Source organism: Oncorhynchus masou, unplaced genomic scaffold (assembly GCF_036934945.1).
Source record: "Oncorhynchus masou masou isolate Uvic2021 unplaced genomic scaffold, UVic_Omas_1.1 unplaced_scaffold_2106, whole genome shotgun sequence".
Taxonomy (NCBI): Eukaryota; Metazoa; Chordata; class Actinopteri; order Salmoniformes; family Salmonidae; genus Oncorhynchus; species Oncorhynchus masou.
In genome coordinates this window covers 749-72,837 of record NW_027008585.1, presented here as the reverse complement: position 1 = coordinate 72,837, position 72,089 = coordinate 749, and the positions used below count along the sequence as shown (strand labels likewise).

At 50.0% G+C, this 72,089-nt stretch overlaps 2 protein-coding genes across 2 annotated transcripts in view; both read left to right on the top strand.

Annotated features, from left to right (window-relative positions):
* Positions 1 to 30,200, top strand: part of LOC135532913 (neurotrypsin-like) — a gene marked incomplete at its 5' end in the record, with an annotated part of 40,049 nt that extends 9,849 nt beyond the window's left edge. The window contains 2 exons of the mRNA XM_064960344.1: positions 23,754 to 24,049; positions 26,894 to 30,200. Coding sequence (XP_064816416.1) covers positions 23,754 to 24,049; positions 26,894 to 27,204 — 607 coding nt within the window. The remainder of the gene's footprint in view (positions 1 to 23,753; positions 24,050 to 26,893) is intronic.
* A 6,957-nt stretch (positions 30,201 to 37,157) lies between these two features.
* On the top strand, positions 37,158 to 71,600 carry LOC135532912 (N6-adenosine-methyltransferase non-catalytic subunit-like; the record flags this gene model as incomplete). The annotated part of the gene is made up of 10 exons (XM_064960343.1): positions 37,158 to 37,370; positions 40,450 to 40,538; positions 40,777 to 40,864; positions 47,282 to 47,359; positions 52,012 to 52,099; positions 53,005 to 53,095; positions 58,438 to 58,579; positions 61,827 to 61,919; positions 70,362 to 70,478; positions 70,955 to 71,600. Coding segments are annotated over exons 1-10 (1,498 nt in total), but the record flags the coding sequence as incomplete, so codon positions are not given.
* Between the last annotated feature and the right edge of the window lie 489 nt (positions 71,601 to 72,089).

Genomic DNA, 72,089 nt, shown 5'->3' with positions numbered 1-72,089 from the left:
ACCAGTTCCTAAAACCAGTTCCCTAAAACCAGTTCCCAAAACCAGTTCCCAAAACCAGTTTCCTAAAACCAGTTCCCTAAAACCAGCTCCCTAAAACCAGTTCCTAAAACCAGTTCCTAAAACCAGTTACCTAAAACCAGTTCCCTAAAACCAGTTTCCCTAAAACCAGTTCCCAAAACCAGTTCCTAAAACCAGTTCCCTAAAACCAGTTCCTAAAACCAGTTCCTAAAACCAGTTCCCTAAAACCAGTCCCTAAAACCAGTTCCCTAAAACCAGTTCTCCAAAACCATTTCCTAAAACCAGTTCCTAAAACCAGTTCCCTAAATCCAGTTCCCAAAACCAGCTCCTAAAACCAGTTTCCTAAAACCAGTTCCCAAAACCAGTTCCCAAAACCAGTTCCCTCAAACCAGTTCCCAAAACCAGTTCCCACTCTGGAAAGCTACACATGCAACTGAACAAAGAATATACATTGTACTGAGTAACAGTTTATATCTGCAAATTGGAATAAATTCATTAGACAGACACTCCTCTTTAATGGATGTGCGAAGTTGCTGGATATTGTCGGGAATTGGAACACGCTGTCGTACACGTCGATCCAGAGCATCCCAAACATGCTCAATGGGTGACATGTCTGGTGAGTACTGGGTTGGCGTTGTTACCCGTGGTCTGCGGTTGTGAGGCGGCCGGTTGGACATATTGCCAAATTCTCTAAAACGATGTTAGAGGAGGCGGCTTACGGTAGAAAAATGAACATTCAATTATCAGGAAATAGCTCTGGTGGACGTTCCTGCAATCAGCAAGACAATTGCACTCAAAACCTGAGACATCTGTGGCATCGTCATGTCTGACAAAACTGGCCTTTTATTGTCCTCAGCACAAGGTGCACCGGTGTCATGATCATGCTGTTTAATCAGCTTCTTGACATGCCACACCTGTCAGGTGGATGAATGCTCACGAACAGGGATGTAAAACACATTAGTCCACAACATTCGAGAGAGAGAAGCTTTTTGTGTGAATGGAAAAGATCTGTGATCATGAAACATGGATCCAACACTTTAAATGTTACATTTTATATGTTAGTTCAGTGTTAATTTCTGATTCAGATAAAGATACATAAAGTAATTCAATATGTTCAATATTGTTGTTAAGCCTTGTCCTGGATTTAATTAAACACATTTTCACAAGCATCTATTGAAATGATGGTCCAGAATTAGGGTTCATCTGTATGTATCTGGGGAAACCAGCCCTTTGAAGTACTTTATAATTTAGACTAGAGATTATACACCTGATTCTACAGTTGACTGATCAGGTTCTGATATTCCCTGGTTCTACAGTTGACTGATCAGATTCTGATATACACTGGTTCTACAGTTGACTGATCAGGTTCAGATATTACCTGGTTCTACAGTTGACTGATCAGGTTCTGATATTCCCTGGTTCTACAGTTGACTGATCAGATTCTGATATACACTGGTTCTACAGTTGACTGATCAGGTTCAGATATTACCTGGTTCTACAGTTGACTGATCAGGTTCTGATATTCCCTGGTTCTACAGTTGACTGATCAGGTTCTGATATTCCCTGGTTCTACAGTTGACTGATCAGATTCTGATATACACTGGTTCTACAGTTGACTGATCAGGTTCTGATATTCCCTGGTTCTACAGTTGACTGATCAGGTTCTGATATTCCCTGGTTCTACAGTTGACTGATCAGGTTCTGATATTCCCTGGTTCTACAGTTGACTGATGAGGTTCTGATATTCCCTGGTTCTACAGTTGACTGATCAGGTTCAGATATTCCCTGGTTCTACAGTTGACTGATCAGGTTCTGATATTCCCTGGTTCTACAGTTGACTGATCAGGTTCTGATATTCCCTGGTTCTATAGTTGACTGATCAGGTTCTGATATTCCCTGGTTCTACAGTTGACTGATCAGGTTCTGATATTCCCTGGTTCTACAGTTGACTGATCAGGTTCTGATATTCCCTGGTTCTACGGTTGACTGATCAGGTTCTGATATTCCCTGGTTCTACAGTTGACTGATCATGTTCTGATATTCCCTGGTTCTACGGTTGACTGATCAGGTTCTGATTTTCCCTGGTTCTACGGTTGACTGATCAGGTTCTGATATTCCCTGGTTCTACGGTTGACTGATCAGGTTCTGATATTCCCTGGTTCTACAGTTGACTGATCATGTTCTGATATTCCCTGGTTCTACGGTTGACTGATCAGGTTCTGATATTCCCTGGTTCTAAGGTTGACTGATCAGGTTCTGATATTCCCTGGTTCTACAGTTGACTGATCAGATTCTGATAAATATTAAAGGAGCAATCTGGGACTGGGACATCCATTTTTGGACATTTTAAAAGTGACAGGATTGTTTTGTCGAATCCTAGATTGTCCGTTTAAGCCCAGAGCAGTTTTAGCAGGCCGTTATATCTCTGCAGGTCGACACTCAGTCTAAATGGGGGACTTCCGAATTTGAAGTGTCACCTTTCAATACTGCTGTAATAGAGATGGCATACACACGTAGAAGCACACACACACACACACACACACACACACACACACACACACACACACACACACACACACACACACACACACACACACACACACACACACACACACACACACAGATGTAGAGGCAGGAATATGGACATGATATCGTCACTCCTAAAGATACAACAGGTCAATTAACCACCGATCTACTGGAGAACAACGAGATATTCTATCAGATCGTAAAGCAAACGGTCCAGAGTAGGAGGGACTGTGTCCTGTTTAATGTGTTCTGCTGTAGATCTGATGGTCTGTCACCCAGAGTAGGAGGGACTGTGTCCTGTTTAATGTGTTCTGCTGTAGATCTGATGGTCTGTCACCCAGAGTAGGGGGGACTGTGGATCTGATGGTCTGTCACCCAGAGTAGGAGGGACTGTGTCCTGTTTAATGTGTTCTGCTGTAGATCTGATGGTCTGTCACCCAGAGTAGGGGGGACTGTAGATCTGATGGTCTGTCACCCAGAGTAGGGGGGACTGTAGATCTGATGGTCTGTCACCCAGAGTAGGAGGGACTGTAGATCTGATGGTCTGTCACCCAGAGTAGGGGGGACTGTGGATCTGATGGTCTGTCACCCAGAGTAGGGGGGACTGTAGATCTGATGGTCTGTCACCCAGAGTAGGGGGGACTGTGGATCTGATGGTCTGTCACCCAGAGTAGGGGGGACTGTAGATCTGATGGTCTGTCACCCAGAGTAGGGGGACTGTGTCCTGTTTAATGTGTTCTGCTGTAGATCTGATGGTCTGTCACCCAGAGTAGGGGGGACTGTGGATCTGATGGTCTGTCACCCAGAGTAGGGGGACTGTAGATCTGATGGTCTGTCACCCAGAGTAGGGGGGACTGTAGATCTGATGGTCTGTCACCCAGAGTAGGGGGGACTGTGGATCTGATGGTGTGTCACCCAGAGTAGGGGGGACTGTGGATCTGATGGTCTGTAACCCAGAGTAGGGGGGACTGTAGATCTGATGGTCTGTCACCCAGAGTAGGGGGGACTGTGGATCTGATGGTCTGTCTCCCAGAGTAGGGGGACTGTAGATCTGATGGTCTGTCACCCAGAGTAGGGGGACTGTGGATCTGATGGTCTGTCACCCAGAGTAGGAGGGACTGTGGATCTGATGGTCTGTCACCCAGAGTAGGGGGACTGTGGATCTGATGGTCTGTCACCCAGAGTAGGGGGACTGTAGATCTGATGGTCTGTCACCCAGAGTAGGGGGACTGTGTCCTGTTTAATGTGTTCTGCTGTGGATCTGATGGTCTGTCACCCAGAGTAGGGGGGCCTGTGGATCTGATGGTCTGTCACCCAGAGTAGGGGGACTGTAGATCTGATGGTCTGTCACCCAGAGTAGGGGGACTGTGGATCTGATGGTCTGTCACCCAGAGTAGGGGGGACTGTGGATCTGATGGTCTATCACCCAGAGTAGGGGGGCCTGTGGATCTGATGGTCTGTCACCCAGAGTAGGGGGACTGTAGATCTGATGGTCTGTCACCCAGAGTAGGGGGACTGTGGATCTGATGGTCTGTCACCCAGAGTAGGGGGACTGTGTCCTGTTTAATGTGTTCTGCTGTGGATCTGATGGTCTGTCACCCAGAGTAGGGGGACTGTGGATCTGATGGTCTGTCACCCAGAGTAGGGGGACTGTGGATCTGATGGTCTGTCACCCAGAGTAGGGGGGACTGTAGATCTGTTGGTCTGTCACCCAGAGTAGGGGGACTGTAGATCTGATGGTCTGTCACCCAGAGTAGGGGGACTGTGGATCTGATGGTCTGTCACCCAGAGTAGGGGGGACTGTGGATCTGATGGTCTGTCACCCAGAGTAGGGGGACTGTGGATCTGATGGTCTGTCACCCAGAGTAGGGGGACTGTAGATCTGATGGTCTGTCACCCAGAGTAGGAGGGACTGTGGATCTGATGGTCTGTCACCCAGAGTAGGGGGGACTGTAGATCTGATGGTCTGTCACCCAGAGTAGGGGGACTGTAGATCTGATGGTCTTTCACCCAGAGTAGGGGGACTGTGGATCTGATGGTCTGTCACCCAGAGTAGGAGGGACTGTGTCCTGTTTAATGTGTTCTGCTGTAGATCTGATGGTCTGTCACCCAGAGTAGGGGGGACTGTGGATCTGATGGTCTGTCACCCAGAGTAGGGGGGACTGTGGATCTGATGGTCTGTCACCCAGAGTAGGGGGACTGTAGATCTGATGGTCTGTCACCCAGAGTAGGGGGGACTGTGGATCTGATGGTCTGTCACCCAGAGTAGGGGGGACTGTGGATCTGATGGTCTGTCACCCAGAGTAGGGGGGACTGTGGATCTGATGGTCTGTCACCCAGAGTAGGGGGGACTGTAGATCTGATGGTCTGTCACCCAGAGTAGGGGGGACTGTGTCCTGTTGTGGATCTGATGGTCTGTCACCCAGAGTAGGGGGACTGTGGATCTGATGGTCTGTCACCCAGAGTAGGGGGACTGTGGATCTGATGGTCTGTCACCCAGAGTAGGGGGGACTGTGGATCTGATGGTCTGTCACCCAGAGTAGGGGGACTGTGGATCTGATGGTCTGTCACCCAGAGTAGGGGGGACTGTAGATCTGATGGTCTGTCACCCAGAGTAGGGGGACTGTGGATCTGATGGTCTGTCACCCAGAGTAGGAGGGACTGTAGATCTGATGGTCTGTCACCCAGAGTAGGGGGGACTGTGGATCTGATGGTCTGTCACCCAGAGTAGGGGAGACTGTGGATCTGATGGTCTGTCACCCAGAGTAGGGGGGACTGTGGATCTGATGGTCTGTCACCCAGAGTGGGGGGACTGTAGATCTGATGGTCTGTCACCCAGAGTAGGGGGGACTGTAGATCTGATGGTCTGTCACCCAGAGTAGGGGGACTGTGTCCTGTTTAATGTGTTCTGCTGTGGATCTGATGGTCTGTCACCCAGAGTAGGGGGACTGTGGATCTGATGGTCTGTCACCCAGAGTAGGGGGGACTGTGGATCTGATGGTCTGTCACCCAGAGTAGGGGGACTGTAGATCTGATGGTCTGTCACCCAGAGTAGGGGGACTGTAGATCTGATGGTCTGTCACCCAGAGTAGGGGGACTGTGGATCTGATGGTCTGTCACCCAGAGTAGGGGGACTGTAGATCTGATGGTCTGTCACCCAGAGTAGGGGGGACTGTAGATCTGATGGTCTGTCACCCAGAGTAGGGGGACTGTGTCCTGTTTAATGTGTTCTGCTGTGGATCTGATGGTCTGTCACCCAGAGTAGGAGGGACTGTAGATCTGATGGTCTGTCACCCAGAGTAGGGGGGACTGTGTCCTGTTTAATGTGTTCTGCTGTAGATCTGATGGTCTGTCACCCAGAGTAGGAGGGACTGTAGATCTGATGGTCTGTCACCCAGAGTAGAGGGGACTGTGGATCTGATGGTCTGTCACCCAGAGTAGGGGGGACTGTGTCCTGTTTAATGTGTTCTGCTGTGGATCTGATGGTCTGTCACCCAGAGTAGGGGGGACTGTGTCCTGTTTAATGTGTTCTGCTGTGGATCTGATGGTCTGTCACCCAGAGTAGGAGGGACTGTAGATCTGATGGTCTGTCACCCAGAGTAGGGGGGACTGTGTCCTGTTTAATGTGTTCTGCTGTAGATCTGATGGTCTGTCACCCAGAGTAGGAGGGACTGTAGATCTGATGGTCTGTCACCCAGAGTAGAGGGGACTGTGGATCTGATGGTCTGTCACCCAGAGTAGGGGGGACTGTGTCCTGTTTAATGTGTTCTGCTGTGGATCTGATGGTCTGTCACCCAGAGTAGGGGGGGACTGTGTCCTGTTTAATGTGTTCTGCTGTAGATGGGTCTGTCACCCAGAGTAGGGGGGACTGTGGATCTGATGGTCTGTCACCCAGAGTAGGGGGGACTGTGGATCTGATGGTCTGTCACCCAGAGTAGGGGGACTGTGGATCTGATGGTCTGTCACCCAGAGTAGGGGGACTGTAGATCTGATGGTCTGTCACCCAGAGTAGGGGGACTGTAGATCTGATGGTCTGTCACCCAGAGTAGGGGGACTGTGTCCTGTTTAATGTGTTCTGCTGTGGATCTGATGGTCTGTCACCCAGAGTAGGGGGGACTGTGTCCTGTTTAATGTGTTCTGCTGTGGATCTGATGGTCTGTCACCCAGAGTAGGGGGACTGTGGATCTGATGGTCTGTCACCCAGAGTAGGGGGGACTGTGGATCTGATGGTCTGTCACCCAGAGTAGGGGGACTGTGGATCTGATGGTCTGTCACCCAGAGTAGGGGGACTGTGGATCTGATGGTCTGTCACCCAGAGTAGGGGGGACTGTAGATCTGATGGTCTGTCACCCAGAGTAGGGGGACTGTGGATCTGATGGTCTGTCACCCAGAGTAGGGGGACTGTAGATCTGATGGTCTGTCACCCAGAGTAGGAGGGACTGTAGATCTGATGGTCTGTCACCCAGAGTAGGGGGGACTGTAGATCTGATGGTCTGTCACCCAGAGTAGGGGGACTGTGGATCTGATGGTCTGTCACCCAGAGTAGGGGGACTGTGGATCTGATGGTCTGTCACCCAGAGTAGGGGGGACTGTGTCCTGTTTAATGTGTTCTGCTGTGGATCTGATGGTCTGTCACCCAGAGTAGGGGGACTGTAGATCTGATGGTCTGTCACCCAGAGTAGGGGGACTGTGGATCTGATGGTCTGTCACCCAGAGTAGGGGGGACTGTGGATCTGATGGTCTGTCACCCAGAGTAGGGGGGGACTGTAGATCTGATGGTCTGTCACCCAGAGTAGGGGGACTGTAGATCTGATGGTCTGTCACCCAGAGTAGGGGGACTGTGGATCTGATGGTCTGTCACCCAGAGTAGGGGGGACTGTAGATCTGATGGTCTGTCACCCAGAGTAGGGGGGACTGTGGATCTGATGGTCTGTCACCCAGAGTAGGGGGACTGTGTCCTGTTTAATGTGTCCTGCTGTAGATCTGATGGTCTGTCACCCAGAGTAGGGGGGACTGTGTTCTGCTGTGGATCTGATGGTCTGTCACCCAGAGTAGGGGGGACTGTGGATCAGATGGTCTGTCACCCAGAGTAGGGGGGACTGTGTCCTGTTTAATGTGTCCTGCTGTAGATCTGATGGTCTGTCACCCAGAGTAGGAGGGACTGTAGATCTGATGGTCTGTCACCCAGAGTAGGGGGGACTGTAGATCTGATGGTCTGTCACCCAGAGTAGGGGGGACTGTGGATCTGATGGTCTGTCACCCAGAGTAGGGGGGACTGTGTCCTGTTTAATGTGTTCTGCTGTGGATCTGATGGTCTGTCACCCAGAGTAGGGGGGACTGTGGATCTGATGGTCTGTCACCCAGAGTAGGAGGGACTGTGGATCTGATGGTCTGTCACCCAGAGTAGGGGGGACTGTGGATCTGATGGTCTGTCACCCAGAGTAGGGGGGACTGTGGATCTGATGGTCTGTCACCCAGAGTAGGGGGACTGTGTCCTGTTTAATGTGTTCTGCTGTGGATCTGATGGTCTGTCACCCAGAGTAGGGGGACTGTGGATCTGATGGTCTGTCACCCAGAGTAGGGGGACTGTGGATCTGATGGTCTGTCACCCAGAGTAGGGGGACTGTGGATCTGATGGTCTGTCACCCAGAGTAGGGGGACTGTAGATCTGATGGTCTGTCACCCAGAGTTGGGGGGACTTTGTCCTGTTTAATGTGTTCTGCTGTAGATCTGATGGTCTGTCACCCAGAGTAGGGGGGACTGTAGATCTGATGGTCTGTCACCCAGAGTAGGGGGGACTGTGGATCTGATGGTCTGTCACCCAGAGTAGGGGGGACTGTGTCCTGTTTAATGTGTTCTGCTGTAGATCTGATGGTCTGTCACCCAGAGTAGGGGGGACTGTAGATCTGATGGTCTGTCACCCAGAGTAGGAGGGACTGTAGATCTGATGGTCTGTCACCCAGAGTAGGGGGGACTGTAGATCTGATGGTCTGTCACCCAGAGTAGGGGGGACTGTGGATCTGATGGTCTGTCACCCAGAGTAGGGGGACTGTGGATCTGATGGTCTGTCACCCAGAGTAGGGGGACTGTAGATCTGATGGTCTGTCACCCAGAGTAGGGGGGACTGTGGATCTGATGGTCTGTCACCCAGAGTAGGGGGGACTGTGGATCTGATGGTCTGTCACCCAGAGTAGGGGGGACTGTGTCCTGTTTAATGTGTTCTGCTGTAGATCTGATGGTCTGTCACCCAGAGTAGGGGGGACTGTGGATCTGATGGTCTGTCACCCAGAGTAGGGGGGACTGTGGATCTGATGGTCTGTCACCCAGAGTAGGAGGGACTGTGGATCTGATGGTCTGTCACCCAGAGTAGGAGGGACTGTAGATCTGATGGTCTGTCACCCAGAGTAGGGGGGACTGTGGATCTGATGGTCTGTCACCCAGAGTAGGGGGGACTGTGGATCTGATGGTCTGTCACCCAGAGTAGGAGGGACTGTAGATCTGATGGTCTGTCACCCAGAGTAGGGGGACTGTAGATCTGATGGTCTGTCACCCAGAGTAGGGGGACTGTGTCCTGTTTAATGTGTTCTGCTGTAGATCTGATGGTCTGTCACCCAGAGTAGGGGGACTGTAGATCTGATGGTCTGTCACCCAGAGTAGGGGGACTGTGTCCTGTTTAATGTGTCCTACTGTAGATCTGATGGTCTGTCACCCAGAGTAGGGGGGACTGTGTCCTGTTTAATGTGTTCTGCTGTAGATCTGATGGTCTGTCACCCAGAGTAGGGGGGACTGTAGATCTGATGGTCTGTCACCCAGAGTAGGGGGGACTGTGTCCTGTTTAATGTGTTCTGCTGTGGATCTGATGGTCTGTCACCCAGAGTAGGCGGGACTGTGGATCTGATGGTCTGTCACCCAGAGTAGGGGGACTGTAGATCTGATGGTCTGTCACCCAGAGTAGGGGGGACTGTGGATCTGATGGTCTGTCACCCAGAGTAGGGGGGACTGTAGATCTGATGGTCTGTCACCCAGAGTAGGGGGACTGTAGATCTGATGGTCTGTCACCCAGAGTAGGGGGACTGTGGATCTGATGGTCTGTCACCCAGAGTAGGGGGACTGTGGATCTGATGGTCTGTCACCCAGAGTAGGGGGGACTGTAGATCTGATGGTCTGTCACCCAGAGTAGGAGGGACTGTGGATCTGATGGTCTGTCACCCAGAGTAGGGGGGACTGTAGATCTGATGGTCTGTCACCCAGAGTAGGGGGACTGTGGATCTGATGGTCTGTCACCCAGAGTAGGGGGGACTGTGGATCTGATGGTCTGTCACCCAGAGTAGGGGGACTGTAGATCTGATGGTCTGTCACCCAGAGTAGGGGGACTGTGGATCTGATGGTCTGTCACCCAGAGTAGGGGGGACTGTAGATCTGATGGTCTGTTACCCAGAGTAGGAGGGACTGTGTCCTGTTTAATGTGTTCTGCTGTAGATCTGATGGTCTGTCACCCAGAGTAGGGGGGCTGTGGATCTGATGGTCTGTCACCCAGAGTAGGGGGACTGTGGATCTGATGGTCTGTCACCCAGAGTAGGGGGACTGTGGATCTGATGGTCTGTCACCCAGAGTAGGGGGGACTGTGGATCTGATGGTCTGTCACCCAGAGTAGGAGGGACTGTGGATCTGATGGTCTGTCACCCAGAGTAGGGGGGACTGTAGATCTGATGGTCTGTCACCCAGAGTAGGGGGGACTGTGTCCTGTTGTGGATCTGATGGTCTGTCACCCAGAGTAGGGGGGACTGTGGATCTGATGGTCTGTCACCCAGAGTAGAGGGGACTGTAGATCTGATGGTCTGTCACCCAGAGTAGGGGGGACTGTGGATCTGATGGTCTGTCACCCAGAGTAGGGGGGACTGTGGATCTGATGGTCTGTCACCCAGAGTAGGGGGGACTGTGGATCTGATGGTCTGTCACCCAGAGTAGGGGGACTGTAGATCTGATGGTCTGTCACCCAGAGTAGGGGGACTGTGGATCTGATGGTCTGTCACCCAGAGTAGGAGGGACTGTAGATCTGATGGTCTGTCACCCAGAGTAGGGGGGACTGTGGATCTGATGGTCTGTCACCCAGAGTAGGAGGGACTGTGGATCTGATGGTCTGTCACCCAGAGTAGGGGGGACTGTGGATCTGATGGTCTGTCACCCAGAGTAGGGGGACTGTAGATCTGATGGTCTGTCACCCAGAGTAGGGGGACTGTGGATCTGATGGTCTGTCACCCAGAGTAGGGGGGACTGTAGATCTGATGGTCTGTCACCCAGAGTAGGGGGACTGTAGATCTGATGGTCTGTCACCCAGAGTAGGGGGGACTGTGTCCTGTTTAATGTGTTCTGCTGTGGATCTGATGGTCTGTCACCCAGAGTAGGGGGACTGTGGATCTGATGGTCTGTCACCCAGAGTAGGGGGGACTGTAGATCTGATGGTCTGTCACCCAGAGTAGGGGGGACTGTGGATCTGATGGTCTGTCACCCAGAGTAGGGGGGACTGTAGATCTGATGGTCTGTCACCCAGAGTAGGGGGGACTGTGTCCTGTTTAATGTGTTCTGCTGTGGATCTGATGGTCTGTCACCCAGAGTAGGAGGGACTGTAGATCTGATGGTCTGTCACCCAGAGTAGGGGGGACTGTAGATCTGATGGTCTGTCACCCAGAGTAGGGGGGACTGTGTCCTGTTTAATGTGTTCTGCTGTAGATCTGATGGTCTGTCACCCAGAGTAGGAGGGACTGTAGATCTGATGGTCTGTCACCCAGAGTAGAGGGGGACTGTGGATCTGATGGTCTGTCACCCAGAGTAGGGGGGACTGTGTCCTGTTTAATGTGTTCTGCTGTGGATCTGATGGTCTGTCACCCAGAGTAGGGGGGGACTGTGGATCTGATGGTCTGTCACCCAGAGTAGGGGGACTGTGGATCTGATGGTCTGTCACCCAGAGTAGGGGGACTGTGGATCTGATGGTCTGTCACCCAGAGTAGGGGGACTGTAGATCTGATGGTCTGTCACCCAGAGTAGGAGGGACTGTAGATCTGATGGTCTGTCACCCAGAGTAGGGGGGACTGTGTCCTGTTTAATGTGTTCTGCTGTAGATCTGATGGTCTGTCACCCAGAGTAGGAGGGACTGTAGATCTGATGGTCTGTCACCCAGAGTAGGGGGACTGTAGATCTGATGGTCTGTCACCCAGAGTAGGGGGACTGTGGATCTGATGGTCTGTCACCCAGAGTAGGGGGGACTGTGGATCTGATGGTCTGTCACCCAGAGTAGGGGGACTGTGTCCTGTTTAATGTGTCCTGCTGTAGATCTGATGGTCTGTCACCCAGAGTAGTGGGGGACTGTGTTCTGCTGTGGATCTGATGGTCTGTCACCCAGAGTAGGGGGGACTGTGGATCAGATGGTCTGTCACCCAGAGTAGGGGGGACTGTGTCCTGTTTAATGTGTCCTGCTGTAGATCTGATGGTCTGTCACCCAGAGTAGGAGGGACTGTAGATCTGATGGTCTGTCACCCAGAGTAGGGGGACTGTAGATCTGATGGTCTGTCACCCAGAGTAGGGGGACTGTGGATCTGATGGTCTGTCACCCAGAGTAGGGGGACTGTGTCCTGTTTAATGTGTTCTGCTGTGGATCTGATGGTCTGTCACCCAGAGTAGGGGGGACTGTGGATCTGATGGTCTGTCACCCAGAGTAGGAGGGACTGTGGATCTGATGGTCTGTCACCCAGAGTAGGGGGACTGTGGATCTGATGGTCTGTCACCCAGAGTAGGGGGACTGTGGATCTGATGGTCTGTCACCCAGAGTAGGGGGGACTGTGTCCTGTTTAATGTGTTCTGCTGTGGATCTGATGGTCTGTCACCCAGAGTAGGGGGGACTGTAGATCTGATGGTCTGTCACCCAGAGTAGGGGGGACTGTGGATCTGATGGTCTGTCACCCAGAGTAGGGGGGACTGTGGATCAGATGGTCTGTCACCCAGAGTAGGAGGGACTGTAGATCTGATGGTCTGTCACCCAGAGTAGGGGGGACTGTGTCCTGTTTAATGTGTTCTGCTGTAGATCTGATGGTCTGTCACCCAGAGTAGGAGGGACTGTAGATCTGATGGTCTGTCACCCAGAGTAGGGGGACTGTAGATCTGATGGTCTGTCACCCAGAGTAGGGGGACTGTGGATCTGATGGTCTGTCACCCAGAGTAGGGGGACTGTGGATCTGATGGTCTGTCACCCAGAGTAGGGGGACTGTGTCCTGTTTAATGTGTTCTGCTGTGGATCTGATGGTCTGTCACCCAGAGTAGGGGGACTGTAGATCTGATGGTCTGTCACCCAGAGTAGGGGGACTGTGGATCTGATGGTCTGTCACCCAGAGTAGGGGGACTGTGTCCTGTTTAATGTGTCCTGCTGTGGATCTGATGGTCTGTCACCCAGAGTAGGGGGACTGTGTTCTGCTGTGGATCTGATGGTCTGTCACCCAGAGTAGGGGGACTGTGGATCTGATGGTCTGTCACCCAGAGTAGGGGGACTGTGTCCTGTTTAATGTGTCCTGCTGTAGATCTGATGGTCTGTCACCCAGAGTAGGAGGGACTGTAGATCTGATGGTCTGTCACCCAGAGTAGGAGGGACTGTAGATCTGATGGTCTGTCACCCAGAGTAGGGGGGACTGTAGATCTGATGGTCTGTCACCCAGAGTAGGGGGGACTGTGGATCTGATGGTCTGTCACCCAGAGTAGGGGGGACTGTAGATCTGATGGTCTGTCACCCAGAGTAGGGGGGACTGTGTCCTGTTTAATGTGTTCTGCTGTAGATCTGATGGTCTGTCACCCAGAGTAGGGGGGACTGTGGATCTGATGGTCTGTCACCCAGAGTAGGGGGGACTGTGGATCTGATGGTCTGTCACCCAGAGTAGGGGGGACTGTGGATCTGATGGTCTGTCACCCAGAGTAGGGGGGACTGTGTCCTGTTTAATGTGTTCTGCTGTGGATCTGATGGTCTGTCACCCAGAGTAGGGGGGACTGTGGATCTGATGGTCTGTCACCCAGAGTAGGGGGGACTGTAGATCTGATGGTCTGTCACCCAGAGTAGGGGGGACTGTAGATCTGATGGTCTGTCACCCAGAGTAGGGGGACTGTGTCCTGTTTAATGTGTTCTGCTGTGGATCTGATGGTCTGTCACCCAGAGTAGGGGGACTGTAGATCTGATGGTCTGTCACCCAGAGTAGGGGGACTGTGGATCTGATGGTCTGTCACCCAGAGTAGGGGGACTGTGGATCAGATGGTCTGTCACCCAGAGTAGGGGGGACTGTCGATCTGATGGTCTGTCACCCAGAGTAGGGGGGACTGTGGATCTGATGGTCTGTCACCCAGAGTAGGGGGACTGTGGATCTGATGGTCTGTCACCCAGAGTAGGGGGACTGTGTCCTGTTTAATGTGTCCTACTGTAGATCTGATGGTCTGTCACCCAGAGTAGGGGGACTGTGGATCTGATGGTCTGTCACCCAGAGTAGGGGGACTGTGGATCTGATGGTCTGTCACCTAGAGTAGGGGGGACTGTGGATCTGATGGTCTGTCACCCAGAGTAGGGGGACTGTGGATCTGATGGTCTGTCACCCAGAGTAGGGGGACTGTGGATCTGATGGTCTGTCACCCAGAGTAGGGGGACTGTGTCCTGTTTAATGTGTTCTGCTGTGGATCTGATGGTCTGTCACCCAGAGTAGGGGGACTGTGGATCTGATGGTCTGTCACCCAGAGTAGGAGGGACTGTGGATCTGATGGTCTGTCACCCAGAGTAGGGGGGACTGTGGATCTGATGGTCTGTCACCCAGAGTAGGGGGGACTGTGGATCTGATGGTCTGTCACCCAGAGTAGGGGGACTGTAGATCTGATGGTCTGTCACCCAGAGTAGGGGGACTGTAGATCTGATGGTCTGTCACCCAGAGTAGGGGGGACTGTGTCCTGTTTAATGTGTTCTGCTGTAGATCTGATGGTCTGTCACCCAGAGTAGGGGGGACTGTAGATCTGATGGTCTGTCACCCAGAGTAGGGGGGACTGTGTCCTGTTTAATGTGTTCTGCTGTAGATCTGATGGTCTGTCATCCAGAGTAGGAGGGACTGTGTCCTGTTTAATGTGTTCTGCTGTAGATCTGATGGTCTGTCACCCAGAGTAGGAGGGACTGTAGATCTGATGGTCTGTCACCCAGAGTAGGGGGGACTGTGGATCTGATGGTCTGTCACCCAGAGTAGGGGGGACTGTGGATCTGATGGTCTGTCACCCAGAGTAGGGGGACTTTAGATCTGATGGTCTGTCACCCAGAGTAGGGGGACTGTGGATCTGATGGTCTGTCACCCAGAGTAGGGGGGCTGTAGATCTGATGGTCTGTCACCCAGAGTAGGGGGACTGTAGATCTGATGGTCTGTCACCCAGAGTAGGGGGACTGTGGATCTGATGGTCTGTCACCCAGAGTAGGGGGACTGTGGATCTGATGGTCTGTCACCCAGAGTAGGGGGGACTGTGGATCTGATGGTCTGTCACCCAGAGTAGGGGGACTGTAGATCTGATGGTCTGTCACCCAGAGTAGGGGGACTGTAGATCTGATGGTCTGTCACCCAGAGTAGGGGGACTGTGTCCTGTTTAATGTGTTCTGCTGTGGATCTGATGGTCTGTCACCCAGAGTAGGCGGGACTGTGGATCTGATGGTCTGTCACCCAGAGTAGGGGGACTGTAGATCTGATGGTCTGTCACCCAGAGTAGGGGGACTGTGGATCTGATGGTCTGTCACCCAGAGTAGGGGGACTGTAGATCTGATGGTCTGTCACCCAGAGTAGGGGGACTGTAGATCTGATGGTCTGTCACCCAGAGTAGGGGGGACTGTGGATCTGATGGTCTGTCACCCAGAGTAGGGGGGACTGTAGATCTGATGGTCTGTCACCCAGAGTAGGGGGGACTGTAGATCTGATGGTCTGTCACCCAGAGTAGGGGGGACTGTGTCCTGTTTAATGTGTTCTGCTGTGGATCTGATGGTCTGTCACCCAGAGTAGGAGGGACTGTAGATCTGATGGTCTGTCACCCAGAGTAGGGGGGACTGTGTCCTGTTTAATGTGTTCTGCTGTAGATCTGATGGTCTGTCACCCAGAGTAGGAGGGACTGTAGATCTGATGGTCTGTCACCCAGAGTAGAGGGGGACTGTGGATCTGATGGTCTGTCACCCAGAGTAGGGGGACTGTGTCCTGTTTAATGTGTTCTGCTGTGGATCTGATGGTCTGTCACCCAGAGTAGGGGGGGACTGTGGATCTGATGGTCTGTCACCCAGAGTAGGGGGACTGTGGATCTGATGGTCTGTCACCCAGAGTAGGGGGGACTGTGGATCTGATGGTCTGTCACCCAGAGTAGGGGGACTGTAGATCTGATGGTCTGTCACCCAGAGTAGGGGGGACTGTAGATCTGATGGTCTGTCACCCAGAGTAGGAGGACTGTAGATCTGATGGTCTGTCACCCAGAGTAGGGGGACTGTGTCCTGTTTAATGTGTTCTGCTGTGGATCTGATGGTCTGTCACCCAGAGTAGGGGGGACTGTGTCCTGTTTAATGTGTTCTGCTGTGGATCTGATGGTCTGTCACCCAGAGTAGGGGGACTGTGTCCTGTTTAATGTGTTCTGCTGTGGATCTGATGGTCTGTCACCCAGAGTAGGGGGACTGTGGATCTGATGGTCTGTCACCCAGAGTAGGGGGGACTGTGGATCTGATGGTCTGTCACCCAGAGTAGGGGGACTGTAGATCTGATGGTCTGTCACCCAGAGTAGGAGGGGCTGTAGATCTGATGGTCTGTCACCCAGAGTAGGGGGGGGACTGTGTCCTGTTTAATGTGTTCTGCTGTAGATCTGATGGTCTGTCACCCAGAGTAGGAGGGACTGTAGATCTGATGGTCTGTCACCCAGAGTAGGGGGACTGTAGATCTGATGGTCTGTCACCCAGAGTAGGGGGACTGTGGATCTGATGGTCTGTCACCCAGAGTAGGGGGGACTGTGGATCTGATGGTCTGTCACCCAGAGTAGGGGGACTGTGGATCTGATGGTCTGTCACCCAGAGTAGGGGGGACTGTAGATCTGATGGTCTGTCACCCAGAGTAGGGGGACTGTGGATCTGATGGTCTGTCACCCAGAGTAGGGGGGACTGTAGATCTGATGGTCTGTCACCCAGAGTAGGGGGGACTGTGGATCTGATGGTCTGTCACCCAGAGTAGGGGGGACTGTGTCCTGTTTAATGTGTCCTGCTGTAGATCTGATGGTCTGTCACCCAGAGTAGGGGGGACTGTGTTCTGCTGTGGATCTGATGGTCTGTCACCCAGAGTAGGGGGGACTGTGGATCAGATGGTCTGTCACCCAGAGTAGGGGGGACTGTGTCCTGTTTAATGTGTCCTGCTGTAGATCTGATGGTCTGTCACCCAGAGTAGGAGGGACTGTAGATCTGATGGTCTGTCACCCAGAGTAGGGGGACTGTAGATCTGATGGTCTGTCACCCAGAGTAGGGGGGACTGTGGATCTGATGGTCTGTCACCCAGAGTAGGGGGGACTGTGTCCTGTTTAATGTGTTCTGCTGTGGATCTGATGGTCTGTCACCCAGAGTAGGGGGGACTGTGGATCTGATGGTCTGTCACCCAGAGTAGGGGGACTGTAGATCTGATGGTCTGTCACCCAGAGTAGGGGGGACTGTGGATATGATGGTCTGTCACCCAGAGTAGGGGGGACTGTGGATCTGATGGTCTGTCACCCAGAGTAGGGGGGACTGTGGATCTGATGGTCTGTCACCCAGAGTAGGGGGGACTGTAGATCTGATGGTCTGTCACCCAGAGTAGGAGGGACTGTGTCCTGTTTAATGTGTCCTGCTGTAGATCTGATGGTCTGTCACCCAGAGTAGGAGGGACTGTGGATCTGATGGTCTGTCACCCAGAGTAGGGGGGACTGTGGATCTGATGGTCTGTCACCCAGAGTAGGGGGGACTGTGTCCTGTTTAATGTGTTCTGCTGTGGATCTGATGGTCTGTCACCCAGAGTAGGGGGGACTGTGGATCTGATGGTCTGTCACCCAGAGTAGGGGGACTGTGGATCTGATGGTCTGTCACCCAGAGTAGGGGGACTGTAGATCTGATGGTCTGTCACCCAGAGTAGGGGGGACTGTGTCCTGTTTAATGTGTTCTGCTGTAGATCTGATGGTCTGTCACCCAGAGTAGGAGGGACTGTAGATCTGATGGTCTGTCACCCAGAGTAGGGGGGACTGTAGATCTGATGGTCTGTCACCCAGAGTAGGAGGGACTGTAGATCTGATGGTCTGTCACCCAGAGTAGGGGGACTGTAGATCTGATGGTCTGTCACCCAGAGTAGGGGGCCTGTGGATCTGATGGTCTGTCACCCAGAGTAGGGGGACTGTGGATCTGATGGTCTGTCACCCAGAGTAGGGGGACTGTAGATCTGATGGTCTGTCACCCAGAGTAGGGGGACTGTGGATCTGATGGTCTGTCACCCAGAGTAGGGGGACTGTGGATCTGATGGTCTGTCACCCAGAGTAGGGGGACTGTGGATCTGATGGTCTGTCACCCAGAGTAGGAGGGACTGTGTCCTGTTTAATGTGTCCTACTGTAGATCTGATGGTCTGTCACCCAGAGTAGGGGGGACTGTGTCCTGTTTAATGTGTTCTGCTGTAGATCTGATGGTCTGTCACCCAGAGTAGGGGGGACTGTGTCCTGTTTAATGTGTTCTGCTGTAGATCTGATGGTCTGTCACCCAGAGTAGGGGGGGACTGTGTCCTGTTTAATGTGTTCTGCTGTAGATCTGATGGTCTGTCACCCAGAGTAGGGGGGACTGTAGATCTGATGGTCTGTCACCCAGAGTAGGGGGGACTGTAGATCTGATGGTCTGTCACCCAGAGTAGGGGGACTGTGGATCTGATGGTCTGTCACCCAGAGTAGGGGGACTGTGTCCTGTTTAATGTGTTCTGCTGTAGATCTGATGGTCTGTCACCCAGAGTAGGGGGACTGTAGATCTGATGGTCTGTCACCCAGAGTAGGAGGGACTGTAGATCTGATGGTCTGTCACCCAGAGTAGGGGGACTGTAGATCTGATGGTCTGTCACCCAGAGTAGGGGGACTGTGGATCTGATGGTCTGTCACCCAGAGTAGGGGGACTGTGGATCTGATGGTCTGTCACCCAGAGTAGGAGGGACTGTAGATCTGATGGTCTCTCACCCAGAGTAGGGGGGACTGTAGATCTGATGGTCTGTCACCCAGAGTAGGAGGGACTGTAGATCTGATGGTCTGTCACCCAGAGTAGGGGGACTGTAGATCTGATGGTCTGTCACCCAGAGTAGGGGGGACTGTGTCCTGTTTAATGTGTTCTGCTGTAGATCTGATGGTCTGTCACCCAGAGTAGGGGGGACTGTAGATCTGATGGTCTGTCACCCAGAGTAGGGGGGACTGTGTCCTGTTTAATGTGTCCTACTGTAGATCTGATGGTCTGTCACCCAGAGTAGGGGGGACTGTGTCCTGTTTAATGTGTTCTGCTGTAGATCTGATGGTCTGTCACCCAGAGTAGGGGGACTGTGGATCTGATGGTCTGTCACCCAGAGTAGGGGGACTGTGGATCTGATGGTCTGTCACCCAGAGTAGGGGGACTGTGGATCTGATGGTCTGTCACCCAGAGTAGGAGGGACTGTGGATCTGATGGTCTGTCACCCAGAGTAGGGGGGACTGTAGATCTGATGGTCTGTCACCCAGAGTAGGGGGACTGTGGATCTGATGGTCTGTCACCCAGAGTAGGGGGACTGTGGATCTGATGGTCTGTCACCCAGAGTAGGGGGACTGTGGATCTGATGGTCTGTCACCCAGAGTAGGGGGACTGTAGATCTGATGGTCTGTCACCCAGAGTAGGAGGGACTGTGGATCTGATGGTCTGTCACCCAGAGTAGGGGGACTGTAGATCTGATGGTCTGTCACCCAGAGTAGGGGGACTGTAGATCTGATGGTCTGTTACCCAGAGTAGGAGGGACTGTGTCCTGTTTAATGTGTTCTGCTGTAGATCTGATGGTCTGTCACCCAGAGTAGGGGGACTGTGGATCTGATGGTCTGTCACCCAGAGTAGGGGGACTGTGGATCTGATGGTCTGTCACCCAGAGTAGGGGGCCTGTGGATCTGATGGTCTGTCACCCAGAGTAGGGGGGACTGTGGATCTGATGGTCTGTCACCCAGAGTAGGGGGGACTGTAGATCTGATGGTCTGTCACCCAGAGTAGGGGGGACTGTGGATCTGATGGTCTGTCACCCAGAGTAGGGGGGACTGTGGATCTGATGGTCTGTCTCCCAGAGTAGGGGGGACTGTGGATCTGATGGTCTGTCACCCAGAGTAGGGGGGACTGTAGATCTGATGGTCTGTCACCCAGAGTAGGGGGACTGTAGATCTGATGGTCTGTCACCCAGAGTAGGGGGGACTGTGGATCTGATGGTCTGTCACCCAGAGTAGGGGGGACTGTGTCCTGTTGTAGATCTGATGGTCTGTCACCCAGAGTAGGGGGGACTGTGGATCTGATGGTCTGTCACCCAGAGTAGGGGGGACTGTGTCCTGTTGTAGATCTGATGGTCTGTCACCCAGAGTAGGGGGACTGTGGATCTGATGGTCTGTCACCCAGAGTAGGGGGACTGTGTCCTGTTGTAGATCTGATGGTCTGTCACCCAGAGTAGGGGGGACTGTGGATCTGATGGTCGGTCACCCAGAGTAGGGGGACTGTGTCCTGTTTAATGTATCCTGCTGTGGATCTGATGGTCTGTCACCCAGAGTAGGAGGGACTGTAGATCTGATGGTCTGTCACCCAGAGTAGGGGGGACTGTAGATCTGATGGTCTGTCACCCAGAGTAGGGGGGACTGTGGATCTGATGGTCTCTCACCCAGAGTAGGAGGGACTGTGGATCTGATGGTCTCTCACCCAGAGTAGGAGGGACTGTGGATCTGATGGTCTCTCACCCAGAGTAGGGGGGACTGTGGATCTGATGGTCTGTCACCCAGAGTAGGGGGACTGTGTCCTGTTTAATGTGTCCTGCTGTAGATCTGATGGTCTGTCACCCAGAGTAGGAGGGACTGTAGATCTGATGGTCTGTCACCCAGAGTAGGGGGGACTGTAGATCTGATGGTCTGTCACCCAGAGTAGGGGGGACTGTGTTCTGCTGTGGATCTGATGGTCTGTCACCCAGAGTAGGGGGGACTGTGGATCTGATGGTCTGTCACCCAGAGTAGGGGGGACTGTGGATCTGATGGTCTGTCACCCAGAGTAGGGGGGACTGTGGATCTGATGGTCTGTCACCCAGAGTAGGGGGACTGTAGATCTGATGGTCTGTCACCCAGAGTAGGAGGGACTGTGGATCTGATGGTCTGTCACCCAGAGTAGGGGGGACTGTGGATCTGATGGTCTGTCACCCAGAGTAGGGGGACTGTAGATCTGATGGTCTGTCACCCAGAGTAGGGGGACTGTGGATCTGATGGTCTGTCACCCAGAGTAGGGGGACTGTAGATCTGATGGTCTGTCACCCAGAGTAGGGGGGACTGTAGATCTGATGGTCTGTCACCCAGAGTAGGGGGGACTGTGTCCTGTTGTAGATCTGATGGTCTGTCACCCAGAGTAGGAGGGACTGTAGATCTGATGGTCTGTCACCCAGAGTAGGGGGGACTGTGTCCTGTTTAATGTGTTCTGCTGTGGAATGATCCCTGTGTCTGTGTGAGCTCTATCTGTGTGGTGATCCCTGTGTCTGTGTGAGCTCTATCTGTGTGGTGATCCCTGTGTCTGTGTGAGCTCTATCTGTGTGGTGATCCCTGTGTCTGTGTGATCTCTGTGTGGTAGAAAGTTCTGACAGGGAAGTCGTCAGATTCCCGGGTCAAGTTCTGTTTCTGGAACAATCTGTGTTTTTGTAACAGGAGACGGGGTTTGGCAGGAAGGCTCCTCCTCTCCTCTCCTCCTCTCTTCTCCTCCTCTCCTCTCCTCTCTTCCTCTCCTCTCTTCCTCTCCTCTCCTCCTCTCCTCTCTTCCTCTCCTCTCCTCTCTTCTCCTCCTCTCCTCCTCTCCTCTCTTCTCCTCCTCTCCTCTCTTCCTCTCCTCTCTTCCTCTCCTCTCCTCTCTTCTCCTCCTCTCCTCTCTTCTCCTCCTCTCCTCTCTTCTCCTCCTCTCTCTTCTCCTCCCTCTCCCTCTCTCCTCCTCTCCTCCTCTCCTCTCCTCTCCTCTCTTCTCCTCCTCTCCTCTCTTCTCCTCTCCTCTCCTCTCTTCTCCTCCTCTCCTCTCTTCTCTTCTCCTCCTCTCCCTCTCTTCTCCCTCCTCCTCCTCTCTTCTCTTCTCCTCCTCTCCCTCTCTGCTCCTCCTCTCCTCTCTTCTCTTCTCCTCCTCTCCTCTCCTCTCCTCTCCTCCTCTCCTCTCTTCTCCTCCTCTCCTCTCTTCTCCTCTCCTCCTCTCCTCTCTTCCTATCCTCTCCTCTCTTCCTCTCCTCCTCTCTTCTCCTCCTCTCCTCTCTTCCTCTCCTCTCTTCTCCTCCTCTCCTCTCTTCTCTTCTCCTCCTCTCCTCTCTTCTCCTCCTCTCCTCTCTTCCTCTCCTCTCCTCTCTTCCTCTCCTCCTCTCTTCTCCTCCTCTCCTCTCTTCCTCTCCTCTCTTCTCTTCTCTTCCTCTCCTCTCCTCCTCTCCCTCTCCTCCTCTCCTCTCCTCTCCTCTCCCTCTCCTCTCCTCCTCTTCTCTCCTCTCTTCTCCTCCTCTCTTCTCCTCCTCTCCTCTCTTCTCCTCCTCTCCTCTCTTCTCTCTCCTCTCCTCTCTTCTCCTCCTCTCCTCTCCTCCTCTCCTCTCCTCTCCTCCTCCTCCCTCTCCTCTCTTCTCCTCCTCTCTTCTCCTCCTCTCCTCTCTCTCTCTCCTCTCCCTCTCTTCTCCTCCTCTCCTCTCCCTCTCCTCCTCTCCTCTCCTCTCTTCTCCTCCTCTCCCTCTCCTCCTCTCCTCTCCCTCTCTCCTCTCCTCTCTTCTCCTCCTCTCTTCTCCTCCTCTCCTCTCTTCTCTCTCCTCTCCTCTCTTCTCCTCCTCTCCTCTCCTCTCCTCCTCTCCTCTCCTCTCTTCTCCTCCTCTCTTCTCCTCCTCTCCTCTCTTCTCCTCCTCTCTTCTCCTCCTCTCCTCTCTTCTCCTCTCCTCCTCTCCTCTCCTCTCTTCTCCTCCTCTCTTCTCTCTCCTCTCCCTTCTCTTCTCTCTCCTCTCCCTTCTCTTCTCTCTCCTCTCCTCTCTCTCCCTTCACTCCCCTTCACTCTACTGCACCTCTCCTCTCTCCTCTCCTCTCTCTCCCTTCACTCCCCTTCACTCTACTGCACCTCTCCTCTCCTCTCTCTCCCTTCACTCCCCTTCACTCTACTGCACCTCTCCTCTCTCCTCTCCTCTCTCTCCTCTCCTCTCTCTCCTCTCCTCTCTCTCCCTTCACTCACCTTCACTCTACTGCACCTCTCCTCTCTCCTCTCTCTCCTCTCTTCTCTCTCCTCTCCTCTCTCCTCCCTTCACTCCCCTTCTCTCTACTGCACCTCTCCTCTCTCTCCTCTCCTCTCTCCTCTCTCTCCTCCAGGGATTGTAACAGTACTAGGTGAGGGTTGGGGATTACCATTCTCTGGTTAACTCTCCTCTCTCTCCTCCAGTGATGGTAACAGTACTAAACAGTACTAGGTGAGGGTTGGGGATTGCCATTCTCTGGTTACCTCTCCTCTCTCTCCTCCAGGGATGGTAACAGTACTAAACAGTACTAGGTGAGGGTTGGGGATTACCATTCTCTGGTTAACTCTCCTCTCTCTCCCCCAGGGATGGTAACAGTACTAGATGAGGGTTGGGGATTGCCATTCTCTTGTTAACTCTCCTCTCTCTCCTCCAGGGATGGTAACAGTACTAGATGAGGGTTGGGGATTACCATTCTCTGGTTAACTCTCCTCTCTCTCCTCCAGGGATGGTAACAGTACTAGGTGAGGGTTGGGATTACCATTCTCTGGTTAACTCTCCTCTCTCTCCCCCAGGGATGGTAACAGTACTAGGTGAGGGTTGGGGATTACCATTCTCTGGTTAACTCTCCTCTCTCTCCCCCAGGGATGGTAACAGTACTAAACAGTACTAGGTGAGGGTTGGGGATTACCATTCTCTGGATAACTCTCCTCTCTCTCCCCCAGGGATGGTAACAGTACTAAACAGTACAAGGTGAGGGTTGGGGATTACCATTCTCTGGTTCCCGAGGAGTTTGAGGAGGAGTACGCCGTCGATCAGATCGTCCTGCACCCTAGCTACCGTTCCCACAGCAACGACTACGACCTGGCCTTGGTGCGTCTGTCGCCGGGAGTGGCGGGGAAGGGCCGCGGTCGATGTGTGGCGTTCAGTCGGCACGTTCTGCCCGCCTGTCTGCCGCTACGCAAGGAGAGAGTCCTGAAACAGGCTTCCAACTGTCACATCACAGGCTGGGGGGACACAGGTGAGATGGGGGGGGCACAGGTGAGATGGGGGGGGGCACAGGTGAGATGGGGGGGGGACACAGGTGAGATGGGGGGGACACAGGTGAGATGGGGGGGGCACAGGTGAGATGGGGGGGGGGGCACAGGTGAGATGGGGGGACACAGGTGAGAGGGGGGGGATTTAGTGTGGAAGACGAGGGGGTGTTAGTGGGTGATTTAGTGTGGAAGACCAGGGGGTGTTAGTCGGAGATTTAGTGTGGAAGATGAGGGGGTGTTAGTGGGTGATTTAGTGTGGAAGATGAGGGGGTGTTAGTGGGTGATTTAGTGTGGAAGACCAGGGGGTGATTTAGCGTGGAAGACCAAGGGGTGATTTAGTGTGGTAGATGAGGGGGGTGATAGTGGGTGATTTAGTGTGGAAGACCAGGGGGGTGTTAGTGGGTGATTTAGTGTGGAAGACGCGGGGGTGTTAGTGGGTGATTTAGTGTGGAAGATGAGGGGGGTGTTAGTGGGTGATTTAGTGTGGAAGATGAGGGGGGTGTTAGTGGGTGATTTAGTGTGGAAGACCAGGGGGGTGATTTAGCGTGGAAGACCAAGGGGTGATTTAGTGTGGTAGATGAGGGGGTGATAGTGGGTGATTTAGTGTGGAAGACCAGGGGGTGTTAGTGGGTGATTTAGTGTGGAAGACGCGGGGGTGTTAGTGGGTGATTTAGTGTGGAAGATGAGGGGGTGTTAGTGGGTGATTTAGTGTGGAAGACCAGGGGGTGTTAGTGGGTGATTTAGTGTGGAAGATGAGGGGGTGTTAGTGGGTGATTTATTGTGGAAGACCAGGGGGTGTTAGTGGGTGATTTAGTGTGGAAGATGAGGGGGTGATTTAGTGTGAACGACCAGGGGGGTTTAGTGGGTCATTTAGTGTGGAAGATAGGGGGTGTTAGTGGGTGATTTCGTGTGGAAGATGAGGGGGTGTTAGTGGGCAAGATCAGGGGGATGTTAGTGGGTGATTTAGTGTGGAAGACCAGGGGGGTGATTTAGCGTGGAAGACCATTTGGGGTGATTTAGTGTGGAAGATGAGGGGGGTGTTAGTGGGTGATTTAGTGTGGAAGACCAGGGGGGTGATTTAGTGTGGAAGATGAGGGGGGTGATTTAGTGTGAAACACCAGGTGGGTGTTAGTGGGTGATTTAGTGTGGAAGATGAGGGGGGTGTTAGTGGGGAAGACCAGGGGGATGTTAGTGGGTGATTTAGTGTGGAAGACCAGGGGGGTGATTTAGTGTGGAAGATGAGGGGGGTGATTTAGTGTGAAAGACCAGGGTGGTGTAGTGGGTGATTTAGTGTGGAAGACCAGGGTGGTGTTAGTGGGTGATTTAGTGAGGAAGATGAGGGGGTGTTAGTGGGGAAGACCAGGGGGATGTTAGTGGGTGATTTAGTGTGGAAGATGAGGGGGGTGTTAGTGGGTGATTTGTTGTTGAAGACCAGGGGGATGTTAGTGGGTAATTTAGTGTGGAAGACCAGGGGGGTGTTAGTCGGTGATTTAGTGTGGAAGATGAGGGGGTGTTAGTGGGTCATTTAGTGTGGAAGACCAGGGGGTGTCAGTGGGTGATTTAGTGTGTAAGATCAGGGGGTGTTAGTGGGTGATTTAGTGTGGAAGATGAGGGGGTGTTAGTGGGTGATTTAGTGTGGAAGACCAGGGGGTGTTAGTGGGGAAGACCAGGGTGGTGTTAGTGGGTGATTTAGTGGGAAAGATGGGGGGGTGTTAGTGGGTGATTTAGTGTGGAAGATGGGGGATGTTAGTGGGTGATTTAGTGTGGAAGATGAGGGGGTGTTAGTGGGTGATTTAGTGTGGAAGACGAGGGGTTGTTAGTGGGTGATTTAGTGTGGAAAATGAGGGGGTGTTAGTGTGGAAGATTAGGGGGATGTTAGTGGGTGATTTAGTGTGGAAGACCAGGGGGGTGTTAGTGGGTGATTTAGTGTGGAAAATGAGGGGGGTGTTAGTGGGTGACTTAGTGTGGAAGACCAGGGGGGTGTTAGTGGGTGATTTAGTGTGCAAGATGAGGGGGGTGTCAGTGGGTGATTTAGTGTGGAAGACCAGGGGTGTTAGTGGGTGATTTAGTGTGGAAGACCAGGGGGTGTTAGTGGGTGATTTAGTGTGGAAGACCAGGGGGTGTTAGTGGGTGATTTAGTGTGGAAGACCAGGGGGGTGTTAGTGGGTGATTTAGTGTGGAAGACCAGGGGGTGTTAGTGGGTGATTTAGTGTGGAAGATGAGGGGGGTGTCAGTGGGTGATTTAGTGTGGAAGACGAGGGGGTTGTTAGTGGGTGATTTAGTGTGGAAGAAGAGGGGGTGTTAGTGGGTGATTTAGTGTGGAAGACGAGGGGGATGTTAGTTGGTGATTTAGTGTGGAAGACCAGGGGGTGTTAGTGGGTGATTTAGTGTGGAAGATAGGGGGGTGTTAGTGGGTGATTTAGTGTGGAAGATGAGGGGGTGTTAGTGTGTGATTTAGTGTGGAAGACCAGGGGGGTGTTAGTGGGGAAGACCAGGGGGATGTTAGTGGGTGATTTAGTGTGGAAGATAAGGGGGGGTTTAGTGGGTGATTTAGTGTGGAAGATGAGGGGGGTGTAGTGGGTGATTTAGTGTGGAAGACCAGGGGGATGATCTAGTGTGGAAGACCAGGGGGTGATTTAGTGTGGAAGACCAGGGGAGTGTTAGTAGGTGATTTAGTGGGGAAGATCTGTGGGGGTGTTAGTGATTAAAGGACCAGTTGAATGTGAATCGTCTGATTAAACAGATTAAAGGACCAGTTGAATGTGAATCGTCTGATTAAACATATTTAAGGCCCAGTGTAATGATAATCGTCTCTCCCTGTCCTCCAGGTCGGTCCTACTCTAAGACCCTCCAACAGGCTCCTCTCTCCCTCCTCCCTCGTCGTCACTGCCAACAGCGTTACCACGGAGCCTTCACTAGCCGCATGCTCTGCGCCGGGACAGACGGCCAATCGGAGCGCCGCGTGGACAGTTGCCGTGGAGACAGCGGCGGCCCGTTGGTGTGTGAGCGTCCGGGCGGAGGGTGGGTCGTGTACGGTGTGACCTCGTGGGGTCACTCCTGTCGCACGCAACACTCACCTGGCGTCTACACTAAAGTCTCCGCCTTCACACCCTGGATACACAAGGTGATTGGACAATGAGAGGGATACAGGAACTGGGATCGTCAAGGTGATTGGACAATGGGAAGAATATAGGAAGTGGATTTGCAAGGTGATTGGACATTGGGATAAGGGCATGAAGAGATGACAGCCAATGTGAGATAGTGGTAGATAACGGACTGGCCAATTGAGAAGGACTATATTTGGAGCTTGTGATTTGATTGGTCAGTAAAATAAGTGGTTTCAAACCAGTTGAAAGGCTTGACCAATCTCACCCCGGTCTCTCGTTCATATCTACCCCTCCCCCCTTTACCCCCTCTCTCTCTCTCTCTGCTTTCCCCTCTCCTCCTCCTCCTCATTCCCTCTCTCTCTTCCTCCTCGTTCCCTCTCTCTCTCTCTGCTTTCCCCTCTCCTCCTCCTCCTTGTTCCCTCTCTCTCTTCCTCCTTGTTCCCTCTCTCTCCTCCTCCTCCTCCTCATTCCCTCTCTCTCTTCCTCCTCGTTCCCTCTCTCTCCTCCTCCCCTCCTCGTTCCCTCTCTCCTCCTCCCCCTCCTCGTTCCCTCTCTCTCTCTTCCTCCTCGTTCCCTCTCTCTCATCCTCCTCGTTCCCTCTCTCTCTTCCTCCTTGTTCCCTCTCTCTCTCTTCCTCCTCATTCCCTCTCTCTCCTCCTCCTCCTCCTCCTCATTCCCTCTCTCTCCTCCTCCTTGTTCCCTCTCTCTCTCTTCCTCCTCGTTCCTTCTCTCTCATCCTCCTCGTTCCCTCTCTCTCTTCCTCCTTGTTCCCTCTCTCTCTCTTCCGCCTCATTCCCTCTCTCTCCTCCTCCTCCTCCTCATTCCCTCTCTCTCTTCCTCCTTGTTCCCTCTCTCTCTCTTCCTCCTCGTTCCCTCTCTCCTCTACTGAACACAATCTCAACTCCTCTTTATCAGCACTTATTTAATTGAACCCTTTTGAGGCGACACTATTTAAGGTTAAATCAACTCCTGGTTTGATGAACAGTGGAGATTCTTAACAAGACGTAATCTGAGAATGTGTTGTTGCTTTGCTACGGTGTGGACTAACGAACACATCCCAGACAACCAGTCTAAAATGTTTTCTATTGTTCTATAAATGACCTGATGAAAGCAACTACAGGTACAGCACATTGTTGTTGACATCCGACTCCTAGGGGAACGACGGGGACCAGAGGCACAGGGACACACACACACACACACACACACACACACACACACACACACACACACACACACACACACACACACACACACACACACACACACACACACACACACACACACACACACACACACACACACGACAACATGACTGAGTCTCCTTCGTACTGTGAAGGAGAAGGTGGAGATTTACACTGAGGTACTGCTGTCAGTCAGCATTCTGCTGTTACTCTACACCTGTTGTTTACAAAGCATGTGACTAATACAATCTGATTGGATCTGTTGTTGTTTACTGTTCACCCTCCGAGTCCGACAGCTGAACTGTTGATCAAACGGATTCAGATGGCACCCTATTCCCTATATAGTGCACTACTTTATAGGTGCACTACTTTAGACCAGAACCCTATTCCCTATATAGTGCACTACCTTTATAGCACCCTATTCCCTATATAGTGCACTACCTTTATAGAACCCTATTCCCTATATAGTGCACTACTTTAGACCAGAGCCCTATTCCCTATATAGTGCACTACCTTTATAGAACCCTATTCCCTATATAGTGCACTACCTTTATAGAACCCTATTCCCTATATAGTGCACTACCTTTATAGAACCCTATTCCCTATATAGTGCACTACCTTTATAGAACCCTATTCCCTATATAGTGCACTACCTTTATAGCACCCTATTCCCTATATAGTGCACTACTTTAGACAAGAGCCCTATTCCCTATATACTGTAGTGCACTACCTTTATAGCACCCTATTCCCTATATAGTGCACTACTTTAGACCAGAGCCCTATTCCCTATATAGTGCACAACCTTTATAGCACCCTATTCCCTATATAGTGCACTACTTTAGACCAGAGCCCTATTCCCTATATAGTGCACTACTTTAGACCAGAGCCCTATTCCCTATATAGTGGTACCACTAAAGACCCTATTTCCTATATAGTGCACTACATTATACCAGAGCCATATTCCCTATATAGTGCACTACCTTTATAGAACCCTATTCCCTATATAGTGCACTACCTTTATAGAACCCTATTCCCTATATAGTGCACTACCTTTATAGCACCCACTATAGACCAGAGCCCTATTCCCTATATAGTGCACTACTTTAGACCAGAGCCATATTCCCTATATAGTGCACTACCTTTATAGAACCCTATTCCCTATATAGTGCACTACCTTTATAGCACCCTATTCCCTATATAGTGCACTACCTTTATAGAACCCTATTCCCTATATAGTGCACTACCTTTATAGCACCCACTATAGACCAGAGCCCTATTCCCTATATAGTGCACTACTTTAGACCAGAACCCTATTCCCTATATAGTGCACTACCTTTATAGCACCCTATTCCCTATATAGTATAATAATTTTGCACGCCCAATTTTTCAGTTTTTGATTTGTTAAAAAAGTTTGAAATATCCAATAAATGTCGTTCCACTTCATGATTTTGTCCCACATGTTGTTGATTCTTCACAAAAAAAATACAGTTTTATATCTTTATGTTTGAAGCCTGAAATGTGGCAAAAGGTCGCAAAGTTCAAGGGGGCCTAATACTTTCGCAAGGCACTGTACGTAAGGACTAGGGGCCCATTTAGGATGCTAACCCTGTCTGTGTTGACTCAATGTACTGTACTACACCAGGACTAGGGGCCCATTTAGGATGCTAACCCTGTCTGTGTTGGCTCAATGTACTGTACTACACCAGGACTAGGGGCCCACTTAGGATGCTAACCCTGTCTGTGTTGACTCAATGTACTGTACTACATCAGGACTAGGGGCCCATTTAGGATGCTAACCCTGTCTGTGTTGACTCAATGTACTGTACTACACCAGGACTAGGGGCCCATTTAGGATGCTAACCCTGTCTGTGTTGACTCAATGTACAGTTGGCTCATCAGGACAAGGGGCCCATTTAGGATGCTAACCCTGTCTGTGTTGACTCAATGTACTGTACTACACCAGGACTAGGGGCCCATTTAGGATGCTAACCCTGTCTGTGTTGACTCAATGTACTGTACTACACCAGGACTAGGGGCCCATTTAGGATGCTAACCCTGTCTGTGTTGACTCAATGTACTGTACTACATCAGGACTAGGGGCCCATTTAGGATGCTAACCCTGTCTGTGTTGACTCAATGTACTGTACTACACCAGGACTAGGGGCCCATTTAGGATGCTAACCCTGTCTGTGTTGACTCAATGTACTGTACTACATCAGGACTAGGGGCCCATTTAGGATGCTAACCCTGTCTGTGTTGACTCAATGTACTGTACTACACCAGGACTAGGGGCCCATTTAGGATGCTAACCCTGTCTGTGTTGACTCAATGGACTGTTGCCTCATCAGGGCTAGGGGCCCATTTAGGATGCTAACCCTAACACATCCTGTTATATCATTTAGGATCCTAACACTTCCTGTTATCATTTAGGATCCTAACACATCCAAACACTTCCTGTCAGAATACAAGCTACTCCTCTCTTCCTGTTGTTACGTCTCTCTCTCTCTTTCTCTCTCTCTCTCTCTCTCTCTCTCTCTCTCTCTCTCTCTCTTTCTCTCTCTCTCTCTCATTCTCTCTCTTTTTCTCTCTCTCTCTCTCATATTCTCTCTCTTTCTCTCTCTCTCATTCTCTCTGTCTTTCTCTGTCGTCTCTTTCTCTTAACCCCCTCATCCATCTCTCTCTCTCTCTCTCTCATTCTCTCTCTCTTTCTCTCTCTCTCGTTCTCTCTGTCTTTCTCTGTCGTCTCTTTCTCTTAACCCCCTCATCCATCTCTCTCTCTCTCTCTCTCTCTCTCTCTCTCTCTCTCTCTCTATGGAGATATATATATATCTTTCACCCCGTCTATATACCCTGTCTTTCCCAGATATGCTGTAGTTTAGTACCAAATGTTAGTCTGAACAACAAACCTATCTTAGTTCTCTCTCTTTAACACAGCACTACTCTGTCAAACAATATCTACAGGAATGACCACACACACTGCACTTAGCACTACTCTGTCAAACAATGCCTTGTGGAAAGACAGTCATTGTGTGTGTGTGTGTGTGTGTGTGTGTGTGTGTGTGTGTGTGTGTGTGTGTGTGTGTGTGTGTGTGTGTGTGTGTGTGTGTGTGTGTGTGTGTGTGTGTGTGTGTGTGTGTTTGCTGAATAAGCAGACACACAGTTCAGAGCTGTGGACAAAGCAGGCCTTTGTGTTAGACTCTCCCTTCACTAGGGTGTGATAGACGGGCCACTGTTCACAGAAGTGTTACCATCCCTCTATCTCTCCCTCCATCTATCCCTCCATCTATCCCTCTATCTCTCCCTCCATCTATCCCTCCATCTCTCCCTCTATCTCTCCCTCCATCTCTCCCTTCACTAGGGTGTGATAGACTGGCCACTGTTCACAGAAGTGTTACGTACAGAACACTTTAAAAACATCCTTCCATCTCTCCATCTCTCCCTCCGTCTCTCCCTTCATCCATCCCTCTATCTCTCCCTCCATCCCTCTATCCCTCCATCTCTCCATCTATCCCTCCATCTCTCCATCTCTTCCTCCATCTATCCCTCCATCTCTCCCTCCATCTATCCCTCCATCTCTCCCTCCATCTATCCCTCTATCTCTCCCTCTATCTCTCCCTCCATCTATCCCTCCATCTCTCCCTCCATCTATCCCTCCATCTCTCCCTCCATCTATCCCTCCATCTCTCCCTCCATCTATCCCTCTATCTCTCCCTCTATCTCTCCCTCCATCTATCCCTCTATCTCTCCCTCTATCTCTCCCTCCATCTATCCCTCTATCTCTCCCTCTATCTCTCCCTCCATCTATCCCTCTATCTCTCCCTCTATCTCTCCCTCTATCTCTCCCTCCATCTATCCCTCTATCTCTCCCTCTATCTCTCCCTCCATCTATCCCTTCATCTCTCCATCTATCCATCTATCCATTCGTCTCTCCCTCCATCTCTCCATCTATCCCTCTATTTCTCCCTTGGTCTCTCCCTTCATCTCTCCATCTATCCCTCTATCTCTCCCTTTGTCTCCCCCTCCATCTATCCCTCCATCTCTCCATCTCTCCCTTCGTCTCTCCCTCCATCTCTCCCTCCATCTCTCCATCTAACCCTCCATCTCTCCATCTAACCCTCCATCCCTCTCTCTCTTACCTTATAAACCCTTTTACTGACCTTAGATCAGTGTAATGGGGTGCAGTCTCTCTGGATAAACCCTTTTACTGACCTTAGATCAGTGTAATGGGGTGCAGTCTCTCTGGATAAACCCTTTTACTGACATTAGATCAGTGTAATAGGGTGCAGTCTCTTTGGATTAACCCTTTTACTGACCTTAGATCAGTGTAATGGGGTGCAGTCTCTCTAGATAAACCTTTTTACTGACCTTAGATCAGTGTAATGGGGTGCAGTCTCTCTAGATAAACCTTTTTACTGACCTTAGATCAGTGTAATGGGGTGCAGTCTCTCTGGATAAACCCTTTTACTGACCTTAGATCAGTGTAATGGGGTGCAGTCTCTCTGGATAAACCTTTTTACTGACCTTAGATCAGTGTAATGGGGTGCAGTCTCTCTGGATAAACCCTTTTACTGACCTTAGATCAGTGTAATGGGGTGCAGTCTCTTTAGATAAACCCTTTTACTGACCTTAGATCAGTGTAATGGGGTGCAGTCTCTCTGGATAAACCCTTTTACTGACATTAGATCAGTGTAATAGGGTGCAGTCTCTCTAGATAAACCTTTTTTACTGACCTTAGATCAGTGTAATGGGGTGCAGCAAGTCTCTCTGGATGAAAGCTTCGGCTGAATGGCATATTATTGTTATTAGGATACAGTATATCATCAGTGTCTGGGGTCAAAGGTCATTCTTCTATGTAAAGCAGGAGCTGGGTCGTTCCATCAAATGACTGCCTATTGTCCCTGTGATATTTTAAGTAGAAAATGTGCACCAATATTGATTTTAAAATCCTGTTATATTCAAAGCAATGTCCTTTTAATATAGACCACATGGATAATTCAATATCAGATTTTTAATATTAAAAGTGCCAAAATTCAGCATTGTGACATGACCCTCTGTGCACCGTCTGCATTGTGACATGACCCTCTGTGCACCGCCTGCATTGTGACATGACCCTCTGTGCACCGTCTGCATTGTGACATGACCCTCTGTGCACCGCCTGCATTGTGACATGACCCTCTGTGCACCGCCTGCATTGTGACATGACCCTCTGTGCACCGCCTGCATTGTGACATGACCCTCTGTGCACCATCTGACATAGGGCGGTGCACAATTGGCCCAGCGTCGTACGGGTTAGAGTTTGGCCGGGTGAGGCCGTCATTGTAAAAAACAATTTATTCTTAACTGACTTGCCTAGTTAGATAAATGTTCATTAAAAAAATAAATAAACTTCCTGGATGATTTTAACCCACTGAACCCCAACATTTCTTCAAGGTTTTCACGATTATTGTAAAGTCCTAGTTGCTTTGTAACTTTGACATTGTCATTTCTGAAGATACTTTTTCTATTTAATGTGAGTAGTGATTCATTTTAAGGCGTTGTTGGGAATGGACTCGTAAGTAAACAATTCACTGTAGAGTTTACACCTGTTGTATTCGGCACACGTGACCAATACATTTTTTACTTGAAAAACGTTTATAAATATATATATATGTATATACAAATGTCCCTTATTTTAAGGTCAACCCTGTTATGTGAAATTAACTCTCATTTTAATATTAATAATTGTAATATTGAACATATAATTAGAGAGCTGAAGCAGGAGAGCTGGTTCTAATCTTTTCTGACATGTTCTGTTTTTTTGTGGTGGGAAACTGAGTGGGTCGAGCGGAACCCTGGTACCCATAGACAGACTGGCTAGACATGTCCTGGTGTTTTGTGGTGGGAAACTGAGTGGGTCGAGCGGAACCCTGGTACCCATAGACAGACTGGCTAGACATGTTCTGGTGTTTTGTGGTGGGAAACTGAGTGGGTCGTGCGGAACCCTGGTACCCATAGACAGACTGGCTAGACATGTCCTGGTGTTTTGTGGTGGGAAACTGAGTGGGTCGAGCGGAACCCTGGTACCCATAGACAGACTGGCTAGACATGTCCTGGTGTTTTGTGGTGGGAAACTGAGTGGGTCGAGCGGAACCCTGGTACCCATAGACAGACTGGCTAGACATGTTTAAACAGTTTCATTATGTTTTGGGGGGTGAAACTTGCATTCAATTGCCCCTCCCTTTTGCACACAACAAGCTTCCATTTCCTCTGTCACAAGGAGTTATGGATGATTTAAGATGAAATCGTCATCCCTGTTCTGGTCATCCCTGTTCCGGTCATGCCTGTTCCGGTCAACGCTGTTCCGATCAACCTGGTTCCGGTCAACCCTGTTCCGGTCATCCCTGTTCCGGTCAACCCTGTTCCGGTCATCCCTGTTCCGGTTAACCTGGTTCCGGTCATCCCTGTTCCAGTCATCCCTGTTCCGGTCATCCCTGTTTCGGTCATCCCTGTTTCGGTCATCCCTGTTCCAGTCATCCCTGTTCCAGTCAACCCTGTTCCGGTCATCCCTGTTCCGGTCATCCCTGTTCCAGTCATCCCTGTTCCAGTCATCCCTGTTCTGGTTATCCCTGTTCCGGTTATCCCTGTTCCAGTCATCCCTGTTCCAGTTATCCCTGTTCCAGTTATCCCTGTTACAGTCATCCCTGTTCCAGTCATCCCTGTTACAGTCATCCCTGTTCCAGTCATCCCTGTTCCAGTCATCCCTGTTCCAGTCATCCCTGTTCCGGTTATCCCTGTTCCAGTCATCCCTGTTCCAGTCATCCCTGTTCCAGTTATCCCTGTTACAGTCATCCCTGTTCCAGTCATCCCTGTTCCAGTCATCCCTGTTCCAGTCATCCCTGTTCCAGTTATCCCTGTTACAGTCATCCCTGTTTCATTCAACCCTGTTAACCTCTTGAGATGGGAAACTTGTGGTTTAGTAATTTGAACATCTGCTCTTTTATGACGGAATGTTAAAATGAGGTGAAATTGCATGTATTGTTTCATTAAGGTACACTTCTCAAAAGGCAGCGAATTGGTGGAACAACCCTGCTACTGAAACAACCCTGCTACTGAAACAACCCTGCTACCAGAACGACCCTGCTATTGGAACGACCCTGCTATTGGAACGACCCTGCTACTGGAACAACCCTGCTACTGAAACAACCCTGCTACCAGAACGACCCTGCTATTGGATCGACCCTGATACTGGAACGACCCTGCTACTGGAACGACCCTGAAACTAGAACAACCCTGCTACTGGAACAACCCTGCTACTGGAACAACCCTGCTACTGAAACAACCCTGCTACCAGAACGACCCTGCTATTGGAACGACCCTGCTACTGGAACGACCCTGCTACTGGAACAACCCTGCTACTGGAACAGCCCTGCTACTGGAACGACGCTGCTACTGGAACGACCCTGCTACTGGAACGACCCTGCTACTGGAACAGCCCTGCTACTGGAATAGCCCTGCTACTGGAACGACCCTGCTACTGGAACGACCCTGCTACTGGAACGACCCTGAAACTGGAACGACCCTGCTACTGGAACGACGCTGCTACTGGAACGACCCTGCTACTGGAACGACCCTGCTACTGGAACAACCCTGCTACTGGAACAATCCTGCTACTGGAACGACCCTGCTACTGGAACAATCCTGCTACTGGAACAGCCCTGCTACTGGAACGACCCTGCTACTGGAACGACGCTGCTACTGGAACAACCCTGCTACTGGAACAACCCTGCTACTGGAACGACCCTGCTACTGGAACGACCCTGCTACTGGAACAGCCCCGCTACTGGAACGACCCTGCTACTGGAACAGCCCCGCTACTGGAACGACCCGCTACTGGAACGACCCTGCTACTGGAACGACCCTGCTACTGGAACGACCCTGCTACTGGAACGACCCTGCTACTGGAACAGCCCCGCTACTGGAACGACCCCGCTACTGGAACGACCCCGCTACTGGAACGACCCCGCTACTGGAACGACCCCGCTACTGGAACGACCCCGCTACTGGAACGACCCAGCTACTGGAACGACCCCGCTACTGGAACGACCCCGCTACTGGAACGACCCCGCTACTGGAACGACCCCGCTACTGGAACGACCCCGCTACTGGAACGACCCCGCTACTGGAACGACCCCGCTACTGGAACGACCCCGCTACTGGAACGACCCCGCTACTGGAACGACCCCGCTACTGGAACGACCCTGCTACTGGAACGACCCTGCTACTGGAACGACCCTGCTACTGGAACGACCCTGCTACTGGAACGACCCTGCTACTGGAACGACCCTGCTACTGGAACGACCCTGCTACTGGAACGACACTGCTACTGGAACGACCCTGCTACTGGAACGACCCTGCTACTGGAACGACCCTGCTACTGGAACGACCCTGCTACTGGAACGACCCTGCTACTGGAACGACCCTGCTACTGGAACGACCCTGCTACTGGAACACAATAATCTCTCTTTCCTCCTGAAGTCTACACCTTCACTGCTCTCTACAGCAACATCTGAAAGCTATAGGTTGGTCGAGGCATGGGCTAGCTAGAGGAAGTTAACGCCCCTCTTCCAGCACACTTTGGGCGGAAGTAGAGAGAGAATTGGTGACAAACGGCCTTTCTGATGATCATGGTTCAGAGTTTATTCACGGTGGAATAACGCGATACAACATCACCACCGTTTGGTCGCATCTACTCCATTCCACCAGCAGAAAGACAGGAACGCGACGAACTGTGACGCAAATCACATGCGCAGCAGTCGAACCGGATGGACGTCATCACAACTCGACTAACGTTCATTGTTTTGGAGTAAAAAAGCTTTCCGACCTCCGAAACCGCATCAACAAAAAAACAAGTTTTAAACTATTTTTTGGTGTAACTAACGAAATACTTTATTAAACTAATCACCGATAAAGAAATGAATAGTCGCCTACAGGAGATACGGGAAAAGCAGAAGCTGCGACGCCAGCTTCTAGCTCAACAGGTAGCTAGCTGTAGTTAGTTATAATAGCTAGGGAGCTAACATGCGTTGTCTTCTTGTTTTGATTTTATTTATTTATTTCACCTTTATTTAACCAGGTAGGCCAGTTGAGAACAAGTTCTCATGTACATCTGAAACCCTGACCAAGATAAAGCAAAGCAGTTCGACACATACAACCACACAAACAAACATACAGTCAATAATACAGTAGAAAAACAAGTCTATATACAATGTGAGTAGAATGAGGTGAGATAAGGGGAGGCTGGCCCACTAAAGCCTTTAGCCCGAGGGAAGAGACATCTATGTATCTAGCTACATAACTACCATACCTTGTGAGTTGACTAACATTTGTAGCTAATGTAAACATGTAACGTTATGCTACGGTGTTTGGTTTAACTGAATAGGATTAGGTCAACAGGTAACGTTAGCTATTAGCATGACTTAACATGTCATTTACCTAGCACATCGTCTAAAGTGAGCCTCTGGTTAGCTATTAACTTGTTGTTAGTTAACAATCGTATTTACTGTACATATTGTTGTTATTTAGCTATTTTGGCTTATTTTGTGGCAGTGGAGTGATGCCAATTGACCTTGATTGAGTTGAGTGGAAAAAGCTAAACGTATATTAGTTAACCAACGCATGATAGTTGACCAAGTATCTCTTTATCAACTCATAATAGTTACTTTAGCTAGCTATTGTTCGTCCTAGACATTAGTTACTGTTATGACGTGAGAGCATTTTGTGCGTATGATCGTAGCTAAGAGACTGATCGCTTCTAGATGAACCATTATCTCTGTGCATTAGAGGCGTCTCTAACGTATGATCGTAGCTAAGAGACTGATCGCTTCTAGATGAACCATTATCTCTGTGCATTAGAGGCGTCTCTAACGCCCAGAAAGATTAAAAATCCCATTATTAGCCAGCTCTGCAACCGTTCATGTCAAAATGCGTTTGTTGATTCACCAAGTATGGAGTGTCGCTGAGCAACTGTTTTCATTTACTCCCGTTATGCCGGTGAATACATATTATATTTTATATATATGATGTATATATATATATTTATATATGTATTTTATATATATATATATTTATATATGTATTTTATATATATATATGTATATGTATATGTATGTATGCAACATGTAAAGTTTCATGACCTGAAATGTTCTATAAGCACAGAAAGCTTATTTCTCTCAACTGCTCTAATTTGTTAACATTCCTGAGAATTCATCCACCTGAATCCATCCACCTGACAGGTGTGGCATATCAAGAACCTGATTAAACAGCATGGTCATTACACAGGTGCACCTTGTGCTGGGGACAATAAAAAAGCCACTAAAATGCACAGTTTTGTCACAACACAATGCCACAGATGTCTCAAGTTGAGGGAACGTGCAATTGGTATTCTGACTGCAGGAATGTCCACCAGAGCTGTAGCCAGAGAATTGAATGTTAATTTCTCTACAATAACCCGCCTCCAACGTCGTTTTAAAGAATTTGGCAGTATGTCCAACCCGGCATCACAACTGCAGACCTCGTGTAACCATGCCAGCCCAGGACCTCTAGATCCGGCTTCTTCACCTGTGGGATTGTCTGAGACCAGCCACCTGGACAGCTGATGAAACTGAGGAGTATTTCTGTCTGTAATAAAGCCCTTTTGTGGGAAAAACTCATTCTGATTGGCTGGACCTGGCTCCCCAGTGGGTGGGCCTATGCCCTCCCAGGCCTGCCCAGTCATGTGAAATCCATAGATTAGGGCCTAAGGAATTTATTTCAATTTATTGATTTCCGTATATGAACTAACTCAGTAAAAATCATTGAAGTTATTGCGTATATGCTTTTTTAAAAGTATACATCAGTGAAGAACAAATTCTTATTTACAATACGGCCAATTGCGCGCCGCCCTACGAGACTACCAATCACGGTCAGATGTGATGCAGCCTGGATTCAAACCAGATACTGCAGTGACGCCTCTTGCACTGAGATGCAGTGTCTTAGACCACTGCTCCATTCGGTAGCCCAGATTACACTGTTTCCATGAGGTGCCAAAGAAGATTATTTTTTAGATCGCTCCCGATTGGCGCAGTGGTCTAAGACACTGCATCTCAGTGCAGGTTGGAAGTTTACTACAGCTCAATACATTCTAGTTGGCACCTCATGTTAACCTCATTACAGCCATGCATGTTGGGAGTTTACTCCAGCTCCTTTATTTAGCCCTGTTTTGGAGGTAGATACCGGCTATAACTGGAGTAAATAAAGGTCATAGCGAATCTCTATATTTGGTGAATCAACTAATGTATTTTGACATAACGCTTGCAGAGCTGGTGAATGGAATTATTAGTCTTGAGTTAAAAATTATTATTATTTTTTACATACCGCACAGATACTGGTTCAACTTGTAGCTAATCTTTGTATTGAACTAACTTGTCTGATCCTCTCCTAGTTGGGGGCAAATTGTGATAGCTTTTAGCTAACATTACTAGTTAACTAACTTGTTCGTTCCTGTCCTAGCTATCATTACTAGTTAACTAACTTGTCTGGTCCTCTCCTAGTTGGGAGTAAAGAGTGATAGCTTTTAGCTAACATTACTAGTTAACTTGTCCATAACTTGTCCTAGCTAACATCTTTAGAAACTGACATATTTAAAAGAGATCTTAAAACCCTCTGCTTTTCCTCGGGCTGCTTTGTAGTCATTCAGTTTTTATTATTATTATTTTTATCCTCATGTTTTTGTGTACTGTCTGTTTTTGTTTTTATTGTTTTTCATTTGTAAATAATCCTGTGAAGCACATTGCGTTGCATTCCATGTCTGCTGTATACATTAAGCTGCTTTTATTTGAGCAGAGTGATCGCTTTTAGCTAAGATTACTAGCTAGCTAACATTAATAGCTAGCTAACTTGTCCGTTCCTGTCCTAGCTAACATTAATAGATAGCGAACATGTCCGTTCCTGTCCTAGCTAACATTAATAGATAGCGAACATGTCCGTTCCTGTCCTAGCTAACATTAATAGCTAGCTAACTTGTCCGTTCCTGTCCTAGCTAACATTAATAGCTAGCTAACTGGTCCGTTCCTCCCCTAGTTGGGAGCAGAGAGTGCGGACAGTATAGGCGCCGTTCTGAACAGCAAAGACGAACTGAAGGAGATTGAGGAGACCAGAGAGACATACAGGTACACACACACACACACACACACACACAGACTGCTGTTACAGGTATACACACACACACACAGACTGCTGTTACAGGTATACACACACACACACACACAGACTGCTGTTACAGGTATACACACACACTTCCAGCAATCATTGAGTGTTTCTCAATTCCTTGGGGACCACAGGAGTGCACACATTTTTGTTCCAGCCCAATCACTTGGTTTAACTATTCCACAAATTGTGTATGTGTAGGGCATCGTTCGATGCTGCTGGGCCGAGCTCCAAGAGGAAGCCTCAGGTGGAGGGAGAGGACACAGAGGAGGACGTTGAGGAGCAGAAGGTAGGAACACACACACATCACTGAGAGGAACGTCTCTGTGATAGACTGGATCACTGAGAGGAACGTATCTGATAGATTGGATCACTGAGAGGAACGTATCTATAATAGACTGGGTCACTGAGAGGAATGTATCTATAATAGACTGGGTCACTGAGATGAATGTATCTGATAGATTGGATCACTGAGAGGAACGTATCTATAATAGACTGGATCACTGAGAGGAACGTCTCTGATAGACTGGATCACTGAGAGGAACACCTCTGTGATAGACTGGATCACTGAGAGGAACGTATCTATAATAGACTGGATCACTGAGAGGATCGTATCTATAATAGACTGGGTCACTGAGAGGAACGTATCTGATAGACTGGATAACTGAGAGGAACGTATCTATAATAGACTGGATCACTGAGAGGAACGTCTCTGATAGACTGGATCACTGAGAGGAACGTATCTATAATAGACTGGGTCACTGAGAGGAACGTATCTATAATAGACTGGATCACTGAGAGGAACGTATCTATAATAGACTGGATCACTGAGAGGATCGTATCTATAATAGACTGGATCACTGAGAGGAACGTATCTATAATAGACTGGATCACTGAGAGGAACGTATCTATAATAGACTGGATCACTGAGAGGATCGTATCTATAATAGACTGGATCACTGAGAGGAACGTCTCTGATAGACTCGATCACTGAGAGGAACGTATCTATAATAGACTGGATCACTGAGAGGATCGTATCTATAATAGACTGGATCACTGAGAGGAACGTCTCTGATAGACTCGATCACTGAGAGGAACACCTCTGTGATAGACTGGATCACTGAGAGGAACGTATCTATAATAGACTGGATCACTGAGAGGAACGTATCTATAATAGACTGGATCACTGAGAGGAACGTATCTATAATAGACTGGATCACTGAGAGGAACGTCTCTGTGATAGACTGGATCACTGAGAGGAACGTATCTATAATAGACTGGATCACTGAGAGGAACGTCTCTGATAGACTCGATCACTTAGAGGAACATCTCTGTGATAGACTGGATCACTGAGAGGAACGTATCTATAATAGACTGGGTCACTGAGAGGAACGTCTCTATAATAGACTGGATCACTGAGAGGAACGTCTCTGTGATAGACTGGGTCACTGAGAGGAACGTATCTATAATAGATTGGGTCACTGAGAGGAACATCTCTTTGATAGACTGGATCACTGAGAGGAACGTCTCTGTGATAGACTGGATCACTGAGAGGAACGTCTCTGATAGACTGGATCACTGAGAGGAACGTATCTATAATAGACTGGGTCACTGAGAGGAACGTATCTATAATAGATTGGGTCACTGAGAGGAACATCTCTTTGATAGACTGGATCACTGAGAGGAACGTCTCTGTGATAGACTGGCTCACTGAGAGGAACATATCTATAATAGACTGGATCACTGAGAGGAACGTTTCTGATAGACTGGATCACAGAGAGGAACATCTCTGTGATAGACTGGATCACTGAGAGGAACGTCTCTGTGATAGACTGGATCACTGAGAGGAACATATCTATAATAGACTGGATCACTGAGAGGAACGTTTCTGATAGACTGGATCACAGAGAGGAACATCTCTGTGATAGACTGGATCACTGAGAGGAACGTCTCTGTGATAGACTGGATCACTTAGAGGAACATCTCTGTGATAGACTGGATCACTGAGAGGAACGTTTCTGATAGACTGGATCACAGAGAGGAACATCTCTGTGATAGACTGGATCACTGAGAGGAACATCTCTGTGATAGACTGGATCACTGAGAGGAACGTCTCTGTGATAGACTGGATCACTGAGAGGAACGTATCTATAATAGACTGGATCACTGAGAGGAACGTTTCTGATAGACTGGATCACAGAGAGGAACATCTCTGTGATAGACTGGATCACTGAGAGGAACGTCTCTGTGATAGACTGGATCACTGAGAGGAACATATCTATAATAGACTGGATCACTGAGAGGAACGTTTCTGATAGACTGGATCACAGAGAGGAACATCTCTGTGATAGACTGGATCACTGAGAGGAACATCTCTGTGATAGACTGGATCACTGAGAGGAACGTCTCTGTGATAGACTGGATCACTGAGAGGAACGTATCTATAATAGACTGGATCACTGAGAGGAACGTTTCTGATAGACTGGATCACAGAGAGGAACATCTCTGTGATAGACTGGCTCACTGAGAGGAACATATCTATAATAGACTGGATCACTGAGAGGAACGTTTCTGATAGACTGGATCACAGAGAGGAACATCTCTGTGATAGACTGGCTCACTGAGAGGAACATCTCTGTGATAGACTGGATCACTGAGAGGAACGTCTCTGTGATAGACTGGATCACTGAGAGGAACATATCTATAATAGACTGGATCACTGAGAGGAACGTCTCTGTGATAGACTGGATCACTGAGAGGAACGTTTCTGATAGACTGGATCACAGAGAGGAACATCTCTGTGATAGACTGGATCACTGAGAGGAACGTCTCTGTGATAGACTGGATCACTGAGAGGAACGTATCTATAATAGACTGGATCACTGAGAGGAACGTCTCTGATAGACTCGATCACTTAGAGGAACATCTCTGTGATAGACTGGATCACTGAGAGGAACATTTCTGATAGACTGGATCACTGAGAGGAACGTATCTATAATAGACTGGGTCACTGAGAGGAACGTCTCTATAATAGACTGAATCACTGAGAGGAACGTCTCTGTGATAGACTGGGTCACTGAGAGGAACGTATCTATAATAGATTGGGTCACTGAGAGGAACATCTCTTTGATAGACTGGATCACTGAGAGGAACGTCTCTGTGATAGACTGGATCACTGAGAGGAACGTCTCTGATAGACTGGATCACTGAGAGGAACGTATCTATAATAGACTGGGTCACTGAGAGGAACGTCTCTGATAGACTGGATCACTGAGAGGAACGTATCTATAATAGATTGGGTCACTGAGAGGAACATCTCTTTGATAGACTGGATCACTGAGAGGAACATATCTATAATAGACTGGATCACTGAGAGGAACGTTTCTGATAGACTGGATCACAGAGAGGAACATCTCTGTGATAGACTGGATCACTGAGAGGAACGTCTCTGTGATAGACTGGATCACTTAGAGGAACATCTCTTTGATAGACTGGATCACTGAGAGGAACGTCTCTGTGATAGACTGGCTCACTGAGAGGAACATCTCTGTGATAGACTGGATCACTGAGAGGAACATCTCTGTGATAGACTGGATCACTGAGAGGAACATCTCTGTGATAGACTGGATCACTGAGAGGAACGTCTCTGTGATAGACTGGATCACTTAGAGGAACATCTCTTTGATAGACTGGATCACTGAGAGGAACGTCTCTGTGATAGACTGGCTCACTGAGAGGAACATCTCTGTGATAGACTGGATCACTGAGAGGAACATCTCTGTGATAGACTGGCTCACTGAGAGGAACATCTCTGTGATAGACTGGATCACTGAGAGGAACATCTCTGTGATAGACTGGATCACTGAGAGGAACGTCTCTGTGATAGACTGGATCACTGAGAGGAACGTATCTGTGATAGACTGGATCACTGAGAGGAACATATCTATAATAGACTGGATCACTGAGAGGAACGTTTCTGATAGACTGGATCACAGAGAGGAACATCTCTGTGATAGACTGGATCACTGAGAGGAACGTCTCTGTGATAGACTGGATCACTGAGAGGAACATATCTATAATAGACTGGATCACTGAGAGGAACGTCTCTGTGATAGACTGGATCACAGAGAGGAACATCTCTGTGATAGACTGGATCACTGAGAGGAACGTCTCTGTGATAGACTGGATCACTTAGAGGAACATCTCTTTGATAGACTGGATCACTGAGAGGAACGTCTCTGTGATAGACTGGCTCACTGAGAGGAACATCTCTGTGATAGACTGGATCACTGAGAGGAACATCTCTGTGATAGACTGGATCACTGAGAGGAACGTCTCTGTGATAGACTGGATCACTGAGAGGAACGTTTCTGATAGACTGGATCACTGAGAGGAACGTATCTATAATAGACTGGGTCACTGAGAGGAACGTCTCTATAATAGACTGGATCACTGAGAGGAACGTCTCTGTGATAGACTGGGTCACTGAGAGGAACGTATCTATAATAGATTGGGTCACTGAGAGGAACATCTCTTTGATAGACTGGATCACTGAGAGGAACGTCTCTGTGATAGACTGGATCACTGAGAGGAACGTCTCTGATAGACTGGATCACTGAGAGGAACGTATCTATAATAGACTGGGTCACTGAGAGGAACGTATCTATAATAGATTGGGTCACTGAGAGGAACATCTCTTTGATAGACTGGATCACTGAGAGGAACGTCTCTGTGATAGACTGGCTTACTGAGAGGAACATATCTATAATAGACTGGATCACTGAGAGGAACATCTCTGTGATAGACTGGATCACTGAGAGGAACATATCTATAATAGACTGGATCACTGAGAGGAACGTTTCTGATAGACTGGATCACAGAGAGGAACATCTCTGTGATAGACTGGCTCACTGAGAGGAACATCTCTGTGATAGACTGGATCACTGAGAGGAACATCTCTGTGATAGACTGGATCACTGAGAGGAACGTTTCTGATAGACTGGATCACAGAGAGGAACATCTCTGTGATAGACTGGATCACTGAGAGGAACATCTCTGTGATAGACTGGATCACTGAGAGGAACGTCTCTGTGATAGACTGGATCACTGAGAGGAACGTATCTATAATAGACTGGATCACTGAGAGGAACGTTTCTGATAGACTGGATCACAGAGAGGAACATCTCTGTGATAGACTGGCTCACTGAGAGGAACATCTCTGTGATAGACTGGATCACTGAGAGGAACATCTCTGTGATAGACTGGATCACTGAGAGGAACGTTTCTGATAGACTGGATCACAGAGAGGAACATCTCTGTGATAGACTGGATCACTGAGAGGAACATCTCTGTGATAGACTGGATCACTGAGAGGAACGTCTCTGTGATAGACTGGATCACTGAGAGGAACGTATCTATAATAGACTGGATCACTGAGAGGAACGTTTCTGATAGACTGGATCACAGAGAGGAACATCTCTGTGATAGACTGGATCACTGAGAGGAACGTCTCTGTGATAGACTGGATCACTGAGAGGAACATATCTATAATAGACTGGATCACTGAGAGGAACGTTTCTGATAGACTGGATCACAGAGAGGAACATCTCTGTGATAGACTGGATCACTGAGAGGAACATCTCTGTGATAGACTGGATCACTGAGAGGAACGTCTCTGTGATAGACTGGATCACTGAGAGGAACGTATCTATAATAGACTGGATCACTGAGAGGAACGTTTCTGTGATAGACTGGATCACTGAGAGGAACGTATCTATAATAGACTGGATCACTGAGAGGAACGTCTCTGTGATAGACTGGATCACTGAGAGGAACATATCTATAATAGACTGGATCACTGAGAGGAACGTTTCTGATAGACTGGATCACAGAGAGGAACATCTCTGTGATAGACTGGATCACTGAGAGGAACATCTCTGTGATAGACTGGATCACTGAGAGGAACGTCTCTGTGATAGACTGGATCACTGAGAGGAACGTATCTATAATAGACTGGATCACTGAGAGGAACGTTTCTGTGATAGACTGGATCACTGAGAGGAACGTATCTATAATAGACTGGATCACTGAGAGGAACGTTTCTGATAGACTGGATCACAGAGAGGAACATCTCTGTGATAGACTGGATCACTGAGAGGAACGTCTCTGTGATAGACTGGATCACTGAGAGGAACGTCTCTGTGATAGACTGGATCACTGAGAGGAACGTATCTATAATAGACTGGATCACTGAGAGGAACGTTTCTGATAGACTGGATCACTGAGAGGAACGTTTCTATAATAGACTGGGTCACTGAGAGGAACATCTCTTTGATAGACTGGATCACTGAGAGGAACGTCTCTGATAGTCTGGATCACTGAGAGGATCGTATCTATAATAGACTGGATCACTGAGAGGATCGTATCTATAATAGACTGGATCACTGAGAGGATCGTATCTATAATAGACTGGATCACTGAGAGGAACGTCTCTGTGATAGACTGGATCACTGAGAGGAACATCTCTTTGATAGACTGGATCACTGAGAGGAACGTATCTATAATAGACTGGATCACTGAGAGGAACGTCTCTGATAGACTGGATCACTGAGAGGAACATCTCTGATAGACTGGATCACTGAGAGGAACGTCTATCTGTTTCATAGTGTGTGTGTGTGCGTGTGTGTGTGTGTGTGTGTGTGTGTAGGAAGAGTTGGAGATGCTACCACCAGATGAGAGCAACCCTTATGAAGAGGTCTACAAGGACTCTACAACCTTCCTCAAGGTGACACACACACAGTAGTCATGTCAGTGTTGACATAACTACTGTCAACACTGTTGTTATAGGTTAACTGTCTGTCTGTTTCAGGGTACCCAGAGTCTGAACCCCCATAATGACTACTGTCAACACTGTTGTTATAGGTTAACTGTCTGTCTGTCTGTCTGTATCAGGGTACCCAGAGTCTGAACCCCCATAATGACTACTGTCAACACTGTTGTTATAGGTTAACTGTCTGTCTGTATCAGGGTACCCAGAGTCTGAATCTCCATAATGACCACTGTCAACACTGTTGTTATAGGTTAACTGTCTGTCTGTCTGTATCAGGGTACCCAGAGTCTGAACCCCCATAATGACTACTGTCAACACTGTTGTTATAGGTTAACTGTCTGTCTGTATCAGGGTACCCAGAGTCTGAACCCCCATAATGACTACTGTCAACACTGTTGTTATAGGTTAACTGTCTGTCTGTCTGTTTCAGGGTACCCAGAGTTTGAACCCCCATAATGACTACTGTCAACACTGTTGTTATAGGTTAACTGTCTGTCTGTATCAGGGTACCCAGAGTCTGAACCCCCATAATGACTACTGTCAACGCTGTTGTTATAGGTTAACTGTCTGTCTGTCTGTATCAGGGTACCCAGAGTCTGAACCCCCATAATGACTACTGTCAACACTGTTGTTATAGGTTAACTGTCTGTCTGTCTGTATCAGGGTACCCAGAGTCTGAACCCCCATAATGACTACTGTCAACACTGTTGTTATAGGTTAACTGTCTGTCTGTATCAGGGTACCCAGAGTCTGAACCCCCATAATGACTACTGTCAACACTGTTGTTATAGGTTAACTGTCTGTCTGTCTGTATCAGGGTACCCAGAGTCTGAACCCCCATAATGACTACTGTCAACACTGTTGTTATAGGTTAACTGTCTGTCTGTCTGTCTGTCTGTATCAGGGTACCCAGAGTCTGAACCCCCATAATGACTACTGTCAACACTGTTGTTATAGGTTAACTGTCTGTCTGTATCAGGGTACCCAGAGTCTGAACCCCATAATGACTACTGTCAACACTGTTGTTATAGGTTAACTGTCTGTCTGTCTGTTTCAGGGTACCCAGAGTCTGAACCCCCATAATGACTACTGTCAACACTGTTGTTATAGGTTAACTGTCTGTCTGTATCAGGGTACCCAGAGTCTGAACCCCCATAATGACTACTGTCAACGCTGTTGTTATAGGTTAACTGTCTGTCTGTCTGTATCAGGGTACCCAGAGTCTGAACCCCCATAATGACTACTGTCAACACTGTTGTTATAGGTTAACTGTCTGTCTGTATCAGGGTACCCAGAGTCTGAACCCCCATAATGACTACTGTCAACACTGTTGTTATAGGTTAACTGTCTGTCTGTATCAGGGTACCCAGAGTCTGAACCCCCATAATGACTACTGTCAACACTGTTGTTATAGGTTAACTATCTGTCTGTCTGTTTCAGGGTACCCAGAGTCTGAACCCCCATTATGACTACTGTCAACACTGTTGTTATAGGTTAACTGTCTGTCTGTCTGTATCAGGGTACCCAGAGTCTGAACCCCCATAATGACTACTGTCAACACTGTTGTTATAGGTTAACTGTCTGTCTGTCTGTATCAGGGTACCCAGAGTCTGAACCCCCATAATGACTACTGTCAACACTGTTGTTATAGGTTAACTGTCTGTCTGTCTGTTTCAGGGTACCCAGAGTCTGAACCCCCATAATGACTACTGTCAACACTGTTGTTATAGGTTAACTGTCTGTCTGTCTGTATCAGGGTACCCAGAGTCTGAACCCCCATAATGACTACTGTCAGCACTGTTGTTATAGGTTAACTGTCTGTCTGTCTGTCTGTCTGTATCAGGGTACCCAGAGTCTGAACCCCCATAATGACTACTGTCAACACTGTTGTTATAGGTTAACTGTCTGTCTGTCTGTTTCAGGGTACCCAGAGTCTGATCCCCCATAATGACTACTGTCAATACTGTTGTTATAGGTTAACTGTCTGTCTGTATCAGGGTACCCAGAGTCTGAACCCCCATAATGACTACTGTCAACACTGTTGTTATAGGTTAACTGTCTGTCTGTCTGTTTCAGGGTACCCAGAGTCTGAACCCCCATAATGACTACTGTCAACACTGTTGTTATAGGTTAACTGTCTGTCTGTATCAGGGTACCCAGAGTCTGAACCCCCATAATGACTACTGTCAACACTGTTGTTATAGGTTAACTGTCTGTCTGTCTGTTTCAGGGTACCCAGAGTCTGAACCCCCATAATGACTACTGTCAACACTGTTGTTATAGGTTAACTGTCTGTCTGTATCAGGGTACCCAGAGTCTGAACCCCCATAATGACTACTGTCAACACTGTTGTTATAGGTTAACTGTCTGTCTGTCTGTATCAGGGTACCCAGAGTCTGAACCCCCATAATGACTACTGTCAACACTGTTGTTATAGGTTAACTGTCTGTCTCTCTGTATCAGGGTACCCAGAGTCTGAACCCCCATAATGACTACTGTCAACACTGTTGTTATAGGTTAACTGTCTGTCTGTCTGTATCAGGGTACCCAGAGTCTGAACCCCCATAATGACTACTGTCAACACTGTTGTTATAGGTTAACTCTCTGTCTGTCTGTCTGTCTGTCTGTCTGTCTGTCTGTCTGTCTGTATCAGGGTACCCAGAGTCTGAACCCCCATAATGACTACTGTCAACACTGTTGTTATAGGTTAACTGTCTGTCTGTCTGTTTCAGGGTTCCCAGAGTCTGAACCCCCATAATGACTACTGTCAACACTGTTGTTATAGGTTAACTGTCTGTCTGTCTGTATCAGGGTACCCAGAGTCTGAACCCCATAATGACTACTGTCAACACTGTTGTTATAGGTTAACTGTCTGTCTGTCTGTATCAGGGTACCCAGAGTCTGAACCCCCATAATGACTACTGTCAACACTGTTGTTATAGGTTAACTGTCTGTCTGTCTGTTTCAGGGTACCCAGAGTCTGAACCCCCATAATGACTACTGTCAACACTGTTGTTATAGGTTAACTGTCTGTCTGTCTGTATCAGGGTACCCAGAGTCTGAACCCCCATAATGACTACTGTCAACACTGTTGTTATAGGTTAACTGTCTGTCTGTCTGTTTCAGGGTACCCAGAGTCTGAACCCCCATAATGACTACTGTCAACACTGTTGTTATAGGTTAACTGTCTGTCTGTCTGTTTCAGGGTACCCAGAGTCTGAACCCCCATAATGACTACTGTCAACACTGTTGTTATAGGTTAACTGTCTGTCTGTTTCAGGGTACCCAGAGTCTGAACCCCCATAATGACTACTGTCAACACTGTTGTTATAGGTTAACTGTCTGTCTGTCTGTATCAGGGTACCCAGAGTCTGAACCCCCATAATGACTACTGTCAACACTGTTGTTATAGGTTAACTGTCTGTCTGTCTGTTTCAGGGTACCCAGAGTCTGAACCCCCATAATGACTACTGTCAACACTGTTGTTATAGGTTAACTGTCTGTCTGTTTCAGGGTACCCAGAGTCTGAACCCCCATAATGACTACTGTCAACACTGTTGTTATAGGTTAACTGTCTGTCTGTCTGTCTGTCTGTATCAGGGTACCCAGAGTCTGAACCCCCATAATGACTACTGTCAACACTGTTGTTATAGGTTAACTGTCTCTCTGTCTGTTTCAGGGTACCCAGAGTCTGAACCCCCATAATGACTACTGTCAACACTGTTGTTATGGGTTAACTGTCTGTCTGTATCAGGGTACCCAGAGTCTGAACCCCCATAATCACTATTGTCAACACTGTTGTTATAGGTTAACTGTCTGTCTGTATCAGGGTACCCAGAGTCTGAACCCCCATAATGACTACTGTCAACACTGTTGTTATAGGTTAACTGTCTGTCTGTCTGTATCAGGGTACCCAGAGTCTGAACCCCCATAATGACTACTGTCAACACTGTTGTTATAGGTTAACTGTCTGTCTGTCTGTTTCAGGGTACCCAGAGTCTGAACCCCCATAATGACTACTGTCAACACTGTTGTTATAGGTTAACTGTCTGTCTGTCTGTATCAGGGTACCCAGAGTCTGAACCCCCATAATGACTACTGTCAACACTGTTGTTATAGGTTAACTGTCTGTCTGTATCAGGGTACCCAGAGTCTGAACCCCCATAATGACTACTGTCAACACTGTTGTTATAGGTTAACTGTCTGTCTGTCTGTATCAGGGTACCCAGAGTCTGAACCCCCATAATGACTACTGTCAACACTGTTGTTATAGGTTAACTGTCTGTCTGTATCAGGGTACCCAGAGTCTGAACCCCCATAATGACTACTGTCAACACTGTTGTTATAGGTTAACTGTCTGTCTGTTTCAGGGTACCCAGAGTCTGAACCCCCATAATGACTACTGTCAACACTGTTGTTATAGGTTAACTGTCTGTCTGTCTGTATCAGGGTACCCAGAGTCTGAACCCCCATAATGACTACTGTCAACACTGTTGTTATAGGTTAACTGTCTGTCTGTCTGTTTCAGGGTACCCAGAGTCTGAACCCCCATAATGACTACTGTCAACACTGTTGTTATAGGTTAACTGTCTGTCTGTCTGTTTCAGGGTACCCAGAGTCTGAACCCCCATAATGACTACTGTCAACACTTTGTGGACACCGGACACCGACCACAGAACTTCATCAGAGACGTCGGTACGACAGTGTATCTGTAATCTGTGTGTGTGTCACCACCTGTGTGTGTAATCTGTGTCTGTGTGTAATCTGTGTGTAATATGTGTGTAATCTGTGTGTAATCTGTGTGTTTGTCACCACCTGTGTGTGTAATCTGTGTGTAATCTGTGTGTGTGTCACCACCTGTGTGTGTAATCTGTGTGTGCGTGTAGTCTGTGTGTGTGTAATCTGTGTGTAATCTGTGTGTGTGTAATCTTTGTGTCTGTGTGTGTGTGTAGTGTGTGTAATCTGTGAGTGCGTGTAGTCTGTGTGTGTGTAATCTTTGTGTAATCTGTGTGTGTGTAATCTTTGTGTCTGTGTGTGTGTGTAGTCTGTGTGTGTGTAATCTGTGTGTAATGTGTGTGTGTGTAATCTTTGTGTCTGTGTGTGTGTGTAATCTGCGTGTAGTCTGTGTGTGTGTAATCTTTGTGTCTGTGTGTGTGTGTAGTCTGTGTGTGTGTAATCTTTGTGTCTGTGTGTGTGTAATCTTTGTGTCTGTGTGTGTGTGTAATCTGTGTGTAATCTGTGTGTGTGTAATCTTTGTGTCTGTGTGTGCGTGTAGTCTGTGTGTGTGTAATCTGTGAGTGTAATCTGTGTGTGTGTGTAGTCTGTGTGTGTGTAATCTTTGTGTAATCTGTGTGTGTGTAATCTTTGTGTCTGTGTGTGTGTGTAGTCTGTGTGTGTGTAATCTGTGTGTAATGTGTGTGTGTGTAATCTTTGTGTCTGTGTGTGTGTGTAATCTGCGTGTAGTCTGTGTGTGTGTAATCTTTGTGTCTGTGTGTGTGTGTAGTCTGTGTGTGTGTAATCTTTGTGTCTGTGTGTGTGTAATCTTTGTGTCTGTGTGTGTGTAGTGTGTGTAATCTGTGAGTGTAATCTGTGTGTTTCAGGTCTGGCAGACCGGTTTGAAGAGTATCCTAAACTCAGAGAGCTGATCAGACTGAAGGATGAACTAATCTCAACCACCAACACCCCCCCCATGTAGGTCCCAGTCATTTACCCCCCCCATGTAGATCCCAGTCATTTACCCCCCCCCCCCCCCCATGTAGGTCCCAGTCATTTACCCCACCCCCATGTAGGTCCCAGTCATTTACCCCCCCATGTAGATCCCAGTCATTTACCCCCCCATGTAGGTCCCAGTCATTTACCCCCCCATGTAGGTCCCAGTCATTTACCCCCCCCCATGTAGGTCCCAGTCATTTAACCCCCCCCCATGTAGGTACCAGTCATTTGACCCCCCCATGTAGGTCCCAGTCATTTACCCCCCCCCATGTAGGTCCCAGTCATTTACCCCCCCATGTAGGTCCCAGTCATTTACCCCCCCATGTAGGTCCCAGTCATTTACCCCCCCATGTAGGTCCCAGTCATTTAACCCCCCCCATGTAGGTCCCAGTCATTTACCCCCATGTAGGTCCCAGTCATTTACCCCCCCCCATGTAGGTCCCAGTCATTTAACCCCCCATGTAGGTACCAGTCATTTGACCCCCCCATGTAGGTCCCAGTCATTTGACCCCCCCATGTAGGTCCCAGTCATTTACCCCCCCCCCCATGTAGGTCCCAGTCATTTACCCCCCCCCATGTAGGTCCCAGTCATTTACCCCCCCCCCCATGTAGGTCCCAGTCATTTACCCCCCCCATGTAGGTGCCAGTCATTTAACCCACCCCCCATGTAGGTCCCAGTCATTTAACCCCCCATGTAGATCCCAGTCATTTAACCCCCATGTAGGTCCCAGTCATTTACCCCCCATGTAGATCCCAGTCATTTAACCCCCCCATGTAGATCCCAGTCATTTAACCCCCCTCATGTAGGTCCCAGTCATTTACCCCCCCATGTAGGTCCCAGTCATTTAACCCCCCCCCCCATGTAGGTCCCAGTCATTTAACCCCCCCATGTAGATCCCAGTCATTTAACCCCCCCCCCCATGTAGGTCCCAGTCATTTACCCCCCATGTAGGTCCCAGTCATTTAACCCCCCCCCCCATGTAGGTCCCAGTCATTTAACCCCCATGTAGATCCCAGTCATTTAACCCCCCCCATGTAGGTCCCAGTCATTTAACCCCCCATGTAGATCCCAGTCATTTAACCCCCCCCCCATGTAGGTCCCAGTCATTTACCCCCCATGTAGATCCCAGTCATTTAACCCCCCCATGTAGATCCCAGTCATTTAACCCCCCCCCTCATGTAGGTCCCAGTCATTTAACCCCCCCCCCCATGTAGGTCCCAGTCATTTAACCCCCCCATGTAGGTCCCAGTCATTTAACCCCCATGTAGATCCCAGTCATTTAACCCCCCCCCATGTAGGTCCCAGTCATTTACCCCCCCATGTAGATCCCAGTCATTTAACCCCCCATGTAGATCCCAGTCATTTAACCCCCCTCATGTAGGTCCCAGTCATTTACCCCCCCATGTAGGTCCCAGTCATTTACCCCCCCCCCCATGTAGATCCCAGTCATTTACCCCACCCCCCATGTAGATCCCAGTCATTTAACCCCCATGTAGATCCCAGTCATTTAACCCCCCCCCCATGTAGGTCCCAGTCATTTACCCCCCCATGTAGATCCCAGTCATTTAACCCCCCATGTAGATCCCAGTCATTTAACCCCCCCCTCATGTAGGTCCCAGTCATTTACCCCCCCATGTAGGTCCCAGTCATTTAACCCCCCCATGTAGGTCCCAGTCATTTAACCCCCCATGTAGATCCCAGTCATTTAACCCCCCCATGTAGGTCCCAGTCATTTAACCCCCCCATGTAGATCCCAGTCATTTAACCCCCCCCATGTAGGTCCCAGTCATTTACCCCCCATGTAGATCCCAGTCATTTAACCCCCCCATGTAGATCCCAGTCATTTAACCCCCCTCATGTAGGTCCCAGTCATTTAACCCCCCCATGTAGGTCCCAGTCATTTAACCCCCCCCATGTAGGTCCCAGTCATTTAACCCCCCCATGTAGATCCCAGTCATTTAACCCCCCCCCATGTAGGTCCCAGTCATTTACCCCCCCATGTAGATCCCAGTCATTTAACCCCCCCATGTAGATCCCAGTCATTTAACCCCCCCTCATGTAGGTCCCAGTCATTCACCCCCCCATGTAGGTCCCAGTCATTTACCCCCCATGTAGATCCCAGTCATTTAACCCCCCCCCCATGTAGGTCCCAGTCATTTAACCCCCCCATGTAGGTCCCAGTCATTTACCCCACCCCCATGTAGGTCCCAGTCATTTACCCCACCCCCCATGTAGGTCCCAGTCATTTACCCCACCCCCCATGTAGGTCCCAGTCATTTACCCCACCCCCATGTAGATCCCAGTCATTTTTCCCCCCATGTAGGTCCCAGTCATTTAACCCCCCCATGTAGATCCCAGTCATTTAACCCCGCCCTCATGTAGGTCCCAGTCATTTAACCCCGCCCTCATGTAGGTCCCAGTCATTTACCCCACCCCCATGTAGATCCCAGTCATTTACCCTACCCCCATGTAGATCCCAGTCATTTACCCCACCCCCATGTAGATCCCAGTCATTTACCCCCCATGTAGATCCCAGTCATTTACCCCCCCATGTAGATCCCAGTCATTTAACCCCCATGTAGGTCCCAGTCATTTAACCCCCCCATGTAGGTCCCAGTCATTTACCCCACCCCCATGTAGATCCCAGTCATTTAACCCCCCATGTAGGTCCCAGTCATTTACCCCCCCCCCCATGTAGGTCCCAGTCATTTAACCCCGCCCTCATGTAGGTCCCAGTCATTTAACCCCGCCCTCATGTAGATCCCAGTCATTTAACCCCCCATGTAGGTCCCAGTCATTTAACCCCCCCCATGTAGATCCCAGTCATTTAACCCCCCCATGTAGATCCCAGTCATTTACCCCCCCATGTAGGTCCCAGTCATTTACCCCACCCCCCATGTAGATCCCAGTCATTTAACCCCCCATGTAGATCCCAGTCATTTAACCCCCATGTAGGTCCCAGTCATTTAACCCCCCATGTAGGTCCCAGTCATTTACCCCACCCCCTCATGTAGGTCCCAGTCATTTACCCCCCCCCCCCCATGTAGGTCCCAGTCATTTCACCCCCATGTAGGTCCCAGTCATTTAACCCCCATGTAGGTCCCAGTCATTTAACCCCCATGTAGGTCCCAGTCATTTAACCCCCCATGTAGGTCCCAGTTATTTAACCCCCATGTTGGTCCCAGTCATTTAACCACCCATGTAGGTCCCAGTCATTTAACCCCCCATGTAGGTCCCAGTTATTTAACCCCCATGTTGGTCCCAGTCATTTAACCCCCATGTAGGTCCCAGTCATTTAACCCCCATGTAGGTCCCAGTCATTTAACCCCTCCATGTAGGTCCCAGTCATTTAACCCCCATGTAGGTCCCAGTCATTTAACCCCCCCATGTAGGTCCCAGTCATTTAACCCCCCCATGTAGGTCCCAGTCATTTTACCCCCCAATGTAGGTCCCAGTCATTTAACCCCCATGTAGGTCCCAGTCATTTAACCCCCCCCCATGTAGGTCCCAGTCATTTTACCCCCATGTAGGTCCCAGTCATTTAACCCCCATGTAGGTCCCAGTCATTTAACCCCCCATGTAGGTCCCAGTCATTTAACCCCCCCATGTAGGTCCCAGTCATTTAACCCCCCCATGTAGGTCCCAGTCATTTAACCCCCCATGTAGGTCCCAGTCATTTAACCCCCATGTAGGTCCCAGTCATTTTACCCCCCATGTAGGTCCCAGTCATTTAACCCCCCATGTAGGTCCCAGTCATTTTACCCCCCATGTAGGTCCCAGTCATTTTACCCCCATGTAGGTCCCAGTCATTTTACCCCCATGTAGGTCCCAGTCATTTAACCCCCCCATGTAGGTCCCAGTCATTTAACCCCCCCATGTAGGTTCCAGTCATTTAACCCTCCCATGTAGGTCCCAGTCATTTAACCCTCCCATGTAGGTCCCAGTCATTTACCCCCCATGTAGGTCCCAGTCATTTAACCCCCCATGTAGGTCCCAGTCATTTAACCCCCCATGTAGGTCCCAGTCATTTAACCCCCCATGTAGGTCCCAGTCATTTACCCCCCCCCCATATAGGTCCCAGTCATTTAACCCCCCATGTAGGTATCAGTCATTTACCCCCCCATATAGGTCCCAGTCATTTACCCCCCCATGTAGGTCCCAGCTATTTAACCCCCCATGTAGGTCCCAGTCATTTCACCCCCCCATGTAGGTCCCAGTCATTTAACCCTCCCATGTAGGTCCCAGTCATTTAACCCTCCCATGTAGGTCCCAGTCATTTACCCCCCCATGTAGGTCCCAGTCATTTAATCCCACCCATGAGAGGTGTGTGTGTGTGTGGTGTGTGTTCCCTACTGTAGTGTCTCTGGATAAGAGTCTGTTTAATGACTCCCTGATAGGAGAGTCTTTTAAATGACTCCCTGATAGGAGAGTCTGTTAAATGACTCCCTGATAGGAGAGTCTGTTAAATGACTCCCTGATAGGAGAGTCTGTTAAATGACTCCCTGATAGGAGAGTCTGTTAAATGACTCCCTGATAGGAGAGTCTGTTTAATGACTCCCTGATAGGAGAGTCTGTTAAATGACTCCCTGATAGGAGAGTCTGTTAAATGACTCTGGATAGGAGAGTCTGTTAAATGACTCCCTGATAGGAGAGTCTGTTTAATGACTCTGGATAGGAGAGTCTGTTTAATGACTCTGGATAGGAGAGTCTGTTAAATGACTCCCTACTGTAGTGTCTCTGGATAGGAGAGTCTTTTAAATGACTCCCTAATAGGAGAGTCTGTTAAATGACTCCCTGATAGGAGAGTCTTTTAAGTGACTCTGGATAGGAGAGTATGTTAAATGACTCCCTGATAGGAGAGTCTGTTAAATGACTCTGGATAGGAGAGTCTGTTAAATGACTCCCTGATAGGAGAGTCTGTTAAATGACTCCCTGATAGGAGAGTCTGTTAAATTACTCTGGATAGGAGAGTCTGTTAAATGACTCCCTACTGTAGTGGCTCTGGATAAGAGAGTCTGTTAAATGACTCCCTGATAGGAGAGTCTGTTAAATGACTCTGGATAAGAGAGTCTGTTAAATGACTCCCTGATAGGAGAGTCTGTTAAATGACTCCCTGATAGGAGAGTCTGTTAAATGACTCTGGATAGGAGAGTCTGTTAAATGACTCTGGATAGGAGAGTCTGTTAAATGACTCCCTGATAGGAGAGTCTGTTAAATGACTCCCTGATAGGAGAGTCTGTTAAATGACTCTGGACAGGAGAGTCTGTTAAATGACTCCCTACTGTAGTGGCTCTGCTAAATGACTCACGTGTTAATGTAGGTATCTGCAGGCCGACCCAGAGCACTTTGACCTGCGTGATCTGAAGACTAAGTTTGATGTGATCCTGCTGGAGCCCCCACTAGAGGAGTACTACAGAGAGTCAGGAATACCCCACACAGAACGCTACTGGAACTGGGACGATGTGAGTTACTGGGGGGGGGTTACTGGACCTGGGACGATGTGAGTTACTGGGGGGGGGTTACTGGACCTGGGAAGATGTGAGTTACTGAGGGGGGGTACTGGACCTGGGACGATGTGAGTTACTGGGGGGGGTACTGGACCTGGGACGATGTGGGTTACTGGGGGGGGGGGTACTGGACCTGGGACGATGTGAGTTACTGGGGGGGGGTACTGGACCTGGGACGATGTGAGTTACTGGGGGGGTACTGGACCTGGGACGATGTGAGTTACTGGGGGGGGGGGGTACTGGCCCTGGGACGATGTGAGTTACTGGGGGGGGGTACTGGACCTGGGACGATGTGAGTTACTGGGGGGGGGTACTGGACCTGGGACGATGTGAGTTACTGGGGGGGGGGGTACTGGACCTGGGACGATGTGAATTACTGGGGGGTACTGGACCTGGGACGATGTGAGTTACTGGGGGGGGGGGGGTACTGGACCTGGGACGATGTGAGTTACAGGGGGGTACTGGACCTGGGACGATGTGAGTTACAGGGGGGGTACTGGACCTGGGACGATGTGAGTTACTGGGGGGGGTACTGGCCCTGGGACGATGTGAGTTACTGGGGGGGTACTGGACCTGGGACGATGTGAGTTACTGGGGGGGTACTGGACCTGGGACGATGTGAGTTACTGGGGGGGGGTACTGGACCTGGGACGATGTGAATTACTGGGGGGGGGGGTACTGGACCTGGGACGATGTGAGTTACTGGGGGGGGGGGTACTGGACCTGGGACGATGTGAGTTACAGGGGGGGGGTACTGGACCTGGGACGATGTGAGTTACAGGGGGGGGTACTGGACCTGGGACGATGTGAGTTACTGGGGGGGGTACTGGACCTGGGACGATGTGAGTTACTGGAGGGGGGTACTGGCCCTGGGACGATGTGAGTTACTGAGGGGGGGTACTGGACCTGGGACGATGTGAGTTACTGGGGGGGTACTGGACCTGGGACGATGTGAGTTACAGGGGGGGGGGTACTGGACCTGGGACGATGTGAGTTACAGGGGGGGGTACTGGACCTGGGACGATGTGAGTTACTGGGGGGGGGGGGGGGGGTACTGGACCTGGGACGATGTGAGTTACTGGGGGGGGGGGGTACTGGACCTGGGACGATGTGAGTTACTGGGGGGGGTACTGGACCTGGGACGATGTGAGTTACTGGGGGGGGGTACTGGACCTGGGACGATGTGAGTTACTGGGGGGGGTACTGGACCTGGGACGATGTGAGTTACTGGGGGGGGTACTGGACCTGGGACGATGTGAGTTACTGGGGGGGGTACTGGACCTGGGACGATGTGAGTTACTGGGGGGGGGGTACTGGACCTGGGACGATGTGAGTTACTGGGGGGGGGGGGTACTGGACCTGGGACGATGTGAGTTACTGGGGGGGGTACTGGACCTGGGACGATGTGAGTTACTGGGGGGGGGTACTGGACCTGGGACGATGTGAGTTACTGGGGGGGGGGGGGTACTGGAACTGGGACGATGTGAGTTACTGGGGGGTACTGGACCTGGGACGATGTGAGTTACTGGGGGGGTACTGGACCTGGGACGATGTGAGTTACTGGGGGGGGGTACTGGACCTGGGACGATGTGAGTTACTGGGGGGGGGGGTACTGGACCTGGGACGATGTGAGTTACTGGGGGGGTACTGGACCTGGGACGATGTGAGTTACTGGGGGGGGGGGGGTACTGGACCTGGGACGATGTGAGTTACTGGGGGGGTACTGGACCTGGGACGATGTGAGTTACTGGGGGGGGACCTACTGGACCTGGGACGATGTGAGTTACTGGGGGGGGGTACTGGACCTGGGACGATGTGAGTTACTGGGGGGGTACTGGACCTGGGACGATGTGAGTTACTGGGGGGGGGTACTGGACCTGGGACGATGTGAGTTACTGGGGGGGGGGTACTGGACCTGGGACGATGTGAGTTACTGGGGGGGGGTACTGGACCTGGGACGATGTGAGTTACTGGGGGGGGGGGGTACTGGACCTGGGACGATGTGAGTTACTGGGGGGGGTACTGGACCTGGGACGATGTGAGTTACTGGGGGGGGTACTGGACCTGGGACGATGTGAGTTACTGGGGGGGGGGGTACTGGACCTGGGACGATGTGGGTTACTGGGGGGGGGTACTGGACCTGGGACGATGTGGGTTACTGGGGGGGGGGACCAGGGACGATGTGGGTTACTGGGGGGGGACCTGGGACGATGTGGGTTACTGGGGGGGGACCAGGGACGATGTGGGTTACTCGGGGGTGGGGACCTGGGACGATGTGGGTTACTGGGGGGGGAACCAGGGACGATGTGGGTTACTGGGGGGGGACCTGGGACGATGTGGGTTACTGGGGGGGGGGGACCAGGGACGATGTGGGTTACTGGGGGGGGGACCAGGGACGATGTGGGTTACTGGGGGGGACCTGGGACGATGTGGGTTACTGGGGGGGGGACCAGGGACGATGTGGGTTACTGGGGGTGGGGACCTGGGACGATGTGGGTTACTGGGGGGACCAGGGACGATGTGGGTTACTGGGGGTGGGGACCTGGGACGATGTGGGTTACTGGGGGGGGAACCAGGGACGATGTGGGTTACTGGGGGGGGGACCTGGGACGATGTGGGTTACTGGGGGGGGGGGGGACCAGGGACGATGTGGGTTACTGGGGGGGGGGACCAGGGACGATGTGGGTTACTGGGGGGGGGGACCAGTGACGATATGAGTTACTGGGGGGGGACCAGGGACGATGTGAGTTCCTGTGTAAAGAGTATGAAGATATTTCATAGAAGCATTGTTTATTAAATAAAGCTTTCTGTTGATTTCTCTCTTCTCTCCCCCTCCTCTCTCTCCCCTCTACTCTCTCCTCCCCCTTCTCTCTCTCCCCTCCCCCTTCTCTCTCCCTCTTCTTCTCTCCCTCTTCTTCTCTCCCTCTTCTTCTCTCCCTCTTCTTCTCCCCCTCTTCTTCTCCCCTCTTCTTCTCTCCCTCTTCTTCTCTCTCCCTCTTCTTCTCTCCCTCTTCTTCTCTCCCTCTTCTCCTCTCTCCCTCCTCTCTCTCCCCTCCCTCTTCTTCTCTCCCTCTTCTTCTCTCCCTCTTCTTCTCTCCCTCTTCTTCTCCCCCTCTTCTTCTCCCCCTCTTCTTCTCTCCCTCTTCTTCTCTCCCTCTTCTTCTCTCCCTCTTCTTCTCTCCCTCTTCTTCTCTCCCTCTAGATAATGAAGCTGGAGATAGAGGAGATATCAGCCCTGCGTTCCTTTGTCTTTCTCTGGTGTGGATCAGGAGAGGGACTGGACCTGGGGAGAATGGTATTATACACAGAGAGAGGGACTGGACCTGGGGAGAATGATATTATACACAGAGAGAGGGACTGGACCTGGGGAGAATGGTATTATACACAGAGAGAGGGACTGGACCTGGGGAGAATGGTATTATACACAGAGAGAGGGACTGGACCTGGGGAGAATGGTATTATACACAGAGAGAGGGACTGGACCTGGGGAGAATGGTATTATACACAGAGAGAGGGACTGGACCTGGGGAGAATGGTATTATACACAGAGAGAGGGACTGGACCTGGGGAGAATGGTATTATACACAGAGAGAGGGACTGGACCTGGGGAGAATGGTATTATACACAGAGAGAGGGACTGGACCTGGGGAGAATGGTATTATACACAGAGAGAGGGACTGGACCTGGGGAGAATGGTATTATACACAGAGAGAGGGACTGGACCTGGGGAGAATGGTATTATACACAGAGAGAGGGACTGGACCTGGGGAGAATGGTATTATACACAGAGAGAGGGACTGGACCTGGGGAGAATGGTATTATACACAGAGAGAGGGACTGGACCTGGGGAGAATGGTATTATACACAGAGAGAGGGACTGGACCTGGGGAGAATGGTATTATACACAGAGAGAGGGACTGGACCTGGGGAGAATGGTATTATACACAGAGAGAGGGACTGGACCTGGGGAGAATGGTATTATACACAGAGAGAGGGACTGGACCTGGGGAGAATGGTATTATACACAGAGAGAGGGACTGGACCTGGGGAGAATGGTATTATACACAGAGAGAGGGACTGGACCTGGGGAGAATGGTATTATACACAGAGAGAGGGACTGGACCTGGGGAGAATGGTATTATACACAGAGAGAGGGACTGGACCTGGGGAGAATGGTATTATACACAGAGAGAGGGACTGGACCTGGGGAGAATGGTATTATACACAGAGAGAGGGACTGGACCTGGGGAGAATGGTATTATACACAGAGAGAGGGACTGGACCTGGGGAGAATGGTATTATACACAGAGAGAGGGACTGGACCTGGGGAGAATGGTATTATACACAGAGAGAGGGACTGGACCTGGGGAGAATGGTATTATACACAGAGAGAGGGACTGGACCTGGGGAGAATGGTATTATACACAGAGAGAGGGACTGGACCTGGGGAGAATGGTATTATACACAGAGAGAGGGACTGGACCTGGGGAGAATGGTATTATACACAGAGAGAGGGACTGGACCTGGGGAGAATGGTATTATACACAGAGAGAGGGACTGGACCTGGGGAGAATGGTATTATACACAGAGAGAGGGACTGGACCTGGGGAGAATGGTATTATACACAGAGAGAGGGACTGGACCTGGGGAGAATGGTATTATACACAGAGAGAGGGACTGGACCTGGGGAGAATGGTATTATACACAGAGAGAGGGACTGGACCTGGGGAGAATGGTATTATACACAGAGAGAGGGACTGGACCTGGGGAGAATGGTATTATACACAGAGAGAGGGACTGGGGAGAATGGTATTATACACAGAGAGAGGGACTGGACCTGGGGAGAATGGTATTATACACAGAGAGGGACTGGACCTGGGGAGAATGGTATTATACACAGAGAGAGGGACTGGACCTGGGGAGAATGGTATTATACACAGAGAGAGGGACTGGACCTGGGGAGAATGGTATTATACACAGAGAGAGGGACTGGACCTGGGGAGAATGGTATTATACACAGAGAGAGGGACTGGACCTGGGGAGAATGGTATTATACACAGAGAGAGGGACTGGACCTGGGGAGAATGGTATTATACACAGAGAGAGGGACTGGACCTGGGGAGAATGGTATTATACACAGAGAGAGGGACTGGGGAGAATGGTATTATACACAGAGAGAGGGACTGGACCTGGGGAGAATGGTATTATACACAGAGAGAGGGACTGGGGAGAATGGTATTATACACAGAGAGAGGGACTGGACCTGGGGAGAATGGTATTATACACAGAGAGGGGACTGGACCTGGGGAGAATGGTATTATACACAGAGAGAGGGACTGGACCTGGGGAGAATGGTATTATACACAGAGAGAGGGACTGGACCTGGGGAGAATGGTATTATACACAGAGAGAGGACTGGACCTGGGGAGAATGGTATTATACACAGAGAGAGGGACTGGACCTGGGGAGAATGGTATTATACACAGAGAGAGGGACTGGGGAGAATGGTATTATACACAGAGAGAGGGACTGGACCTGGGGAGAATGGTATTATACACAGAGAGAGGGACTGGGGAGAATGGTATTATACACAGAGAGAGGGACTGGACCTGGGGAGAATGGTATTATACACAGAGAGAGGGACTGGACCTGGGGAGAATGGTATTATACACAGAGAGAGGGACTGGACCTGGGGAGAATGGTATTATACACAGAGAGAGGGACTGGACCTGGGGAGAATGGTATTATACACAGAGAGAGGGACTGGACCTGGGGAGAATGGTATTATACACAGAGAGAGGACTGGACCTGGGGAGAATGGTATTATACACAGAGAGAGGGACTGGACCTGGGGAGAATGGTATTATACACAGAGAGAGGGACTGGACCTGGGGAGAATGGTATTATACACAGAGAGAGGGACTGGACCTGGGGAGAATGGTATTATACACAGAGAGAGGGACTGGACCTGGGGAGAATGGTATTATACACAGAGAGAGGGACTGGACCTGGGGAGAATGGTATTATACACAGAGAGAGGGACTGGGGAGAATGGTATTATACACAGAGAGAGGGACTGGACCTGGGGAGAATGGTATTATACACAGAGAGAGGGACTGGACCTGGGGAGAATGGTATTATACACAGAGAGAGGGACTGGACCTGGGGAGAATGGTATTATACACAGAGAGAGGGACTGGACCTGGGGAGAATGGTATTATACACAGAGAGAGGGACTGGACCTGGGGAGAATGGTATTATACACAGAGAGAGGGACTGGACCTGGGGAGAATGGTATTATACACAGAGAGAGGGACTGGACCTGGGGAGAATGGTATTATACACAGAGAGAGGACTGGACCTGGGGAGAATGGTATTATACACAGAGAGACTGGACCTGGGGAGAATGGTATTATACACAGAGAGAGGGACCTGGGGAGAATGGTATTATACACAGAGAGAGGGACCTGGGGAGAATGGTATTATACACAGAGAGAGGGACCTGGGGAGAATGGTATTATACACAGAGAGAGGGACTGGACCTGGGGAGAATGGTATTATACACAGAGAGAGGGACCTGGGGAGAATGGTATTATACACAGAGAGAGGGACCTGGGGAGAATGGTATTATACACAGAGAGGGGGACCTGGGGAGAATGGTATTATACACAGAGAGAGGGACCTGGGGAGAATGGTATTATACACAGAGAGAGGACTGGACCTGGGGAGAATGGTATTATACACAGAGAGAGGGACTGGACCTGGGGAGAATGGTATTATACACAGAGAGAGGGACTGGACCTGGGGAGAATGGTATTATACACAGAGAGAGGGACTGGACCTGGGGAGAATGGTATTATACACAGAGAGAGGGACTGGACCTGGGGAGAATGGTATTATACACAGAATGGTAGAGGGACTGGACCTGGGGAGAATGGTATTATACACAGAGAGAGGGACTGGACCTGGGGAGAATGGTATTATACACAGAGAGAGGGACTGGACCTGGGGAGAATGGTATTATACACAGAGAGAGGACCTGGGGAGAATGGTATTATACACAGAGAGAGGGACTGGACCTGGGGAGAATGGTATTATACACAGAGAGAGGGACTGGACCTGGGGAGAATGGTATTATACACAGAGAGAGGGACTGGACCTGGGGAGAATGGTATTATACACAGAGAGAGGGACTGGACCTGGGGAGAATGGTATTATACACAGAGAGAGGGACTGGGGGAGAATGGTATTATACACAGAGAGAGGGACTGGACCTGGGGAGAATGGTATTATACACAGAGAGAGGGACTGGACCTGGGGAGAATGGTATTATACACAGAGAGAGGGACTGGACCTGGGGAGAATGGTATTATACACAGAGAGAGGGACTGGACCTGGGGAGAATGGTATTATACACAGAGAGAGGGACTGGACCTGGGGAGAATGGTATTATACACAGAGAGAGGGACTGGACCTGGGGAGAATGGTATTATACACAGAGAGAGGGACTGGACCTGGGGAGAATGGTATTATACACAGAGAGAGGGACTGGACCTGGGGAGAATGGTATTATACACAGAGAGAGGGACTGGACCTGGGGAGAATGGTATTATACACAGAGAGAGGGACTGGACCTGGGGAGAATGGTATTATACACAGAGAGAGGGACTGGACCTGGGGAGAATGGTATTATACACAGAGAGAGGACTGGACCTGGGGAGAATGGTATTATACACAGAGAGAGGGACTGGACCTGGGGAGAATGGTATTATACACAGAGAGAGGGACTGGACCTGGGGAGAATGGTATTATACACAGAGAGAGGGACCTGGGGAGAATGGTATTATACACAGAGAGAGGGACTGGACCTGGGGAGAATGGTATTATACACAGAGAGAGGGACCTGGGGAGAATGGTATTATACACAGAGAGAGGGACTGGACCTGGGGAGAATGGTATTATACACAGAGAGAGGGACTGGACCTGGGGAGAATGGTATTATACACAGAGAGAGGGACTGGACCTGGGGAGAATGGTATTATACACACAGAGAGAGGGACTGGACCTGGGGAGAATGGTATTATACACAGAGAGAGGGACTGGACCTGGGGAGAATGGTATTATACACAGAGAGAGGGACCTGGGGAGAATGGTATTATACACTGGGGAGAATGGTATTATACACAGAGAGAGGGACTGGACCTGGGGAGAATGGTATTATACACAGAGAGAGGGACTGGACCTGGGGAGAATGGTATTATACACAGAGAGAGGGACTGGGGAGAATGGTATTATACACAGAGAGAGGGACTGGACCTGGGGAGAATGGTATTATACACAGAGAGAGGGACCTGGGGAGAATGGTATTATACACAGAGAGAGGGACTGGACCTGGGGAGAATGGTATTATACACAGAGAGAGGGACCTGGGGAGAATGGTATTATACACAGAGAGAGGGACTGGACCTGGGGAGAATGGTATTATACACAGAGAGAGGGACTGGACCTGGGGAGAATGGTATTATACACAGAGAGAGGGACTGGACCTGGGGAGAATGGTATTATACACAGAGAGAGGGACTGGACCTGGGGAGAATGGTATTATACACAGAGAGAGGGACTGGACCTGGGGAGAATGGTATTATACACAGAGAGAGGGACTGGACCTGGGGAGAATGGTATTATACACAGAGAGAGGGACTGGACCTGGGGAGAATGGTATTATACACAGAGAGAGGGACTGGACCTGGGGAGAATGGTATTATACACAGAGAGAGAGACCTGGGGAGAATGGTATTATACACAGAGAGAGGGACTGGACCTGGGGAGAATGGTATTATACACAGAGAGAGGGACTGGACCTGGGGAGAATGGTATTATACACAGAGAGAGGGACTGGACCTGGGGAGAATGGTATTATACACAGAGAGAGGGACTGGACCTGGGGAGAATGGTATTATACACAGAGAGAGGGACTGGACCTGGGGAGAATGGTATTATACACAGAGAGAGGGACTGGGGAGAATGGTATTATACACAGAGAGAGGGGACTGGACCTGGGGAGAATGGTATTATACACAGAGAGAGGGACTGGACCTGGGGAGAATGGTATTATACACAGAGAGAGGGACTGGACCTGGGGAGAATGGTATTATACACAGAGAGAGGGACTGGACCTGGGGAGAATGGTATTATACACAGAGAGAGGGACTGGACCTGGGGAGAATGGTATTATACACAGAGAGAGGACTGGACCTGGGGAGAATGGTATTATACACAGAGAGAGGGACCTGGGGAGAATGGTATTATACACAGAGAGAGGGACTGGACCTGGGGAGAATGGTATTATACACAGAGAGAGGGACTGGACCTGGGGAGAATGGTATTATACACAGAGAGAGGGACTGGACCTGGGGAGAATGGTATTATACACAGAGAGAGGGACTGGGGAGAATGGTATTATACACAGAGAGAGGGACTGGACCTTGGGAGAATGGTATTATACACAGAGAGAGGGACTGGGGAGAATGGTATTATACACAGAGAGAGGGACCTGGGGAGAATGGTATTATACACAGAGAGAGGGACCTGGGGAGAATGGTATTATACACAGAGAGAGGGACTGGACCTGGGGAGAATGGTATTATACACAGAGAGAGGGACTGGGGAGAATGGTATTATACACAGAGAGAGGGACCTGGGGAGAATGGTATTATACACAGAGAGAGGGACTGGGGAGAATGGTATTATACACAGAGAGAGGGACTGGGGAGAATGGTATTATACACAGAGAGAGGGACCTGGGGAGAATGGTATTATACACAGAGAGAGGGACTGGGGAGAATGGTATTATACACAGAGAGAGGGACCTGGGGAGAATGGTATTATACACAGAGAGAGGGACTGGACCTGGGGAGAATGGTATTATACACAGAGAGAGGGACTGGGGAGAATGGTATTATACACAGAGAGAGGGACCTGGGGAGAATGGTATTATACACAGAGAGAGGGACTGGGGAGAATGGTATTATACACAGAGAGAGGGACCTGGGGAGAATGGTATTATACACAGAGAGAGGGACTGGGGAGAATGGTATTATACACAGAGAGAGGGACCTGGGGAGAATGGTATTATACACAGAGAGAGGGACCTGGGGAGAATGGTATTATACACAGAGAGAGGGACCTGGGGAGAATGGTATTATACACAGAGAGAGGGACTGGGGAGAATGGTATTATACACAGAGAGAGGGACTGGGGAGAATGGTATTATACACAGAGAGAGGGCCTGGGGAGAATGGTATTATACACAGAGAGAGGGACTGGGGAGAATGGTATTATACACAGAGAGAGGGACTGGACCTGGGGAGAATGGTATTATACACAGAGAGAGGGACTGGGGAGAATGGTATTATACACAGAGAGAGGGACTGTACCTGGGGAGAATGGTATTATACACAGAGAGAGGGACTGGGGAGAATGGTATTATACACAGAGAGAGGGACCTGGGGAGAATGGTATTATACACAGAGAGAGGGACCTGGGGAGAATGGTATTATACACAGAGAGAGGGACTGGACCTGGGGAGAATGGTATTATACACAGAGAGAGGGACCTGGGGAGAATGGTATTATACACAGAGAGAGGGACTGGGGAGAATGGTATTATACACAGAGAGAGGGACTGGACCTGGGGAGAATGGTATTATACACAGAGAGAGGGACCTGGGGAGAATGGTATTATACACAGAGAGAGGGACTGGACCTGGGGAGAATGGTATTATAGACAGAGAGAGGGACTGGGGAGAATGGTATTATACACAGAGAGAGGGACTGGACCTGGGGAGAATGGTATTATACACAGAGAGAGGGACCTGGGGAGAATGGTATTATACACAGAGAGAGGGACCTGGGGAGAATGGTATTATACACAGAGAGAGGGACTGGACCTGGGGAGAATGGTATTATACACAGAGAGAGGGACTGGGGAGAATGGTATTATACACAGAGAGAGGGACTGGACCTGGGGAGAATGGTATTATACACAGAGAGAGGGACCTGGGGAGAATGGTATTATACACAGAGAGGGGACTGGACCTGGGGAGAATGGTATTATACACAGAGAGAGGGACCTGGGGAGAATGGTATTATACACAGAGAGAGGGACCTGGGGAGAATGGTATTATACACAGAGAGAGGGACCTGGGGAGAATGGTATTATACACAGAGAGAGGGACCTGGGGAGAATGGTATTATACACAGAGAGAGGGACTGGACCTGGGGAGAATGGTATTATACACAGAGAGAGGGACCTGGGGAGAATGGTATTATACACAGAGAGAGGGACTGGGGAGAATGGTATTATACACAGAGCGATTCAGTGCCTGATACCGGAGACTCAGTAGCTCTCCCCCTCTCCCTCCTTCTCCCTCCTCCCCCCTCTCCCTCCTCTCCCCCTCTCCCCCTCTCCCCCTCTCCCCCTCTCCATCCTCTCCCCCCCTCTCCCTCCCTCTCCCCCTCCCCCCTCCCTCCTCTCCCCCTCTCCCTCCTCCCTCTCCTCCTCTCCCTCCTCCCCCTCTCCCTCCTCTCCCTCCCCCCTCCTCTCCCCCTCTCCCCCCTCCCCCTCTCCCTCCTCTCCCCCCTCCCTCCTCTCCCCCTCTCCCTCCCTCTCCCCCTCTCCCCCTCCCCCTCTCTCCTCCTCTCCCCCTCCCTCCTCTCCCCCTCTCCCTCCTCCACAGTGTCTGAGAAAGTGGGGTTTCAGGCGTTGTGAGGATATCTGTTGGATCAAAACCAACAAGAACAACCCTGGAAAGACCAAAACCCTCGACCCTAAAGCTGTGTTTCAGAGAACCAAGGTAACACACACCATGACACACACACACACCATGACACACACACGCACCATGACACACAAACACCATGACACACACACACACCATGACACACACACACACCATGACACACACACACCATGACACACACACACACCATGACACACACACACACCATGACACACATACACACATCATGACACACACACCAGCGACACCAACACACTCACAGTCTTACAAAAATGTACCATGATTTCTCCCCTTCTTACCCCCCTCTTCCCCCTCCCTCCCCCTCTCCTCTCTCCTTCCCTCTCCTCTTCCCCCTCCCTCTCCTCTCCTCTTCCCCCTCCCTCCCTCTCCCCCTCCTTCCCTCTTGCCCTCCCTCTCCTCCTCCCTCCTCTCTTCTCCTCCCCCTCTCTTCTTCCCCCCCCTCTCTCCTCTTCTCCCTCCCTCTCCCCTCTTCCCCCTCCTCTCTTCTTCCCCTTCCCTCTCCTCTCTAGGAACACTGTCTAATGGGTATTAAAGGAACAGTCCGGCGGTCTACAGATGGGGATTTCATCCACGCCAACGTGGATATCGACCTGATTATTACCGAGGAGCCTGAGATCGGGAACGTGGAGAAGCCGGTGGAGATATTTCATATTATAGAGCACTTCTGTCTGGGGAGACGAAGACTACACCTGTTTGGACGAGACTCTACCATCAGACCAGGTGGGTCCTCAGACCAGGTGGGTCCTCAGACCAGGTGGGTCCTCAGACCAGGTGGGTCCTCAGACCAGGTGGGTCCTCAGACCACAGCATCAGACTACACCTGTTTGGACGAGACTCTACCATCAGACCAGGTGGGTCCTCAGACCAGGTGGGTCCTCAGACCACACCATCAGACTACACCTGTTTGGACGAGACTCTACCATCAGACCAGGTGGGTCCTCAGACCAGGTGGGTCATCAGACCAGGTGGGTCCTCAGACCAGGTGGGTCATCAGACCAGGTGGGTCCTCAGACCAGGTGGGTCCTCAGACCAGGTGGGTCCTCAGACCACACCATCAGACTATACCTGTTTGGACGAGACTCTACCATTTACATTTACATTTAAGTCATTTAGCAGACGCTCTTATCCAGAGCGACTTACAAATTCAGTGGAACAGCCACTTTACAATAGTGCATCTAAATCATTAAGGGGGGGGGTGGTGAGAAGATTACTTATCCTATCCTAGGTATTCCTTGAAGAGGTGGGGTTTCAGGTGTCTCCGGAAGGTGGTGATTGACTCCGCTGTCCTGGCGTCGTGAGGGAGTTTGTTCCACCATTGGGGGCCAGAGCAGCGAACAGTTTTGACTGGGCTGAGCGGGAACTGTACTTCCTCAATGGTAGGGAGGCGAGCAGGCCAGAGGTGGATGAACGCAGTGCCCTTGCTTGGGTGTAGGGCCTGATCAGAGCCTGGAGGTACTGCGGTGCCGTTCCCTCACAGCTCCGTAGGCAAGCACTATGGTCTTGTAGCGGATGCGAGCTTCAACTGGAAGCCAGTGGAGAGAGCGGAGGAGCGGGGTGACGGAGAGAACTTGGGAAGGTTGAACACCAGACGGGCTGCGGCGTTCTGATGAGTTGTAGGGGTTTAATGGCACAGGCAGGGAGCCC